At 37.0% G+C, this 56,180-nt stretch overlaps 1 pseudogene; it reads right to left on the reverse strand.

Annotated features, from left to right (window-relative positions):
* Positions 1-38,395: 38,395 nt before the first annotated feature.
* Positions 38,396-51,341, reverse strand: LOC134471213 (glycine N-acyltransferase-like protein; annotated as a pseudogene).
* Between the last annotated feature and the right edge of the window lie 4,839 nt (positions 51,342-56,180).

The raw sequence follows: 56,180 nt of genomic DNA on the forward strand, positions 1-56,180 counted from the left end.
AGCCCAGGGACAAGGAGCCCCCAGCTTTGAGCACAGAGCACCTTGCTGCGGTGCTCATTGTGACCAGGCCCTGGGCCCCACCCTGTTTGCACAAACACCTGACCCCAGCTCTGCTCTGTACTGGCTAGCTCTGACACTTCAGGGATGGGGAGGGGACAGATCCAACCTTGGGGGTTGGGTGGGAAATGCACCCCAGACTTCTGGGCAGGACAAAAGTGTTGGGCCAGGGCTGACAGGCTTATACTGTCCCACCTTTCCACTCAACCTCTCAGGGTGCCTGGGCTCTACAACTAGGCTTCCTGCCAGCACCTTCCCTGAGACCTAAAGTCTTTGGAGCCCTGGCTTCTCTCCTCCTGAGCAGTGTGTTTTTCCTTGAGCTCATCCTCCTTAGGAATCCATTTTAGTGGGGATGAGTTCCAGCAGGAGCCAGGAGAGCCACCTCTGGAAGGGTCCCTCCCTAGGTTGTAGTGGAGTTCTTAGAGTGCCTGGCTAGAGCACCAGACTCCGTGGCACAGTGTCTCAGGGCAATGCAAGGGGAAAAGGCCAGCTGTCCACTGGGATCTCTACCCCTACCACAGCCTCTAAAAAGTGCCTGGAAGCATTGGGGACATCAAAATGAGGCCCAGGGTGCAGAGAGGTAGGGGAACAGGATCTAGTCCTGTGTTCCTTACCTGCTCCTCTCAGGAATGGAATCAGAATCCCTGAGGTTGTGGCCTGGAATCAGCTTTCATTTTAAGGAGATCACAAGGAAACATTCACAGCAAAAGCAAGAGTTGGCTCTCAACCCACCTCCCAGGTTTGGCAACAAGTAAATGATGTCACAGAGGGGAACAGGGACAGGGCATATCTCACCCTTGAGGTGCTTCTTCCTGACAGTAGGAGGTCCCCTCATTCAGCCCTCTCAGAACACATCCACTTAAGGAAAATGCAGGACTCACACAGGTCCAATTGGGGGCCCTGCTCTGTGTGCTGGAAACAGGATGCCCCACCGCACCCCAAAGGGCATTCATAGCAGCTTGGGCTTGCTGTTCTCCTGGAATGGGGTGTTTTTCACTGTACTCAGCTATAATGTTGTATATGGTTTAAATTTCTAATTTTTCTCTGGAAAATACATAACTGTTAGCATCCTATTTGTATTAGAATGTTAAAACATCCATAGTTAATAGGAAGCAGTGTTTCCATTTAGTTTTATGAGGTGTTTCCTATTTAGGTAAGGTAGGAATGTTAAGCTTGATATCTTTACCACACTGTATTATTATCAACTTTCTCTTCTGGATGTTCAACCTCTGAAGTTTGACCAAATATTAGAGAGTTAGATGGCTGAGAGGATAGCCAATATTTTGACCCTGGCCTTCTGAGGTCAGTGAGGACCCAGGACATAAGAGAGCCTCTGCTGTGTCATCCAATACTCAGTGAGTCCCTGGCCCCTGATTAAGGAGATCATAAGACTGCAGAGGAAAGTGGTCATCAGTGTGTGGAGTGCCTAAGGAGAGTAACCAGGAGAATATTTCTCAAGCTTTCATTGAGAGCAACTTGGAAAAGCAACCCAGTGACTCATCCCAGGACTGACACAGACAGAAGAACTAGGAGGATCTATTCAAGTCTCCAAGCTAATACCTGAGAACACTTCACTGAAGTTACACGATAGTAAGAGACTGACCGTATCTAGTACAAGTCTCATCTTGACCTGGTCTGCATGCTACAATGGCATAGTAAAATTTAACTATAAAAGAAGCTGAAAGCTTCTGACCATTGCTGGCTCCACTAATCACCGACTACGGTTACGGATTAATGGACTGTCAGTGTTTACATGTTGAAATCCAGATACTCAAAATCCTGGACTGCACTTTAAATGAAAAGGGGTCAAAATGAAAAGATCTTCTACAAAGTTTTTCAAATATAGCTTCTCAAGCTTTAACTGACCACCGAACCCATGCTACAATAAAAATAAAAGTGTGAACTTTAGGAGCTATGGAAGCTGGGAATTCACACCTGTAGAGACCAGCCAGCCAGATGAGAGCACAAAGACTGCCTGGGGCGAGTTGCAGAAACAGGTGACTCTGGGCCCCCAAATTCAGGCCCTTGGGTGGCCATGCATGCAGATTACTAGGCAATGGAGCATCATGTTGAATTATTAAATATGTAAATAAATGCCCCTACAGTGAGGGGGCAGGTCCTTTCCTCTCATCAGGAGAGAGGGCTCCACCTGACCCCAGCTTTCATCTCCTCTTTATTTTCTCATTTTTATCAAGTCTCATCATTTTTCCTCCTCGAAAACATGTGGACCTGCAGGAATTGCAGGACAGGCCCTGAGATCAATTATCAGCAGGGAAAAATGAAGAAAGAAGTTGAAAAAGGAAGGAAGAAAGAGAAAGAAAAGTAGGAACAGAAAACAAGAGGAGCAAGGAAAGAAGAAAAGAAAAGGATTAGAAAAATGATAGAGTTTGCTCAATTTCCCCCCACAGCGGTATGTGGTCAAAGAGGGCTTTTTGGTGGAGTCTGGATCTAGGATTTATAATTGTGTCTTAGTTATTTTTGTTCTTTCTGAGACAAGATACCTGACACTCAAAGTTAAAGGAAGAAAGATTGATTAGCACACAGTTTGTAGAGGTTTTAGTGCAAGGCAGAGTGACAGATGGCAGAAGACAACAGCTCATGACAGAAGACAACAAATTTAAGGTAGAGTGAAATGAGACAATTGCTGTATATCATATCCAGTAACTGGGATTAGGGTGGTGCCAATGGAGCCAGTGGCCTGTTCCAGCAGTCACCCACCCTTATTCCCAGGATTGCATGATGACTCAACTACAAGTTCTAGATACAACTGCTTCCAAAAAACCTGTGACCTCATGAGGCTTTGGGGGGACACCCAGACACAAACCATAACAGCTGCTGTTATCAAGGATGTGATGCTGGGATTGATTTACTGTGTGACACCAGGATTAAGGGTGGGAGTGCAACCTGTCCTAAGGTATAAGATGCAACGGACAGAAACAGCTGTGGTCCTCCCTTCTTGCCTGTATCTTGCTGCATTTGCGATCTTCTGCCCATCATCTTCTGCTTTTCCTTTGCTCCTCTGTGACAGCACCTTGCCTTTTTGTGCCAGTTGGCTATGGACTGAAACCTCTACAAACTGTGTAACTGAAACAAACCTTTCCTCTGTTAAGCTTGAATGTGAGGTATTTTGCATTAAATTAAATAAAACAGAGAAACATTAAATAAAACACAGATCAAAGCATTCAATTCCATTATGATTAGGAAACAAGTGTTTAATCCACCAGCAAAATTCTATGTACCACCTAAAAGGTTATCCAGCACTAAAAGTTGGACAACACAAAATCTAAGTGAACTTGTTAAATAATGAAGTCCCTCATTTCCCACAACCTAGCAGTGCAAACTGACACAATCCTTTTGGAATACAAACTCACAGTACCTAAAATGGTCAATCAGCATTTGCTCAAGGGGAGCAAGTGTGAGTGTGTGGTGGGATGGCTTGGCACACATGCAGGTGAGATCCTGTTCCAGGACCCATGCCAGTGTTTATGGAAGAATGCCCACAAATGTACACAAATGGTTAATTTCTTCAATAGATTTGATGCCAGTGAATGGAGCATTCCTTCAAGTAGGATGAGCATCAGAAGGCACTGGAAAAAATAGTACAGCAAGAGTCAACCACAAAACTAAGCAACGTGTCGCTTTTAATATATATAAAGGCTATATGTACTTGTATACATGTGTGTGAGAGAGAGAGAGTGTGTGTGTGTGTGTGTGTGTGTGTGTGTGTATTTAAAAAAATGTAAGACCAGAGAGAACTGTGGAGATTCCAGCAAGCAAGCAGTCGCACACTATCCCTGGAGCCTAGTCTATTTGGGACTCTTGCACCATCTGGGAGCAGAGAAAGTGCTGGGCGGATTTGGGGCACCTGTATTCGCCTCCACGTGTGTCCGGAAGACTGTGGATATCTCAGCAAGCAGGCGAGCATCACCAGTTTCAGAGGTCCTGTGTCCTGTGGAAACTGCCCAGTGCACTCTGCCCTAAGCCCTGTCTGTTTGGGACCCTCCAGGCTTCCAGGTGCAGTGAAGTGGCTAAGTAGGTCTGAGGCATCTACATCTGCCTCCCCATTCTGGCTGTGCTGGGAGAACAGGGGAGTTTCCAGCAAGCAGGTGGGTGCACAGTGTCCCTGGAGCCCAGCTGACCTGGAACTACGAAGTTCTAAACAGGCAGAAAAGGGCCACTGGTTCTAGAGGCCCAGCAGTCTGTGGGAACTGGGTGCCAGAGTCCCAGGAGCTGCAAACACAGAAGTCGATTTCCAACAGAACCCAAGGGAGCTTTCAAATAACACTTGAAACACAGAAATAAAGGAAAATGACAAAACGAAAGACCGAATTACAACCTCAAACCTCCAGCCCATCTCAAGAAACCCTAGGAGCGATGTATATAGAAGAAAATATATGACATACACCTCAAATATCGGACAAAACAGCTACTGAAATAAACACACAACTCCAGGAAGCTTTAAAGGAATTCAAAATCGAAATAATCTCCCAGGTAAAAGAAGAAATGACAAAATAAATGAAAGATATTCTGAATATATCTAAAGAAAACACAGTTTAAAAATTGGAGGAACTAAACAAATAGATAGAATCCCTAGATGAGTAATATAAGAAACAAACAATACATAATGCAGATGAACAGAGATATACAGGAAATAAAAACTCCACTGAAAGTTGTAAAAACTGCCTTAATGAAAGTGAAGATAGAATTTCAGACCTGGAAGACAGGATTGCAGCTAGTGAACAGGAAAGGAAAGATCTTTTAAAAATAACATGGAATCAGGAAATAACAATTCAACAACTGCAAGATGATGCAAAGAAAAACAACATAAGATTGATACGGATTAATGAAAAAGAAGGAGACAACATAAAGGATGTCAAGAGGATATTTAGAGAAGTAATAGCTGAAAATTTCCCAAGCATCAGATCAGAAACCGACATCAGGATCAGTGAAGCGTATAGAACTCCAAATAGTCATAACCAAAATAAAGCTACACTGAGACATATAATAATCACCATCCCAGAAATCCAACACAAGAATAGATTATTAAAAGCTGTCAGAGAGAAAAGACAGATCACATATAAAGGAAAAGCTATCAGAATCACAGCATGCTTCTCAGCACAAACAATAAAGTCAAGAAGAGCATGGAGTGAAGTATTCCAGATCCTAAAGCAAAATGATTTCCAACCTAGACAGCTGTAACCTGAGAAACTGTCATTCAAAAGTGATGGTGAAATACAATTCTTCCAGGACAAAGAACAGCTGAAGAACTTCATGCACACCAAACCAACCCTGCAAAAAATATTGAGAGGCAGTTTAGATACACAAAGGACAGAACCACTAAGCAAAGCAGATAATTAAATAGAACAGAAAGATAAACATGCAACAGCAGAGAGATAACATGCCAACAATAAACCAGCATTTAACAGTAATAACCATTAATGTAAATGGTCTCAATGCACCAATCAAAAGAAACAGACTAGCAGAATGGATCAAGAAACAAAATCCAACCATATGCTGTCTACAGGAAAACCATCTAACCCAGAAGGATACTCACAGACTGAAAGTCAAAGGATGGAAAACAATACTTCACTCAATAGGAATCCAAAAAAAAAAAAAAAAAAAGCAGGAGTTGCCATTTGGTTTGCAGACAATGTAAAATTTAACGATCATAAAGGACAAACAAGATCATTACATACTTGCAAGGGGAAAACTCCAAGAAGAAGAGATAACTATCTTAAATATATATGCACCAAACTCCAGGGCACACAGTTATATAAAACAACTATTAACAGAAATGAAAACTCAAATTATCAGTAACACAATTGTAACGGGAGACCTTAATGTGCTATTGACACCAAGGGACAGATGAACCAGACAGAAAATGAGCAAAGAAATAACACAACTGAATCACACCTGCAAACAAATGGATTTGATAGACATATACAGAATGCTCCACCCAAAAACATCAGAATACACATTCTTCTCAGCAGTACATGGGTCATTCTCTAAAATTGACCATATATTAGCTCACAGAACATATTTAAACAAATGCAAAAGAGTTGAAATTATCCCTTGCATGTTATCGGATCATAGCGCATTGAAATTAGCAATTACTGATAAAAAATACTGCAAAAATCCAACAAACACAGGGAAACTGAATAACATACTCTTGAGTAATCAGTGGGCCACAGAAGAAATTAAAGAAGAAATTAAAAATACCTACCAGAAAATGAAAATGCAGATACAACTTACTGGAATCTGTGGGATGCAATGAAAGCCGTCCTGAGAAGAAAATTTATTGCACTGAATTCCCACATCAGGAAAACAGAATGAATACAAATAAATAACCTGATGCCACACCTCAAACAGCTAGAAAAAGAAGAGCAAGTCAAACCCAAAGCCAAAAGAAGAGAGGAAATTATGAAATTCAGAGGAGAAATCAATGCAATACAGACTAAGAAAACAATCCAAAGAATTATTGAATCAAAGAGTTGGTTCTTTGAAAGAATAAATAAAATTGATAAGCCCCTAACCAAACTTATTTAAAAAGGGGAAGAAGAAGCTCAAATTCATGCAATAAGAAAGGCATTTCTGTAGTGAAATCACTACGGACTCTACAGAAATATAGAACATCATCAACACCTATTTTGAAAACCTCTACTCTCAAAGGTTTGATAACACAGAAGAAATAGACAGATTCCTATAAACATATGAAGTACCAAAGCTAGGTCAAGAGGATGTAAAACTGCTGAATAACCCAATCTCTATTAATCAAATTGAAAATGTAATTAAGTCCTTACATACAAATAAGAGCCCAGGCCCAGATGGATTCACTGCAGAATTCTATAATAAATAGAAGACCTAATTCTATAATAAATAGAAGACCTAATGCCGACAATCCTCAAAATATTCAATGAAATTGAAAGGGGTGCAATGCTTCTTAAGTCGTTCCTGAAAGCAAATATCACTAGTACCAAAACCTGAGAAAAACCCAAATAAAAAAGAGAACTATAGACTGATCTCCCTAATGAACACAGATGCAAACATAAAATATTGGCAAATAGGATGCAGCAAATCATCAAGAAGATTAGACATCATGACCAAGTGGGATTCATGCAAGGAATACAGGGGTTGTTTCAACATACGTAAATCAATAAATATAATCCACCATATCAATAAAGCCAAAAGTAAGAATCACATGATCATTTCTATAGATGCAAAAAAAGCTTTTAATAAGGTCCAACATTCATTCATGATAAGAACTTTACAGAAAATTGGAATAGATGGCCTTTATCTCAATATAATAAAGGCCATTTATGGCAATCTAACAGCCAGCATCATACTAAATGGCCAAAAATCGAAAACCTTTACTTTAAAATCAGGCACAAGACAAGGCTGTCCTTTATCACCACTCCTATTTAATATAGTACTGGAAGTACTAGCCAGAGCAATTAGGCAAGATGGAGAAATAAAGGGGGTAAATATAGGAAAAGAAGAAGTTAAATTATCATTGTTTGCAGATGACATGATACTCTACATAGAAGACCCCCTAAACTCCATTGAAAAAATCTTACATATAATAAATAAATTCAGTAATGTAGCTGGATAAAAAATCAATACTAAGAAATCAATAGCATTCCTATACACTAACAACAAAATCACAGAGAATGAAATAAGAGAAACCACGTTCTTCACACTAGGAAGCAAAAAATGAAATGTTTAGGAATTACTCTTACAAAAGAAGTGAAAGACCTGTACAGAGAAAATTATAAAACACTGGAAAAAAATTGAAGATGATCTCAGAAAATGGAAAGACATCCCTTACTCATGGATAGAAAGAACAAACATTGTGAAATGGCCATTCTCCCAAAACTTTTATGCAGATTCAATGCAATCCCAGTAAAAATACCATAAACATACCTTACAGATATGGAGAAATCATTCTGAAAATTCATCTGGATCCAGAAGAGACCTAGAAAAGCAAAAGCAATTCTAAGCAGCAAAGGCAAGGCAGGAGGCATCACAATCCCTTACTTGAAGTTATACTACAAAGCAACAATAGTAAAATAAACATGGTGTTGGAATCAAAACAGTGCCGAAGATCAATGGAATAGATTAGAAGATTCAACCACAACTACAAACACACTCAACCAACTTATCTTTGATAAAGGAGCCAACCAGGTTCATTAGAAGAATGACTGTCTCTTTAGTAAATGATGCTGGAAAAATTGGCTCTCCATTTGCCAAAAACTGAAGCTAGACCCATGCCTATCATGATATACTAAATTAAAATCTAAATGGATCAAAGATCTGAATATTAAAACAGAAACACTAAATCTATTGGAAGACAAATTGGGTAGAAACCTTGAAGACACAGGGGTAGGTAGAGAACTCATGAACAGGACTCAAAAGGTACATGAAATACTTCCCAGAATCAATAACTGGGACCACCTCTTATTAAAATGTTTCTGGATGTCAAAAGAAATCTCCAACATAGTGAAAAGAAAACAGACAAACTGGGAAAAGATCTTGTTGAACTTCCCCTCAGACAAAGGAATTTTGTCTAAAACTTATAAAGAATTCAAAAACCTCAGACCCCCAAAATTCAAAGAACCAATCCAAAAATGGGCATATGAGATGAATATGCTCTTCTCAGATGAAGAAATACAAATGGCAAATAAATACCCGAAAAATGTTCATCATCATTGGTCATTAGAGAAATGCAAATTAAAACCACACTGAGATTCTTCAGCTGAGAAGTGTATATTCGTCTCACATGCTCATTTTGGACTGTGTCTTTGAACTTTGGGGGCCTCACATTTTAAAATTCTTTATATGATCTAGATAAAAGTCCTTTGTCTGAGGGACAGTTGACTAATACATAGGTTGTCTTTTCACTCGGGTGCACATTTCTTTTGTAATGCAAAAACTTTTTAATAAGATGAGATCCCAGTTGTTTATTCTGGGAAGTAGAATGACATTTTGACATTTTCACAAAGTTTTTTCTTCCTATCCATGATCACGGAATGTTTTTCCATTTTCTAAGGTCCTCTTCAATTTCTTTTTTCAGAGTACTGTGAATTTCACTCATTAAATCTTTCACTTCCTTTGTTGCATTGATTCCTAGGTATTTTATTTTTGGATGCTACTGTGAAGGGTGTGGTTTCTCTTATTTCCCTCCCAGTGAGTTTGGTGGTGTACAAGAATGCTATTGCTTTTTGAATGTAGACTTTGTAACCAGCTATGTTACTGAATTTGGTTGTTATATGTAGAAGTCTTTTATTTTTTATTTTTTATTTATTTATTTATTTTTTTGTGTGAGACGGGGTCTCACTATGCAGTTCAGCCTGGGCTTGAGCTCACTTTGTAGCCCAGGCTGGTCTCAAAGTTGCAATGGTACACCCACCTCAGCTTCCTGAGTGCTGGGATTACAGGCATGAGCCACCATGCCCAGCTTACATGTAGAAATCTTTTAGTGGAGTTTGGGGGTCTTCTATATAGCATGTCATGTCATCTGCAAATAATGATAGTTTAATTTCTTCCTTTCCTATCTTTAATTCTTTTATTTCTCTTGTCTAATTGCACTGGCTAGTACTTCCAGAACAATACTTAAGAGGAATGTTGATAGTGGAGAGCCTTGTCTTGTTCCTGATTTTAGAGTGAAAGCTGTCAGTTTTTGACCATTTAATGTGATGCTGGTTGTTGGTCATAGGTGGCTTGTATCTGATTCAGATAATGACAGTCTGCCAATTTTCTATAAGGTTCTTATCACGAATGAATATTGCACTTTACCCGAAGCTTTTTTTTTTCCCATCTATTGAGACGATTATGTAATCCTTATCTTTGGCTCTATTGATATGATTCATCATGCTATTTGATTTGCATCTGGTCAAACTTCCTTGCATTCCTGTGATGAAACCCACCTTATCATGGTATATGACCTTCTTGATCACTTGATGCATTCTATTTGCCAGGATTTTTACATCTATGTTCATTAGGCAAACAGGCCTGTAGTTCTCTTTTGGCTTGGTCTTTCTCTGATTTTGCTTCTAGGGATGAGTTTGGAAGAATTACTTCCCTTTCAATTTCATTGAAGAGTTTGAGCAGTGATGCCATTAAGTCTTCCTTGATTTTCTTGTAGAAATCAGCTGTGAATCCATCAGGACAGCTGGGATTTTATTTATTGGTAAGGTTTTAATTACATGTTCAATTTCATAAACTAAAATTGGCTTATTAAACCATTTTATATATCTTCTTGCTACAGCTTTGGTTATTTCTATGTTAGTAGTCATTTGTCTATTTCTTCTTTATTATCAAACCTATTAGTGTAAAATTTTTTGAAGTAGGTATTGATGTTCTTCTGTACTTCCACAGGCTCTGTAGTGATTTCACCTTTTTTATTCCTTATTGTCTGAATTTGAGTTTTTCTTTCCTTTTTAAAATAAGGTGACCTAGAATAGTCTGTACACACCTTCTAAGTCCATTTGTTCACAAGCTTGATTCAAGCTTGTTTTATTTTTCCTTCCTATTAGTATTTGTTTTACATAGCTGGGTGCTCCCATATTTACTGCATATATAATTAGGATTGTTTTCACTTCCTTTTGAAGTTTTGCCCTAACTAAATAGTGACCTTCTTTATCTCTTCTGATCACTCTTGGTTTGAAGTTCACATTGGCTATAAACTGTACAGCTACCCCAGCTGTTTTTTTGGTTCTTGTTGCATGAAGTACTGTTTTCCATCATTTGACTTCAGTCTATATGTTTCCTTTTGGGTTAGATGAGTTTCTTGTATTTTTTAAAATTTTATTAAAAAGGAGAAAGAGAAAAAACAAAACAAACCAGTGTAAGGGTACAAATAATACACAACTGGCAAAAAAAAAAAACAGTAAGAAAACACCAGTTAATAGATTACATATTATCATCTTAGAGATAGTTGCTCAAATCACAGTATCAAAGCATACAAAATGGACATTCAAACAGTGAGACTGCAAACAGTTGTGTTCAATGATCCAATCAAAAACATTAATATGGTCAGCTATTTAACACCCCTAAACACACTTGCTGTTGTATCCTTTACAGCACTTTTATCCCTCTCTTTTTTTACAACAAAATTTACACATTTTGGGTTTTATTACTCCTTACTTCTTATTACTTTTGGGGTGGGAGAGAATAAAGTCAAATATGGCAAAACAAAGCTGTAAGTCAAAACCAAGGATAGACATAGCACATGATGTAAAACAGAGTACAAGGTTATCAACAATGGTTATCAACAATGTCTCTTGTTTCCTTAAAAAGAATTGCCTATCTCAATAGATATTATAAAGTTGAACAAAACAGTAGAGAACAAGACCAATAAAACTTAAGCATTGTAAACATTGAAGGACTTCCATAGGAGAAAATTGTGAAGCCAGAATGGGCATGTTAGTGAATCTTATTGCCTACAAAGTAGTTGCCTATACCCTCAAACTTGATACTATCATACAGAATGGAACAGAGTCTAGTCAGTCAAAACAAGATAGTGGGAGTATTACAGGACTTCAAAAAAAGTTAATAGGAAATCAAAAAGTTACTATTATATAACCTGCTAATTTTTAAAAATTTTCCCTTTAATTAAAAAAATAAAAATAAGTAATAATTTTTTAATGAATAAGGGAGAGACTGAGATAAAAGAGGATATAACAATATAACAATACAGGTCAAAGCATGACTGTTTCAGCAACCTAGTGCTTCACCACCAAATAACCCAACTTAATAGTAGTTACCATAGTGTCTGTCTTTTTCCTTGAAATATTTGAATAAAACTTCATATAATATAGCTTCAAATGTTTCCATATCAAGAAGCCCAGAATAAAGCATTTACAATTAATAAGTGAAAACTTTATAAGGATTCAATGCCACTTAATGGGGAATCAAGACTATCACATTTTTTAATATATTTGAGTCATTACTTACATTAGGGAAACTATTCGGTATTCACACATGTGAGGTTTATTTATTTCACTTATGAGTATGGTCTCAAGCTGCGCCCATTTATTGATAAATATCTCAATGTGATCCTTCTTTATAGCTGAATAATACTCCATTGTATAGAAATACCACAACTTTTTATCCATTCCTCAGTTGATGGACACTTGGATTGTTTCCAAGGTCTGGCGATTACAAATTGTGATGCTATAAACATAGGTGCACATATATCACTGTGGTATGATGTTTTCAGTTCTTCTGGGAATATTCCTATAAGTGGAATACCTGGAATAAATGGTACTTCCAATCCTAGCTTTTGGAGAAATCTCCAGAATGACCTCCAAAAAGGCTGCACCAGTCTACACTCCCACCAACAGTGTAGGAGAGTTCCTTTTTCCCCACAGCCTCTTCAGCATTTGTTGTTGTTGGTTTTCTTGATCCTGGCCATTCTTTCAGGAGTGAGATGGAATCTCAGTGTGATTTTAATTTGCATTTCTCTAATGACCAATGATGATGAACATTTTTTTCATGTATTTATTGGCCATTTGCATTTCTTCATCTGAGAAGTGCGTATTCATCGCAGATGCCCATTTTTGGATTTGATCTTTGAATTTTGGGGTCTGAGTTTTTAAATTCTTTATATGTTTTAGACAAGTGTGCCTTGTCTAAGAGAGAGTTCAGTAAAATCTTTTCCCAGTTTGTGGGTTTTCTTTTCACTAAGCTGGAGATTTCTTTTGACATGAAGAAAAATTTTAATAAGCAGTGGTCCCAGTTATTGATTGTGGTAAAAATGTCCCGTGCAGTTTGCATCATATTCATGAATTCTCTACCTACTCCTATGTCTTCAAGGATTCTACCCAATTTGTCTTCCAATAGATTTAGTGTTTCTGTTTTAATATTCAGATCATTGACCGATTTAGATTTTAATTTAGTACATGGTGATAGACATGGGTCTAGCTTTACTTTTTGGCAAATGGAGAGCCAGTTTTTCCAGCACCATTTATTAAAGAGACTGTCATTCTTCCAGTGAACCTGCTTGGCTCCTTTACCAAAGATAAGGTGGTTGAGTGAGTTTGTAGTTGTGGTTGTATCTTCTAACCTATTCCATTGATCTTCGGCTCTGTTTTGATTCCAATACCATCTTGTTTTTACTACTGTTGCTTTGTAGTAAAACTTCAAGCCAAGGATTGTGATGCCTCCTGCTTTGTCTTTGCTGCTTAGAATTGCCTTTGCTATTCTAGGTCTCTTCTGGTTCCAGATGAAATTTAGGAGTGATTTCTCTAGATCTAAAAGGTATGTTGATGGTATTTTTATTGGGATTGCATTGAATCTGTATAAAAGTTTTGGGAGAATGGCCATTTTCACAATGTTTGTTCTTCCTATCCATGAGGAAGGGATGTCTTTCCAATTTGTGAGATCATCTTGAATTTCTTTTTTCAGTGTATTATACTTTTCACTGTATAAGTCTTTCACTTCTTTCATAACAGTAATTCCTAAATATTTCATTTTTTTGCTTGCTAATGGGAAGGGTATAGTTTCTCTTATTTCCCTCTCTGTCATTTTGTTGTTCATGTATAGGAATGCTATTGATTTCTTAGTATTGATTTTTATCCAGCCACATTATTGAATTTATTTATTGTATCTAAGAGTCTTCCAATGGAGTTTAGGGGGTCTTCTATGTAGAGTATCATGCCATCTACAAACAATGATAATTTACCTTCTTCTTTTCCTATCTTTACCCCTTTTATTTCTCTCTCTTGCCTAGTTGCTCTGGCTAGTACTTCCAGTACTATATTAAATAGGAGTGGTGATAAAGGACATCCTTGTCTTGTGCCTGATTTTAAAGTAAAGGCTTTCACTCTTTGGCCATTTAGTATGATACTGGTTGTTGGTTTGTCATAAATGGCCTTTATTATATTGAGGTAAAGACCATCTATTCCAATTTTCTATAAAGTTCTTATCATGAATTAATGTTGGACGTTATCGAAGGCTTTTTCTGCAGCTATAGAAATGATCATGTGATTCTTACTTTTGGCTTTTTCTGCATCTTGATATGGTGGATTACATTTATTGATTTACGTATGTTGAACCATACTTGCATTCCTAGAACGAATCCCACTTGGTCATTGTGTATAATCTTCTTGATGATTTGCTGCATCCTATTTGCTAATATTTTATTGAGGATTTTTGCATCTGTGTTCATTAGGGAGATCGGTCTATAGTTCTCTTTTGTAGTTGGGTCTTTCTCAGGTTTTGATACTAGATTAATACTTACTTCCAGGAATGACTTAGGAAGGATTTCTTCCCTTTCAATTTCATTGAATATATTGAGGAGTGTTGGCATTAGGTCTTCTTTGCATATATTGTAGAATTCTGCAGTGAATCGATCTGGGCCTGGGCTCTTCTTTGTAGATCAGGACTAATTACACTTTCAATTTCATGAACAGAGATGGGGTTATTCAACAATTTTACATCGTCTTTATCTAGCTTTGGTACTTCATATGTTTGCAAGAATCTGTCTATTTCTTCTGTGTTATCAAACTTTTGAGAGTAGAGGTTTTCAAAACAGGTGTTGATGATCTCCTGTATTTCTATTGCGTGTGTAGTGATTCCAATTTTTTCATTTCTTATTGCATGAATTTGAGCTTTTTCTTCCCTTTTATGGTAAGGTTGGCTAAGGGATCATCAATTTTATTTACTCTTTCAAAGAACCAACTCTTTGATTCAATAATTCTTTGGATTGTTTTCTTAGTCTGTATTGCATTGATTTCTGCTCTGATTTTTATAATTTCCTCTCTTCTTTTGGCTTTGGAGTCCACTTGCTCTTCTTTTTGTACCTGTTTGCGGTGTAGCGTCAAGTTTTTTATTTGTATTCGTTCAGTTTTTCTGATGTGGGAGCTCAGTGCAATAAATTTTCCTCTGAGGACGGCTTTCATTGCATCCCACAAATTCTGGTAAGTTGTATCTGCATTTTCATTTTCATTTAGGTATTCTTTAATTTCTTCTGTGACGCACTGATTAGTCAAGAGTGTGTTATTCAGTTTCCATGTGTTTGCGAGATTTTTGCAGTATCTCTTAACATTAATATCTAATTTCAGAGCGCTATGATCCGATAACATGCAAGGGATGATTTCAACTCTTTTGCATTTGTTTAAATATGTTCTGTGAGTTAATATATGGTCCATTTTAGAGAAAGATCCATGTACTGCTGAGAAGAATGTGTATTCTGATGTTGTTGGGTGGAAAATTCTGTATATGTCTATCAAATCCATTTGTTCACAAGTGTGATTCAGTTGTGTGTTTCGTTGCGCATTTTCTGTCTGGTTGATCTGTCCCTTGTTGTCAGTAGTGTATTAAGGTCTCCCGTTACACTTGTGTTCCTGAGAATTTGAGTTTTCATTTCTGTTAATAGTTGTTTTATATAACTGGGTGCTCTGGAGTTTGGTGCATATATGTTTAAGATAGTTATCTCTTCCTCTTGGAGTTTTCCCCTTACAAGTATGTAGTGACCTTCTTTGTCCTTTATGGTCCTTGTTGGTTTAAAGTTCACGTAGTCTGCAAACAGAATGGCTACTCCTGCCTTTTTTTTGGACTCCTGCTGCATGAAGTATTGTTTTCCATCGTTTGGCTTTCAGTCTGTGAGGATCCTTCTGGGTTAGATGGGTTTCCTGTAGACAGCATATAGTTGGATTTTGTTTCTTGATCCATTCTGCTAGTCTGTTTCTTTTGATTGGTGCATTGAGACCATTTACATTAATGGTTATTACTGTTAAATGGTGGTTTATTGTTGACATGTTATCTCTCTGCTGTTGCATCTTTATCTTTCTGTTCTGTTCAATTATCTGCTTTGCTTAGTGGTTTTTTTCTTTGTGTATCTAAACTGTTTTTCAATATTTTTTGCAGGGTTGGTTTGGTGTTCATGAAGTTCTTTAACTGTTCTTTGTCATGGATAATATTTCACCATCAATGTTGAATGATAGTTTTGCAGGATACATCAGTCTAGGCTGGAAATCATTTTGCTTTAGGATCTGGAATACTTCACTCCATGATCTTCTTGACTTTATTTTTTGTGCTGAGAAGTCTGCTGGGATTCTGATAGGTTTTCCTTTATAAGTGATCTGTCTTTTCTCTCTGACAGCTTTTAATAATCTATTCTTGTGTTGGATTTCTGGGATGGTGATTATTATATGTCTCGGTGTAGCTTTATTTTGGTTATGACTATTTGGAGTTCTATACGCTTCACTGATCCTGATGTCGGTTTCCGATCTCATGCTTGGGAAATTTTCAGCTATTACTTCTCTAAATATCCTCTTGACATCCTTTATGTTGTCCCCTTCTTTTTCATTAATTGCTATCATTCTTATGTTATTTTTCTTTGCATCATCTTGCAGTTGTTGAATTGTTGTTTCGTGTTTCCTTGTTATTTATAAATGATCTTTCCTTTCGTGTTCACTAGCTGCAATCCTGTCTTCCAGGTCTGAAATTCTATCTTCACTTTCATTAAGGCAGTTTTTACACCTTTCAGTGGAGTTTTTATTTCCTGTATATCTCTGTTCATATGCATTATGTATTGTTTGTTTCTTATATTGCTCATCTAGGGATTCTATCTATTTGTTTAGTTCCTCCAATTTTTAAACTGTGTTTTCTTTAGATATATTCAGAATCTCTTTCATTTCTTTTATCATTTCTTCTTTTACTTGGGAGATTATTTCAAGTTTTAATTCCTTTAAAGCTTCCTGGAGTTGTTTGTTAATTTCAGTAGCTATTGTGTCCGATATTTGAGGTGAATGGCATATATTTTCTTCTATATATATCGCTCCTAGGGTTTCTTGAAATGGGCTTGAAGTTTGAGATTGTAATTTGGTCTTTTGTTTTGTCTTTTTCCTATATTTCTGTATTTCAAGTGTTATTTGAAAGCTTCCTCAGGGTCTGTTGGAAATCCCCTTCTATTTTTGCAGCTCCTAAGTCTCTGGCACCCCGTTACCCCAAGCCACTGGGCCTGCAGAACCAATGGGCCTCCTCTGCCTGCTCAGAACTCTGCAGTTCCAGATAAGCTCTTGCCTGAGTGACCCTGTGTGCCCACCTGCCCCTTGGAAGCTCCACAGCTCTCCAAGCGCTGCAGGGATGCCTAAGTGGATGTAAAGGCCTGAAACCCACCTCTCCACTTCACTGCACCCAGAAGACTGGAGGGACCCGAACAGTCTGGGCTTTGGGCAGAGTGCGCTGAGCACTCACCAAAGGCCGTGGTGACTCTGGAACCTTCGATCCTCCCCTGCTTGCTGATCTATCCACAGTCCTCCACACAAACAGGGAGGCTGATGCAGGCACCCCAGATCCACCCAGCACACCGATGGCGAGTTGTGAGAGTCCCAAACAGCCTGGGCTCCTGGGATAGCATGGGCCCACCCACCCGTTGGAAGCTCCACTGTTCTCCAAGTGCAGCCGGGATGGGAGGTGGATGTAGAGGCCTCAAACCCACTTCCAGATTATTTTCTTTTATGCAGAATATATTTGGATGTATTTTCTTGAACCATTCTGCCAGGCTGTTTCTTTAAGTGAATGAATGGACTCCATTTACATTAATGTTTATAACTGATATGTATTGACTCATTTTTGTCATTTTATGTTTTTGATGTTGGTTCTTTACATTTCCCCTCTCTTTATCATTTTTAAACTGTCTGCCCTGCTTAGTGGCTTTTTTCTATTGGTATTCTTGGAATTGTAGTTGTTTTTATATCTACCTAGAATATTTCTCAGTATTCTTTGCAGGGTTTGTTTGGTGGTCATGAAATTCTTCAATTGCCCTTTGTCATGGAAATACTTTATTTCTCCATCAATATTGAAGGACAGTTTTTTCAGGGTACATCAGTCTGGGTGGGAAGTCATTTTCCTTCAGGATTTGAAATAGTTCACTCCATGCTCTTCTTGACTTCATTGTTTGTGTTGAGAAAGTCTGCTGTGATTCTGATGGGCTTTCCTTTATTGGTGATCGGTCTTTTTTCTCTAAGAGCTTTTAATATTCTGTTCTTATGTTGAATTTTTGGGATGTTGACTATTGCATATCTGGGTGTAGATTTATTTTGGTTATGGCTATTTTGAGTTCTATATGCGTTATTTATGTGTATGTCGGTATCCTTTTCCACGTTTTTGAAATTTTCTGCTATTCTTTCTGTAAACAGCCTTTTGCTATCATTTGTGTCATCACTTTCTTTTTTCAATCACTCTATCAATCTTGTATTATTTTCATTTACATCATCTGGTAAGTGTTGTATTGTTATTTCCCAGTTCCTTGTTATTTTGAAATGACATATCCTTTCTTGTGCATTAGCTGCAATCCTGTCTTCTAGGTCTGAAGACCACGTTCATTAATGTGGTTTTGCCAGTTTTTGATGGTATTTTTAGTTTTCTGAATGTCTTCTGGAATCTGTTTCATGTATTCTATTGTTTTCTTATGTTGTTCATGCAAGGTTTCCATCTTTTTGCACTGCTCCTAGATTTTTTAACTTGGTCTTCTTTAGATGTGTTCAGCATTTCTTTCATTACATTTATCATTTCTTCTTTTACCTGAGAGATTATTACTGATCCGAGTTTTTCTATAGCTTGCTCTAGTTCGTTCTTTACTCCAGTTGCTATCATTTCAGAAGTTTCAGGTATATGATTTACATTTTCTAGTATGTCCATGTCTCCTAGCCTTGTTTGTGATGGGCAAAAAGTTTGAGTTTCATTGTGTTCTTTCATTATGTTATTTTCCTGTATTCCCCAGGTCCCTAGTGGCACTGAGAAGCTTGTGTGAGGGTGGTGCACAATGGGTGGATCTTCAGCATGCCTCACATGTCTTACAAAATTACCCCCACGTGCTTGAGGTCACTGGGTAGGGCCCTATCATGTTCTGAGTGGTGTAACAAGGCTGAATAGTATGTGGATTATAATGGGAAGGGTTTTAGGTCATGCTACATGACACACAAAAGCTACTCAGCTTCTTGGGTTACCTGTGTGTGGTGCCACCAGGTTCCAAACAGAGACTCACCACTGCACAGTTAGGTAGAAATTGCTGTGATCAGATTCAGCAGATAGGCAATAGCTCACAGCTAACTGCCAGATGCCTGGTGGGTCCTAACCAGGATCCAGGTGATATCCCAAAGGTGCTACAGTGTTCAAGGATGCTGGGCAGGGTACTAACAAGCTCCAGGAGGAGTCCTGTGGCTGAACAGTTATGGAGGGATCTCTGTGCCAGGCTTCTCCTTCCACATAATGGCTCCTTGTTACCTGAAATATTTTCCATCTTATTGCAGACTTTTTCTGTTTTTTCAGATATTTTCTTCTCATTCCTGAAGGGAAATTTTTTCCTTACGTCTTTGAAAATATAACTGCTATTACAAATTTTAGAAGAAAACTTTGAAGACCAGATATCACATATTTAGAAGTCTCTTTATCTTCTAAATATTAACACATTACTTTCCAGAAATTTAACATGGCCTCTCTCCTACTTAATAAGAAACAGATCATAGAGGTATAATCCTGGGCTCTTGTGAACAAACTCCAGAAACATCATGCATTCAGGAGTTCTACATTCTTGTCTAGAATCAGGTCTTCAAACACCAGAGATATGAAGAGCGCTGAATTAGTGGAGGAAGATTTGCCAAGGTTAGAAGTGCTTGAGCTGTGAGGAAAAGAAACTCAGTGTGCACAGCAGCAAAGTCAAGTGGAGAGAAAGATCTCTCAGCTGATGAAGCCAGAAGATACCACAGGAGAAAGGGCGATTGAGAAAAAAAAATTCACCAACTAAGGCACAGCCTGATCCTGAAAGTTCGCTGTCCCTCCCGTGCAACAGTTCTAAGTTAGACTAAGAAAAAAGGGAAGCAACATTTTCACTTCACCACATTCATGTGGAGTTCTTAAGTACTCTGTCACTTGCGGAAGCTTGATATGGCACCTGAAACCAGTTTTTATGGAAATAAGGATTACTTTTCTAAACACTGGTATTTGGAACTGGTGATTTTTAACTACACAATTTAAAAATATAACTGGAGTGTGTGTTTCTCTCTTTCTCTGTCTCATTCTCTGTCTGTCTCTTTCTTTCTCTCTCTGTCTTTGTATCTGTCCTCTTTCTGTCTCTCTGTCTTTCTATCTGTCTCTCTCAATGTCTCTGTCTCTCTGTATCTCTGTCTCTGTCTGTCACTCTTGCTGCAATTTGACTGAATGAGATTTGATGTGTGACACAAGCCTATACCGTATTTACTCTTTGCAGACACAACACCCAGTGCTTCAGGTCACAATACACAAGTCTTTCTCTTAACAGAGATTTAATAACTGCTGAATGGAAATATCTACCATATTGACTTTCTGGTTTTACTAATTTTACAAGGCAATGCTGAAACTGAGCTCAAAATTTTGCAGTGCTTCTCAGAAAACACTGAATTTGTTATGTCAAAGACGTCTACCTCAGGACTCAGCCCACTCAACAGCTGCCCTGTGCTACCTGCAATTGACCAGAGCTTGGGAGTTACATAAAGCTCATGTGGCTTAATCCATAAATGATCTTTAAGCAAAGCACATGATCAGAAGCAAAAGTTAACACAAGGTAGAATATTGTGCCTTTCTTTCCAGAGTTCCTGTTGAAGAGACTGATGTCAGAGCTGTACTAAACACATCAACTTCCTGCTGTCCAGAGAAGTCCATGTACTTGAGTTTGTAGAAAAAAAATGCAGTCTAACAAGGTCGTACAACTAAAGGTTTGTTTCTCCTTTAGTTTTTGTTTTCCTTAGGTGTAAATGGTACTCCTTCTTAAGTTTCATGCTCAGTTGAGCATTGGTAGTGCATAACAATGGAACTTAAATTTGTTATTTCATATATTAGAGTTGAATCCTGTCACCTTCCTGAACTTATTACTACCTAAAGATCTTTTTGTATCTTTCATATGATTTTCTACATTAGAAAATCATAATCTCTGTGGGAAAATACTCTATTTTGCTTCTTTTTGCCCACTATGTAATCATTTCTTACCTTTTATATTGGCTAGACCATCCAGTGTTACTGTGAATATTAGTATTGAATGTAGGTATTGCCTTGATGTCCACGGTAGAGAAAACCTCTTTCACTATTTAGGAAAATAGTAGCTGAAAATGGTATTCATTTTCTTTCTATCACATTAAGGAAAATCCTTTTTTTTCCTAGGCTGCAGTGGTTTTATGTTCATTCAGAATATCAAATTTGGTCAAATAGTCAAATTTGGTTTTATAACTGTCAAGAGAAAATCATCTTGATTTTGTCCTTTAGTTTGCTGATATAGAAAGTGACATTATTGATATTTGAATGTTGAATCTGAAGTTCTTAAGATAATTCCCAATTGTTTATGATACACTAGTGTTTCTAAATGGTGTGTTTGACCTCATGATATTTTGATACTTTTTTTTTTTTTTTTTGCATCTGTGTTCATGGATGGACATGATCTGTAGTTTTTGTACTATATATTCCCAGTTTTGCTCTCAGGGTAATTCTAATCTCTTAGAATGAGCTGGTCAATATTACCTCCCTTGCCCTCTTCTGGAAGGCTCTGTGTGCCCTGACACTACTACTTCTTCACCTATGTGGTGGAAATTGGTCATGAAACCATCCAGATGAGCAATTTTCCTCTCAGAGTATTTTAAATTCCAGAAATAGGAAGATTTATATTGTAAATTCTTTTTCAGTGACTTTTCAACGTTCATATTTTTTACAGAATAAATTTGAAATGTATAAGAATAAATTTGAAATGGTGTTGTTAAAAACATCTTTAAAGGTTTATAATCTCCATTGAGCTAATAGTGATGTCTCCTGTTTCATTCTTAATAAATTATGACTATTCTCTCCATTTCTTGGTCACTTTGGTCATAGTGTTTTCAACATTATTGAACTTTTCTGAGATCCAGTTTTGGATGCACAAATGATGCATAGAGTTTAGCTATTACTTTATGGTTTTCTTGTTGACTTCTTCCTCTCCTCTTCCTCCTCTTCCTGTATTTCTTTGATCCCATTCCCTATTTCCTTCATTCCACTCACTAAAGCAGTTACTTTGTATGAATTTTCTAGATTTTAGGTTGGAAACCTAAATCTTGTTAGATGACACCATCCTTGTTTTATTTTACAATAACAATTAATGCCATGCTTTTTCTAGTTGTCAATGGTGGACTTGTGTCTCATAAATTACACTATGCTGCACTCTCATTTACATTCAAGTAAAATACTCTAATTTTCCTTGTGACAGTGAAGGATGATATATTTAGAAATGTGTTTATATCATTTACAGAAATTTAGGAACTTACAGAAAAGTTTTAAATTTTCATTATTACTGAAGAACGTAGTTAACATGATTATAATCATTGTAAAATGTTAAAAAATATATACTTCATGGGTTTGAGGCCTCTACATCTGCCTCCCCATGCAGGCTGCACTTGGAGAACTGCTGAGCTTCCAACAGGTTGGCGGGCCCACACTATCCCAGGGCCCCAGTGTGTTTCAGACTGCTGTGCCTAGCCATTGGTGTGCAGAGGAGCTGCTGGGCGGATCTGGGGCGCCTGCATCAGCCTCCCCGTGTGTCTGGAGGACTGTGGATACCTCAGCAAGCAGGGAGGGATTGCAGGTTCCTGAGGCACCGAGGCCTGAGGTGAGTGCTCAGTGCACTCAGCCCAAATCCCAGACTGTTCTGGACCCTCCATTCTTTGGGGTGGAGTGAAGTGGAGAAGTGGGTTTGAGTCCTCTACATCCACCTCCCCATCTCAGCTGCACTTGGAGAACTGCTGAGCTTCAGACGGATGGGCAGGCCCACACTATCCCCTGAGCCCAGCCTGTTTCAGCCTCCCACACCTAGCCATCCATGTGCAGAGTAGGAGCTGGGTGGATCTGGGGTGCCTGCTTCGGCTTCCCTGTGTGTCTGGAGGACTGTCGATGTCTCGGCAGGCGGTGGAGCATCGTGGGTTCCGGAGGCCCTGCAGCCTGTGGTGAGTGCTAAGGGCACTCTGCGCAGAGCCCAGACTGTTTGGGTCCCTCCAGGTTTCCAGGTGCAGTGAAGTGGAGAGGTGGGTTTGAGGCATTTACATCTGCCTCCACATCTCGGCTGCAATTGGAGAGCTCTGGAGCTTCCAAGGGGCAGGTGGGGGCACAGGGTCCCTGAGGCCCAGCTTGTCTGGAACTGCAGAGTTCTGAGCAGTCAGAGGAGGCCCATTGGTTCTGCAGGCCCAGGGGTGTGGGGTAGCGTGGTGCCAGAGTCTCAGTAGCTGCAAACATAGAAGGGGATTTCCAACAGATGCTGAGGAAGCTTTCAAATAACACTTGAAACACAGAAATATAGGAAAATGACAAAATGAAAGACCAAATTACAACCTCAAACCTCCAGCCCATCTCAAGAAACCCTAGGAGCAATGTATATAGAAGAAAATATATGCCATTCAACTCAAATATCGGACACAATAGCTGCTGAAATTAACAAGCAACTCCAGGTAGCTCTAAAGAAATTCAAACTCAAAATCATCTCCTAGGTAAAAGAATAAATGATAAAAGAAATGAAAGAGATTCTGAATATATCTAAAGAAAACACAGATAAAAAATTGGAGGAACTAAACAAAAACATAGAATCCCTAGACAAGCAATATCACAAACAAGCAGAATACATAATGCAGATGCACAGAGATATACAGGAAATAAAAAACACCAATGAAAGTTATAAAAACCGCCTTAATGAAAGTGAAGATAGAATTTCAGACCTTGAAGACAGGATTGCAGCTAGTGAACAGGAAAGGAAATATCTTTTAAAAATAACAAGGAATCAGGAAACAACAATTCAACAACTGCAAGACGATGCAAAGAAAAATAACATAAGAATAATAGGGATTAATTAAAAGAAGGAGACAACATAAAGGATGTCAAGAGGATATTTAGAGAAGTAATAGCTGAAAAATTTTCCAAGCATGAGATCAGAAAACGACATCATGCTCAGTGAAGCCTATAGAACTCCAAATAGTAATAACCAAAATACAACTACACCCAGACATATAATATCACCATCCCAGAAATCCAACACAAGAATAGATTATTAAAAGCTGTCAGAGAGAAAAGACAGATCACTTATAAAGGAAATCCTATCAGAATCACAGCAGACTTCTCAGCACAATGAGGTCAATAAGAGCATGGAGTTAAGTATTCCAGATCCTAAAGCAAAATGATTTCCAACCTAGACTTACATATCCAGCAAAACTATCATTCAAAATTGATGGTGAAATATGATACTTCCATGACAAAGAACAGCTGAAGAACTTCATGAACACCAAACCAACCCTGCAAAAATATTGAAAGACAGTTTAGATATACAAAGGAAAAAAACTACTAAGCAAAGCAGATAATTGAACAGAACAGAAAGATAAAGATGCAACAGCAGAGAGACGACATGCCAACGATAAACCAGCATTTAACAATAATAACCATTAATGTAAATGGTCTCAATGCACCAATCAAAAGAAACAGAGTAGCAGAATGGATCAAGAAACCATATGCTATTTACAGCAAAATCCAACCGTATGCTGTTTACAGGAAACCCATCTAACCCAGAAGCATACTCACAGACTGAAAGTCAAAGGATGGAAAACAATACTTCATGCACCAGGAAACCAAAAAAAGGCAGGTTTAGCAATTCTGTTTGCAGACAACGTGAACTTTAAGCCAACAATGACCAAAAAGGACAAAGAAGGTCACTACATACTTGTAAGGGGAAAACTCCAAGAGGAAGAGATATCTATCTTAAACATATACACACCAAACTCCAGAGCACCAGTTATATAAAACAACTATTAACAGAAATGAAAACTCAAATTATCAGTAACACAATTGTAACAGGAGATCTTAATATGCCATTGACACCAAGGGAGAACATTGAACCAAGGGAGAGATCAACCAGACAGCAAATGAGCAAAGAAATAACAGAACTGAATCACACATGCGAACAAATGGATTTGATAGACATATACAGAATGTTCCACCCAACAACATCAGAATACACATTCTTCTCAGCAGTCCATGGATCATTCTCTAAAATGGACCATATATTAGCTCACAGAACATATTTAAACAAATGCAAAAGAGTTGAAATCATCCCTTGCATGTTATCGGATCATACTGCTCTGAAATTAGATATTCATGTTCAGAGATACTGCAAAAATCTCGCAAACACAAGGAAACTGAATAACACACTCTTGAGTAATCAGTGGGTCACAGAAGAAATTAAAGAAGAAATTAAACAATACCTAAAAGAAAATGAAAATGCAGATACAACTTACCGGAATCTGTGGGATGCAATGAAAGCCATCCTGAGAGGAAATTTTATTGCACTGAGTTCCCACATCACGAAAACGGAACGAACACAAATAAATAACTTGAGGTTACACCTCAAACAGCTAGAAAAAGAAGACCAAGTCAAGCCCAAAGTCAAAAGAAGAGAGGAAATTAAAAAATCAGAGCAGAAATCAATGCAATAGAGACTAAGAAAACAATCCAAAGAATCAACGAATCAAAGAGTTGGTTCTTTGAAAGAATAAATAAAATCGACAAGCCCCTAGTCAACCTTATTAACAAAAGGGAAGAAAAAGCTCAAATTCATGCAATAAGAAATGAAAAAGGTGAGATCACTAGAGACCCAAAGGAAATACAGAAGATCATCAACACCTATTTCGAAAACCTCTACTCTCAAAAGTTTGATAACACAGAAGAAATAGACAGATTCTTGGAAACATATGAGGTACCAAAGCTAGATCAAGACGATGTAAAACTGTTGAATAACCCAATCTCTGTTAATGAAATTGAAAATGTAATTAAGTCCTTACCCATCAAGAAGAGCCCAGGCCCAGATGGATTCACTGCAGAATTCTAAAATAAATACAAAGAAGACCTAATGCCGACACTCCCCAAACTATTAAATGAAATTGAAAGGGAAGCAATCCTTCCTAAATCATTCCTGGAAGAAAATATTACTCTAGGACCAAAACCTGAGAAAGACCCAAATAAAAAAGAGAACAATAGACTGATCTCCCTAATGAACACAGATGCAAAAATCCTCAATAAAATATTGGCAAATAGGATGCAGCAAATCATCAAGAAGATTATACATCATGACCAAGTAGGATTCATCCCAGGCATGCAGGGATGGTTCAACATACGTAAATCAATAAATGTAATCCACCATATCAATAAAGCAAAAAATAGCAATCACATGATCATTTCTATAGATGCAGAAAAAGCCTTCGATAAGATCCAAAATTATTTCATGATAAGAACTTTACAGAAAATTGGAATAGATGGTCTTTACCTCAATATAATAAAGGCCATTTGTGACAAACTAACAGCCAGCATCATACTAAATGGCCAAAAATTGAAAGCCTTTACTTTCAAATCAGGTAAAAGACAAGGATGTCCTTTATCACCACTCCTATTTAATACAATACTGGAAGTACTAGTCAGAGCTATTAGGTAAGAGAGAGAAATAAAAGGGGTAAAGATAGGAAAAGAAGAAGTTAAATTACCATTGTTTGCAGATGACATGATACTCTACAAAGAAGACCCCCTAAACTCCATTGAAAGACTCTTAGATACAATAAATAAATTCAGTAATGTGGCTGGATACAAAATCAATACTCAGAAATCAATTGCATTCCTATACACGAACAACAAAATCACAGAGAGGTATATAAGAGAAACTGGACTATTCACATTAGCAAACAAAATAATGAAATATTTAGGAATTACTCTTATGAAAGAAGTGAAAGACATGTACAGGGAAAATTGTAATACACTGAAAAAAGAAATTGAAGATGATCTCAGAAAATGGAAAGACATCCCTTGCTCATGGATAGGAAGAAAAAACATTGTGAAAATGGCCATTCTCCCAAAACTGTTATATAGATTCAATTCAATCCCAATAAAAATACCATCAACATACCTTTTAGATCTAGAGAAATCACTCCTAAATTTCATCTGGAACCAGAAGAGACCTAGAATAGCAAAGGAAATTCTAAGCAACAAAGACAAAGCAGGAGGCATCACAATCCCTGACTTGAAGTTATACTACAAAGCAACAGTAGTAAAAACAAGATGGTATTGGAATCAAAACAGAGCCGAAGATCAATGGAATAGATTAGATGATATAACCACAACTATAAACATACTCAAACACCTTATCTTTGGTAAAGGAGCCAAGCAGGTTCACTGGAAGAATGACAGTCTCTTTAATAAATGGTGCTGGAAAAATTGGCTCTCCATTTGCGGAAAACTAAAGCTAGACCCATGTCTATCACCATGTACTAAATTAAAATCTAAATGGGTCAAAGATCTGAATATTGAAACAGAAACAAACACTAAATCTATTGGAAGACAAATTGGGTAGAAAACTTGAAGACAAAAGAGTAGGTAAAGAATTCATGAACAGGACTCAAACCACATGGGAAATACTTCCCAGAATCAATAACTGGGAGCACTTCTTATTTACAAGGTTTTGCATGTCAAAAGAAATTTCCAGCATAGTGAAAAGAAAACCCACAAACTGGGAAAAGGTTTTAGTGAACTCTCTCTCAGACAAGGGTCTCTTGTCTAAAACATATAAAGAATTAAAAAAAACTCACACCCCAAAATTCAAAGATTCATTCCAAAAATGGGCATCTGAGATGAATACATATTTCTCAGATGAAGAAATGCAAATGGAAAATAAATACATGAAAAAATGTTCATCATCATTGGTCATTAGAGAAATGCAAATTAAAACCACACTGAGATACCATCTCACTCCTGAAAGAATGGCCAGGATCAAGAAAACCAACAACAACAAATGCTGGAGAGGATGTGGGGAAAAAGTAACTCTGCTGCACTGTTGGCGGGAGTGTAGACTGGTACAGCCTTCATGGAGGCCAGTCTGGAGATTTCTCAAGAATCTGGGATTGGAAGTTCCATTTATTCCAGGTATTCCACTTCTAGGCATATTTCCAGAAGAACTGAAAGCATCATACCACAGTGATATACGTGGACTTATGTTTATAGTAGCACAATTTTTAATCACCAGACCTTGGAAATAACCCAAGTGTCCATCAACTGAGTAATGGATAAAAGAGTTGTGGCATTTCTATACAATGGAGTATTATTCAGCTATAAAGAAGAATCAAATTGAGATATTTATCAATAAATGGGCGCAGCTTGAGACCATACTCATAAGTCAAATAAATCAATCTTGAATGTGTGAATACTGAATAGATTCCCTAATGTAAGTAATGGTTCAAACATATAAAAATATGTGGTAATCTTGATTCCCCATTATTTGGCCTTGAAGCCTTATAAAGTTTTCACTTATTAATTGGAAAGGCTTTATTCTGGGCTTCTTGATATAGAAATATTTGAAGCTATATTATATGAAGTTTTATTCAAATATTTCAAGGAAAAAAACCAGACACTATGGTAACTACTATTAAGTCGGGTTATTTGGTGGTGAAGCACTAGGTTGCTGAAACAGTCATGCTTTGACCTCTATTGTTATATTGCTATGTCCTGTTTTATCTCAATCTCTCCCTCATTCTTTAAAAAAAATTATATATATAGTTATTTCTTATGTTTGTTTTAATTAAGGGGAAAAATTAAAAAAATTAGCAGGAGGTATAATAGTAACATTTTTTGATTTCTTATTAACTTGCTTTGAAGTACTGTAATACTCCCATGATCTTGTTTTGACTGATTAGACTTTGTTCCATTCTGTATGATAGTATCAAATTTGAAGGTACAGGCAACTACTTTGAAGGCAATAAGATTCACTAAGTTGCCCATTCTGGTTTGACTATTGTCTCCTTTGGAAGTCCTGTAATGTTTACAATGCTTAAGTTTTATTGGTCTTGTTCTCTACTGTTTTGTTCAACTTTATAATATCTAATGAGATAGACAATTCTTTTTAAGGAAACAAGAGACATCGTTGATAACCATTGTTGATAACCTTGTACTCTGTTTTGCATCATGTGCTATGTCTATCCTTGGTTTTGACTGACAGCTTTGTTTTGCCCTATTTGACTTTATTCTTTCCCCGCCAAAAAAGTAATAAGAACTAACTAGTAATAAAACCCAAAATGTGTAAATTTCGTTGTAAAAAAGAGAGGTAAAAAAAGAGCTCTAAATGATACAACAGCAAGAGTGTTTAGGGCTATTAAATAGCTGACCATATTAATGTTTTGGTTGGATCATTGAACACAACTGTTTGCAGTCTCACTGTTTGAATGTCCACTTAGTATTTTTTGATACTGTGATTTGAGCTACTATTTCTAAGATGATTATATGTAATGTATTAACTGGTGATTTCTTTCTTTTTTATTTTTATTTTTGTAGTTCTGTATTACTTGTACTCTTACACCACTTTTTTTTGGTTTGTGTTTTTCTCTTTTTCCTTTTAAATAAAATTTAAACAAATATGTACTTCATCAAGAGAAAAATATGTCTTCAGCACTTAAACAGTATATGTATTCTGATGTTATAAAGGCATTATTTTGCAAAACTCAGTTTAAATTATTTCCTTACTTTGTTTATGACTTCTAAGTATTTGCATATTTCTGTCTATTCCATAAAATACAGTAAAAAGAATTATACTGGCTACTTTCTACATTCTATTCTTTTTTGATTTCAGCTATATGAGATTTTATTTCCTGTATTTTCAGGCACAGTGGGTGGTTGGGGACATGCCTCTGAATACAGGAGTATTGGTCTCATTCTAAAGACATTTCTTGCTCACTCAAATCTAAAACTATTCATTTGAGACTGGACAAAAAACAAATTTATTTATTCTTTTCATCAAGAAAGAACAGATAAATGGATGTTTAAGAAAAGCATTTAAACATGAATGTGATAGTTTTAGTCTAAGTTTCAACTCTGGAAACTTTCCAGATTTGTAGAATACAGTTTTGTGATAACTAGCAGGAAATGGGTTGAGTCATTACACCCCAAAGCTCAGACAAGGTTAGAGTCAGCACATTGGCTATGGTCTTGGTCAGTTTATAGAACTGATGAGTATGATACACATTTCTTGCATCAAGGCAATGTGAGTTAAATGAGATGCTGCACGCAGAGCACCTACCACACAGGTTGCTGAATGCTTTCTTCCCCACTTCTTTCATAGGCAGCTAAAAGTCCTTTTTTTCTCTTTTGCATGTTCCAATCTTACCTTTATGGCTTCAGGCAGGAGCTTCACTAAGGATTTCTCTAGCATCTGTAGCATCTCTGGACTTTACAAATGGAACATCCTGGTGAGTAACTTAATCTAAAGATACAAGTGAAAAGCGTAAATGAACTGAAAGAGTGGGAAGTGATGCAGATGCAATAAACAGTTCTGGTTAACTCTCTGGCCTCTAGTCCTGCTGTTTCATGGACGGCCTACTCACTGAAATTCTTATTGTAAGAAAGACTAGGCAGGGGCAGTGCCAGGGTCTCTCTGTCTCTACAAAATTATACCCAACCTCTTTATTCACTTTCCTACATATTTCTGTAATTTTTCTTTTCACCTTTTTTAAAACCCACAGCTTTGCAACACATAAAGTTGCACCAGGATTAATGAGTCTATTATTGGAGAATGCATGAGCATTGTTTCAGTTTCCATTCATATCCAGGCAGGTCAGCCACTCTAGGATCCCCAGCTTGCCACTCAACTTTCTGATGCCTGGCTTCCTCATCTAACAATGGCAGTAAATGATCACTTAGTTCACAGAGTGAGACAAGGCAATAAGTCAGTGAATGTAAAGTTGAGCATCACGGGAGAGGAAGTCCTCATGGTTAGGATGACTACTGGTCTTCTTTTCATCATTAACCATTTTACTTGCATAAATTGATAGGGTATAGTGTGATAGCTCCATCCACACATACAGTGCAGGAGGAGAAATCAATGGTTACAGTTCCCATTTGACTTCCAAACAAGCAAAAGTCAGCCCACACTGTCATCTAAAGGAGTGTACTTAATGGGTTTTTCTGATTAACAAACCACTGGTGATTTTCAGATGAACTGGAAAACCCTAAATGCAAGTGACCCATGTAAATAGGCACATAGCACTTCAGATGGCTGGCTTTCAGGGCACAGCAACGTGCCTGGCTTCTGCAATACCCAGTTTGTGCCAAACAGCTGAACTGTTATTGCTAATAGTGTTGATATTAGAGACAAAAGAGAAAAGAAATTTTTAAAACTTTTCCTCTGAGTCTTTACATGGAAGGCATAATGACTCTGTGGTATAATCCAAATTTGAAACAAAAAAAGGAAAATTAAATAAAAGTTTGATTATTAGTTAACAATGCATACAATTTACATTTATGTTCTACACACATATACTGTATTATTTTTCAAGGAAGTCACTATTTCTTTTTATTTAAAGGTCTTATCAACATATAAGGCTTAGAAATCTGTGACATAAATAGTGCTATATATTTCTGTTAGTGTTGTAATCCTTGTTTGAGGCATAATTCAGGCTCAGTAAAATTCACCAATTTAAAATGCATGGTCTCATGCAGATTGATACCTGTACATACAGCAGAACCAGTATCCTAACAGGGAACCCTGCCCTTTCCAAAAGTACTTTTCTGCTTTTTCCCCATCCACCTCCCTTTCTCTTCCTCAGATTCTGAGCCCAAGGTAATCATTAACTTGTTCTTGATTCTACAATTTTCCTTTGACAAATGTTAAAAATCTCAAATCATTTATTATGTAGCCTTTTCAGACTAACACCTTTTATTTACCAGATCTCAGTCATTGAAGTTTTTAATAGGATGGTCTTTTTATTGTTTTTTTTAAAATTTTATTTAAGAGGAAAAAGAGAAAAACACAAAACATAACAAAGCGGTGTAAGGATACACTTAATACAGAACTACAAAAAAAAAAGTAAGAGTAAGAAATCACCTGTTAATAGATTACATATTATCATCTTGGAAATAGTTGCTCAAATCACAGTTTCAAGGAACACAAAGTGGACATTCAAACAGAGAGACTGCAAACAGCTGCGTTCAATGATCCAAAAACATTAATATAGTCAGCCATTTAACACTCCCAAACACAATAGGATGGTCTTTTTATTGTTGAATAACATTGCATTATAGGCGTTGTGCGTGGATCAGATTTTTATGTATTAACGTGTTGGAGGACACTTCATTGCCTGTAATTTTGACCAGTTATAAATAAGTTATTATAAAGATAAATACTAATATATGTATGCATGTTTGATTTTATTGAGCACTGAGAATATTTCCAGAGCTGTGTGGTAACTGAATGTGTAACATATATAAAGAACTGCCTTACGCTCCTCCAAAGTGAATGTGCTATTCCACATTTTCACTGTAATGCATGCAAGTCACAAATGTTTCCCAGGATCTCACACACTTCTGTAGACAGGGGTTTTCTATGCAGCCACACTCAGGTGTCATTGGTATACTGAATGAAATTCTTAACAATATCCTTGAATAAGAATTTCAGAAGATTCACGGAGCTTATTCTCAAAAGGTAAAGACCAATGTGGAATTCAGCAGATCCAGTTCTCAGAGGAACACACTGCGTTGAACTTTGCTTGCTCCTGTGAGTCAGTAAGATAGGAATGACCTGAAAAGCCTTCCAGCTCCATCTTGTTCTGGGAACAGTTTGCAGCAAGCATCCATCCTTCCCCACCTGACACAGGACTGTCACATGTCCTCCTTGCATATCCAGGATCTGGCCACTCATGGACCTGCAAATCCTCATTCTTTGCTCCATAATGGATAAGCTAAACTGTTCATCCCCATTCATAAGTATGCAAGTGTTTGTTAAGAAGGTTCTTCTTGTCAGACATGAGTGGTGACTAGGCACAAATTGAGGTTATGCAAAACCCTGTTAGGACAAAGCCACCTTTGAACTAACTTGTTTACCTAATTGCTACCTTCTATCTGCCTCTTAGTTTTTGTTTTGCAATGCTCCTGGTTCTATGTGTGTGTGTGTGTGTGTGTGTGTGTGTGTGTGTGTTTGTCTGTGTGTGTGTCTGTGTGTGTGTGTGTGTGTGTGAGTGTGTGTGTGTGTGTGTACTTCTTCCTTGATGTCAGGGTGCTGACTCCTACTGGCTCCTTCTTGAGTCATTTGACTTCCTAATGCTCTCATTATGTGTTCAAGAACTTTCTATTGTTACATCACTAGTTTGATCTTTCTTGAACACTAATTCTGGTTTTTGATCCAATAGAATCTGAAATTGTCAAAATACTGTAGATCATTATTCCTTTCTCTAGGTTCTCAATTACCAATATTCCATTCTACCTATTGGTCTTGTTGCTTGAAAATACTGGGAAGTGCTTGGCCTGTGGAATATGATATTTCCCTGAACAATCCTTTAGTGGGACACGTACTTTAGCTCCTCAGAGTTGTCTTCCTTAACATCCTGCCTCCATGTTGCCCATAAAGCCTAGTTTTTACTTCCCTTATAAAACATTACTTGCACAGTTGATTTTCCTCCCTTTCCTCCCTCTGGGGTCTGAAACCCTTGCACAATCAATCGCTTTCTTTGCTCCTCTAGGATCACACAATATTTCAACAACAAATTTGTGAATAATGGCTTACAATTGGTCTTCTAGCTTTAGAAATCATCTGGAGAAGACCTCAAGGTTTGTGCTTTATTCTCAAATATTGTAGTACCTTACACAGATTTACAATGTGTGACATGTCTACTTAATGATGTTGTGTTTGAGGTAATTCTATCAACACAGCCATTTCTTTTTTTTGCCTACTGAATGTAAAGATTCACATATTAATTCAAGAAATAAGCTGTTCTCTGCTTATCTGTCTTCCCTGAATTCATATGTTGAAATCCTGACTCCCAGGTGATGCAGGCCAGAAGTGAGGCCCTTAGGGATTATGTCAGAAGCTCCATTGGAATAAAGCCCTGAGCATAACAGAAGAACAGAGACCAAGTGTCAGAAAGTATCCAGACAGAAGTCTAACACGTCTGAAGGCTAATTGGATATTTTTTTTCTAAAAGCATCTCAGAGCGTTATGTGAAAATAAGAAGCAATGTGGAGTTTGGAAACTCCATGTGGAAAAGGTAATATCCAAGTACTGCCTTGTACACAAGGGACTGCATTATATGCACAGCTGCACAGGCACCTGGAGAACTCAGCTTGGCTGTTCTGCTACTGCAGCTGCCTGGACAGAGAGGCCCGGGGAATTGGCGCACGCTGGAGAGTTACCAGCATTCACCATGCACAAAGGCCAAGTAGGGGAACCTTGGAACTTCTGACCAAGTCATGCTAAGGCTCAGCCAAAAAAAAAATTCCTGTGAGGAGAACAATCTGTGAATAATTGTACTGAGTGTTGCTACCTCATCATATTTGTGCGCATTTTCATGCACCACATATATGAAACTCAGGAGGAAGCATGCAGTAATCCTCCAAATCAATGATTCTATAAAAATTTACATGAATACTTAGTCAACTTGTATTTAACCTCTCTATTACCATCTACTTAGTGCTTTTATGACCAAATAGGTTACATAATTTTCTTGTCCATCAGTTATCCCACCTCACTACTTTCAAATGTTTCCAAATAATTACACAGAACAATATTTGCAAAGTATATGTAACTCTGTGTCACATGTCACCTGATGTAGAATGTTTCTTGCCAGTGTCTACTAGATTTTCCCTCAGAAACCTACCAAGTGCACACAACCAAATCTCTTCATATTTATTTACAGGCTTATAATAAATGTGAATTTCACTCAGCCAAGAATTTCTCCCAGTTCTAAAATATTACCCCACACGTGATCATCACCTGATCTGTTTTTCTTTTTTTATTTTCAAGAGAAGAAAAATAAAAATATAATAAATCAGGGCTTCAAAATGAGTTACTAAGACAGTTGCAATAATTAATTCACTACCTGTTGTCTTCATACTAGTTGTTCAGAGTATAAGACATAAGCATGATCTCCTGCCCAAACATTAGCACAATATTTTCTTTTCAGTGAAATAAAGAAGCACCCTGCATCGCTGTCTTATCTTGTATATATGTACATATTATTTGCTTTTTTCCTTTCTTCTTTTACTTTTTCCTCCATCATGGTTTGTCTGGTCTGATCTGTGTTTTCAAATGAAGGAACTTCTTTTTCACCTGACATAATTCTCAACACATAGAAGCCCAGCAACTCTTATCCACATTTGTCAGCAGTATTTTGAATCATTCCAGTTTGTTATGAAGGTAACAGAAAAGAGTAGCCCCAGAGCTTCTATGTTTCTTGGTTCTCACGACAAATCTGTCTTCTTCGTCTCTACAGCTGTCTCTAGGACAAGAAGCAGCACACTCTCCCAGGAGATTAACATAAAAGGTCTAAGAATGCAGGTTTTGAAAGGTGTTCTTTGGCCTGATATTCTAGAACATGCTGAGCTAAAGTTCCTAGTGAAACAAACCCACTGAGATGTGCCATCTGGGTGTAGACTCAAGCTCTTCCCTCAGAGTTGTACATGGAGATAGGTGGATTTTCAACTGATGTTTCAGCAAAGAATTTTCATTCTAGGGCTCTACTATAGCAGCCATAGTGCCCATTCCACAACCTGAATATTGGGTTATCTTGAAATTTTATCCACCAGTTGTTTTAGTCCATGGTATGGATTGTATCTACATATAAACCTTCATGCAGTCACAAGTGGGGTGTATCCAAAGTGGAAGGATATGGAGTGTGTGCTTCACGGATATAGGACGTGATTCTGGCATAGTTTCACAGTGCTGTGCTAGCATGAAGCTGCAAACCGTGGGAGCGATGGTCACCACCCTAGAGCTGGAAAGCCTGCATATGGTGAAAGGAACAGAATAAGGGTGGCTGCTTCTTGCTGCCTGCTTGTAGTTCGCTGCTTTCTGCCTTGCTGCCTCTGCATGCCATGAGTTGTTTATCCTCTGCCATTCCTCTCTGCCCTGTCACTACCTTCGAACCAGCCAACTACAAATTGAAGCCTCTAAAAATACGGAGCCAAATAAACAGTTTCTGTTTTGGGTGTTGGGCAAATTTTCTCAGCAACAGGAGGAAAGTAAAGAACACAGCAAGCTCAGAAAATCCTTGGGAAACATGCACAATGTAGGCAGTTTCTGCCAGAGTATGGTCAGGCAGATTATTTCTCTGCCAACTGCCACTGGAGTCTTTGTTCCCCTGTAAACATCTTAGAGCCTTGCCTTTACTGCCCACACTCTTATGAGCTCTCTGCTCTCTGTCAGAATCTCCCGTCGAGCTCAGTGTAGAGAATTTTGGGGCTTGTCTACCTCACATCTCTTAACATTTCCAAGTGCCTTCTTCAAGTCAGTTCCATTGCTAAACCACAGAGTCAGATGCTTTCACAGCAAACGTCCCATTCTTGGTGCCAATTTTGTGTACTACTCAACTTCTCGTGCTGAAACACAATATCTGACACTGGTGAATTCAGGGAGGGGAGACATCATTTGGTTCAGTTTATGAGGTGACAGCCTAGAGGTGACTGGCTCTAAGACACAAGCAACATGGAAGGAGGGCATGGCAGAGCACAGCTGTTTATTTCATGGCAGCGAAGAGGCAGAGGCTCCTGAGGAAGGAGTGATAACTAGAGTTGAAACAGGGCTTACAGAAAAATGAGTTTTCCTGTTTAAAATGCCCTCTTCCCAGCAGCTATAATTCCTTGTTCTGTTACAGGATATCATTTGCTATTACGTGACTGTAAGCAAGGCCCATGACATGTTATAATCTCTTTTCCTTCAAGAATGGGGGTAAAGGTGACAACTGTTTTCCAGGATTCACCATAAGCTGGGTCTTGTGACATGCTGAAATTTGGCTTCATAGAAGGCCTATCTTTGTCTTCCTTCATATAAACCTGTTTCATTGCCTACAAGTTCTGGATTCAAGGATCACACCTACTCTTAGACTATGTGAATGAAAGTGGAGCCTTTCCTTTGTCTGATAATCAGCAATTTTGGGCCAGAGTCCCTGATGATGCAGGTGGCCCCTAATAAAATCCTCCTTTCTTCCCATTACTTTCTCTGAGTTTTTGTATCTGCAACAGAGATAGGCACCAAGGTATTCCCTCTGTGACTCACCCAGGCAGATCCAGAAGTGTGTCCTCCTAACCCTCAAATAGATTCTAAAGCCCATCAGTTGGACACTACTCCACAATCACTATACATACATACAACTGCATAACTTTTTGTTATTTGGCAGCATTATTACAAAGACAAACGTCCAATAAAAGCAATGCTACAAAACTTCAAGGCAAGATTGTGGGAGAGTAACAGTAGTGTATTGTGCATTGTTAGCTTCGAAGTAGCAAATGTACTTTTTAATAAGGGGGAAAGAATCTGTGGAAAAATGGTTTTTAATGACTCGTGTCACCTTGAATAAAATGCTCCATTCCAGAAGATATTATAATGAGTGGGATTATCCAAAGAGAGAAAAATTGTATGATCCCAATATATGGAATCATCAAAGGATTCAAAGATATAGAGACAGAGAACTAAAGTGTGGTTTATTCAGAGAGGAGGATGGAGGTGAGGAAAAAAAGAGATGTAAATCAGAGGACACCAACAGATGTTATATACAATGAAAAGCTCTAGCAATCTAATGTGTAAAGTGTTGAAATTGTCAATTATACAAAATGAGATTTTCAGATATTGTGGGCTTGCAAAAAATGTGTAGTTATGGGAAATCATGTACCACTTATTTTGCATTGTTATAGTAACAGTTTTCTTATCACCATTTATTTTACAACCTCATACTGTGGGCATTAACTATGCACAATAAATTTCTGCTGGGTCATACACACCTACAATCATATAATTGTGAAGTATTTAACATGATTTCTTCTCATTTTTATTAGTGCATATTAGTTTACATGTATGATCAGTTTCACTGCCATATTTTCATAGATTAACATGCTTATGAAGCCAGAATGCAAATCAAAGGGCTTCTAGTAGAATAATCACTTTGTAATACTTCAGAAGTGGCAGGACATTTGGCCCACTGAATAAAGGGATCAGAGAAAAACAAACCATATGCTACTTAAGGATGACAAGACACCACATCTTGGCAAACCATTGAGCTTTTTCAACTGACAGTAAGAGATATGAGACAGGAATTCCTGGAAAAGAAATACAGCAGCACCTAGGAGACTAATGGAGGCAATAGGATCCAGAAATACAGAGCATGGGACACTTAATTTGGCCACTTCGGAAAACTGTGGTGACTTCAGAAAGGTGCAGCCTGTGCCAGGAATTCTAGACCAGGAAAGTAATGTGGCTTTAAGAACAAGACATCCCATTCACCACTGGCAGTGTTTCTATAGAGCTAAAACAAAGCCTACCCTTCCCTGCTGCTTTTGACTTATTCGATGCCTACTCAAGCCACATCACAGCCCTCCAACACTTTCTCGTGTTGAGAGACAGCTTCTCAGAGGCATGCAGTTCCACTGGTTCCAGTCACAGGGCATAGTGACATAATTCAGCTTGAGACTTATTTTGTGTACAGCTTTGTTGTCTTTGGCAGTATGGCAATATAAGGGGAAGCCATTTTCTAGAGTCTGAATCTGGATGTGTGAAAGATAAGATCCAAGGCCCAAGCCACGGTACTCGGGCACAGTGACTCGTATTCACAGCTCTCTGGTGTAGTCCATCAGGACCCAGGTCACAGGTGTCTTCTCAGGCCCCAGCAGACAGAAGCTGGGTAAGTTCTGAATACAGCGCTCAATGAATCTCTGGCTCCTCTCATTACCACCAAAGCCCCAGACCTTATTCACTAAGGCAGCTTGTGCTACATCCAGCGATGAGAGTTTAAACATCTCTTGATTGCTGCCGAGAAAAAGGAAAAAGAACAGCACGTAATACCAAATACATTGTTTCCCCCAGGAAGCAAATTGAGAACAAGTAGGAAAACAGGTAATGAGAAAAACTCAGCAATCATAATCTCAATAACTTTGTGCTTTTGGGCAGGTAGCTTATATCTCTCTACCACCATTTCTTGTGGTCTAAAATAAGGATAATAATTGCCTTTCTGTGAAGGGACAGAAAAAATAAGATCTGTTGCATACAGGCATACCAAGCACCCAGACTCACACATACAAGAAAAACTTCATTAAAACTAAGTATTATTATCACAGTAGCTTTGTAGTATAATTTAAAGTCAGAGTGTGAGATGCCCTCTACCTTGATTTTGTTGCTTAGGATTGATCCATCTTATCTTTGACAAAAGTTCCAAACATATTCACTGTAACAGAGCCTCTTTAATAAATGGTGCCAGAAAAACTGGCTTCCCATGTCAAACACGAAAACTAGATCATATTTCTCTCCATTCACTACACTGAAATCAAAATGTACCAAAGATGTAAACACGCAAATAAAAACACTAAACTATTGGAGGGGATATTAGGTAGGTTTCTTAAAGAAAGAGGTGCAGGCAAAGATTTCATAAACGAAAGCCTGATCACATGGAAAATAGTATAAATTAAGGACAACAGAGATCTCATCCTGTCCTAAAGCTTTTGAACAGCGAAAGAAATCACCAAGAGAATGAAAAGACAGCCCACAGGGAGGGAAATTACACTCGCCAGTTGTCCCTCAGACAAGGGACTGATATCTAAAACACATACAGAATTCAAAAATTCTATATCTTCAAATTTAAAAATGCAATCCAAAAATAGGCATCTGAGATAAATACACATTTTTCAGAAATCACTTGTAGGTCAGCAGGAAAGACTGTGGCCAGTGAGGCTGGTAAACCACTTTAATTAAAGATGTCAGCATGCTGGAAGAGCTTCTACAGTCAAACTCACACAATCCTGGGAGTCTCAGATTTTAAATGCTGTGTACCCAACAGGGAAGGCACCAGTTTCTTTACTGTCTTTGGCATCATGTAAAGGTTGCACTGTGTTTTCTTGACCTTGACCAATTTAGCAGCCACAACACTTTGTATCACCTCATCCAGGCTTGACTGTGCACCTAGAGGGGCAGAAGCAAAGATAATCAAATGAAGCAGGCTTTAGTAGAAGAGAATCTGGCTCCTATAATTGCCCCTTACTAGGAGTGTGATCAGGTCACTCTCTGAGCATGCTTTCTCTTATGTAAAATAAACAATCCTAAAAAACCTTTCAGTTACTGTGCAAAAGGAAGAGTGATATTGAAATTTTAGAAATCAATCTTAGCTTTGTACATATCTGTTAAGGCACTGGTCAAATACTACTTCATTTTATCTTCCTACAGACAGGATTTTAGGGTTTATGTTTTTATTATCCTAATTTTTACAAATGAAGACACAGAAGAATAGTTAAGTCGCTTGGTTACCAGTGCTTACAAAGAGGCTGAACCAGGAAGTAGCTTTCAGTGTTACTAGGGAGAGCAGGATCATAGCCCCAGCAGCTGGACTTCATGGCCCTAAGGAGCCCTGTGGGGCAATGAGTTGCTGTTACTATTCCAGGAATAGCAGACCTGAGGGAGAGCTCTGTTCTCACATAGAGGGGTATATCATAAATCCTCAGCTAAGGAGAAAGCCCCTTATTCAGAGTTCCTGGCATCTGAACCCTACTTATGGCATTTAAATCCCATACCTTTCAGTGTGGGTGGCCAAATAGAAGGACAAAGCACTAGGAGGAAGTGAAAGTTTGAGGGGATGGTGCTCAGGATGGGAGGTGACCCCACCCTAGTAGCCAGCACACACCCCACCTTCCTTACTTTGGATTTGCAAATGTTGTTTCCAGTTGATGACATCTGGTTTTTCAAGGAATTCTTGACAGTTCTTGGGGTCCTTAGAAAAGATTTGGTAAGTGTTGGTGTAGTGATCAAGGTCATCGGTCATCTCCTGTGTGGTTTAGCAAAATGGTATTAATCAAACCAGTTATACCAAGACATTTCAATATTTGTTTCCTAGCTTTTATGATTGTAGTATTTTCCAAAGTGAAATATGACTGTTTCACATATTTTTATTTATACTAAATCATTTTTTTTTCAAATAAAAAAACAATGTCAACTACTCGATTTGCTTCATGTTTTAAAAAATCTTGTTTGGCCAATTATTTATGTGTTGCATTACAATCTAATGTGAAAAAAGGTGCACTGTTTTAAGTAGAATTCCTCCATTATATTCTATTCTTCAGGAGAAACAACAAAAACAATATTATACAGGGAAATCTTTAATTGAAAGACAAAATATTATTCAGTTTCAAGGAGTTTCACAACAAATTATTCTGAGCATGACAGTATTGAAATTGATGCAGAAATCTTGGTTGTATTAGAATTTCTATTCCACATCAGAAACACTTGTCATATCAAGAAAACAGAATGAGTACAAATAAACAACCTGATATTACACCTCAAAAACTTAGAAAAAAAGAGCAAGTGAATCCCAACGCCAAAAGAAAAGAGGAAATTATAAAAATCAGAGCAGAAATTAACGCAATAGAGACAAAGAAAACAATCCAAAGAACCAAAGAATCAAAGAGTAAGTTCTTTGAAAGAGTAAATATAGTTGTTAAGCCCCAGCCCACCTTATTTTAAAAAGGGGAAAAAAAGCTCAAATTCACGCAATAAGAAATGAAAAAGGTGACATCACTACAGACCCAATGGAAATACAGAATGTCATCAACACCTATTTCGAAAACCTCTACTCTCATAAGTTTGATAACACAGAAGGAACAGAGATTCCTTAAAAAATGTGAGGTCACAAAACTAGGTCAAGAAGATGTAAAAGTTTTTAACAGCCCAATCTCTATTAATGAAATTAAAAATGTAATTAAGTCCTTACCTACAAAGAAGAGCCCAGGCCCACATGGATTCACTGCAGAATTGTACAAGAAGTACAAATAAGACTTTGTACTGCAACTCTCCTCAAACTCTTCATTGAAATTGAAAGGGAAGTATCCTTCCGAAGTTATTCCTGGAAGCATATATTACTCTAGTACCAAAACCTGAAAAAGACCCAACTAATAAAGAGAACTACAGACAAATCTCCATAATGAACAGATACGCAAAAATCCTCAATTAAATATTGGCAAATAGGATGCAGAAATTCACCAAGAAGATTATACACCATGACCAACTGGGATTCATCCCAGGAATGCAAGAATGTTTTAATAGACATTAATCCATAAATGTAACCCAACATATCAATAAAACCAAAAGTAAGAATCACATGACTCTTTTCATAGATGCAGAAAAGCTTTTGATAAGGTCAAACATTCATTTATGAAAAGAACCTTACAGAAAATTGGAATAGATGTTCTTTACCTCAATATAATAAAGGCCCCCAAGACAAACCAACAACCAGTACCATACTAAAAGGCCAAAATTTGAAGGCCTTTATTTTAAAATCAAGCACAACACAAGGATGTCACTTATCACTGCTCCTATTTAATATAGTACTGGTAATACTGGCCAGAGCAATTGGACATGAGAGACAAATAAATGTGGTAAAGATAGGAAAAGAAGAATTTAAATTATCATTATTTGTAGATGACACGATACTCTACATAGAAGACCCCCTAAACTCCATTGAAAGACTCTTAGATATAATAAATAAATTCAGCAATGTAGCTAGATACAAAATCAATACTCAAAAATCAGTAACATTCCTATACACTAACAACAAGGTCACAGTGATAGAAATAAGGGAAACCACACCCTTCACACTAGCAAGCAAAAAAATTACCTATTTAGGAATTACTCTGATGAAAGAAATAAAAGACCTTTATAAGGAAAGTTATGATACACTGAAAAAGAAATTGAAGAGTGTCTCACAAATTGAAAAGACATCCTTGTTCATGGATAGGAAGAATAAATACTGTGAAAATGGCCATTCTCCCAAAACTCTTATACAGATTCAATGCAATCCCAATAAAGATACCATTAACATACATCACATATCTAGAGAAATCACTCCTAAAATTCTTCTGGAGCAAGAAGAAATGTAGAATAGCAAAGAAAGTTCTAAGCAGCAAAGGCAAGTCAGGAGGCATCACAATCTCTGACTTGAAGTTATACTACAAAGCAACTGTAGTAAAATAGTACTGCAATCAAAACAGAGCTGAAGATCAGTGGAATAGATTAGAAGATACAACTACAACTGCATTCAATTCAGCCACTTTATCTTTGATAAAAGAATTAAAAACATTGAGTGGAAGAAAGATAATTCAATAAATTGTGCTGGAAAAACTGGCTCTCACTATGCCAAAAACTAAAACTAGAACCATGCCTATTATCGTGAACTAAACTAAATCTAAATGGATCAAAGATCTAAATATTAAAACAGAAACACAAAATCTGTTGGAAGACAAAGAAGGTTGAAATCTTGAAGACATAGGGGCAAATAGAGAATTCATGAACAAGAACCAAACTGCATGAAAAATACTTCCCAGAATAAAAAACTGGAATCATGTCCTTTTAAAGAGCTTTGCATGTTGAAAGAAATCTCCTGCATAGTGAAAAGAGAACCCAAAAATTGGGGAAAAATGCTCTGGGGACCATTAGTGAATATTCCCTCAGACAAAGGACTTCTGTCCAGAACATATAGATAATTAAATATCAGATCCCCAAAATTCAAATACTCATTGCAAAAATGGGCATCTGAGATAAATATACAGTTCATAGATGAAGAAATACAAATGGCAAATGAATACATGGAAAAATGTTCATCATCATTGGTCATTAGAGAAATGCAAATTAAAGCCACAGTGAGATTCCATCTTACTCAAGAAAGAATGGCCAGGACCAAGAAAACTAGCAACAATAAATGCTGAAGAGGCTGTGGCAAAAAGCAACTCCTCTGCCCTGTTGATGGGAGTGTAGACTGGTGCAACCATTGTGGAAGTCAGTGTGGAGATGTCTCAAAAAGCAGGGATTGGCAGTCACATTTGTTCCAGCTAATCCACTTCTAAGCATATTCTGAGAAGAACTGAAAGCATCATACCACAGTGATATATGTGCACCCATATTTGTACCAGCACAATTTGTAAGAGCTACATCTTGGAAACAACCTAAGTGTCTATCAACTGAGAAATGGATAAAAAAAGTTGTGGTATTTTATACAATGGAGTATACTCAGCTATAAAGAATGATCACATTGAGATATTTATAAATAAAGGGCCAAAGCTTGAGACCATAGTCATAAGTGAAATAAATCAAACCTATATGTATAAATGCCAAATAGTTTCCCTAGTGTAAGAAATGGTAAGAATACATAAAAGTATGTGATAATCACGATTCCCCATTATATGGCTTTAAGCCTTATAATGTTTTCATTCATTAAGTGGAATGATGTTATTCTGGCTGTTTGATTTAATTATCTGTGATGGTATTAGCAGCTGTTTTGAAGAAAACAAGACATCATAATAGCTAGTGCTGATTTAATATCATCTTGTTTTGAAGTCCCATCAAGCTTTTGTTCTCCTGTCTCCATGGGTCCTAACATGTATACTATTAGATTTTATTATTTGTGATAGTACAAACAAAAATTTATAGACAAGTAGATAATATAGAAACCATTGTTCATTTTCTTTTAGTTGGCTCTAAATACCCTGTAATACTGTCATTCTCTTGAATGGTTTTACATTGTCTTGATATGTTTAATGCTGCAGTACATGAAGTTATACTCAAATATTCCAAGGAAACAGACACCATGGTAACTACTCTTATGTCAGGATATCTTGTGTTGATACACTCTGTTGCTTAAGTTGTTATGTTCTGACCTGAGCTGTTGTGTTATTTCCACTTTTATCTCAATCTCCTTTTTATTATTTATTTATTTGTATTTTTATTTTTTAGTTAAGAGAAAAATGAATTTAAAAATAGCATGATATATTATAGTCACCATTTTGACTTCTGATTAAATTGATTTGAAGCCCTGCATTCCTCTCACCATCTTGTTTTTACTGATTTTACTCTATTCTGTTTTGCTTGATAGTATCAAGTTTGAGGGTATAGGCAACTATTTCGAAGACAGTAAGATTCACTATGATGCCCATTCAGGTTTGAATATTATCTTCTTTTGAAGTCCAGTAATGTCTCCAATGTTGCGGTTTTATTGGTTTTGTTCTGTACGCTATTGTTCAATTTTATTATAACTGCTGATATAGGCAATTCTTTTTAAGATAGCAAGAGGCATTATAATAACCTTTGTTGATCACCTTGTATTCTGTTTTTACATCACGTACTATGTCCATCCTTTTGATTTGAATGACTCTGTTTTGTTATGTCACCTTTGGTTTTATTCTTTTCAAAAGCAGTAATAAGAACTGTGGGAGTAATAAAACCCAAAATATGTAATTGGTATTGTAAAAAGGAGAGGAAATAATGTGCCCTAAAGGATATAACTGGATGTATATTTAAGTGTGCAAGATAGATGACTATATTACTGAGTTTTTGTTGGATCACTGAACAGAACTGTTTGTAATCCCACTGTTTGTCCTCTTTGTGTGCTTTAATTTTGTAACTTGAACAACTATTCTAAGATGACAATATATAATGTATTAAGTAGGGATTTTTTACTTTTGAAATTCTATATTACTTGTACACTTTTTCTGTTTTTTCTTTTTCTCTTTAAATTCAATTTAAAAAAATAAAATATGATTTTCATTTTTTGATTTTTAATAATTAATATAAATTTCTGTATTTGTTCTTCTGTGTTGTTTTCTAGCTTTTAATATGTATACAGTGTATGACACAATGTCACGAGGGACATACAAGTAATAAAAGAGTTACTGGGCAGGTTGCTACAAAACAATGACTGGTACTGTGCAGAAAATTAAAGATCCATCACTGTGCATTATTACCGTACTTGCTTTTATATGAAAAATAGCTGGAAGTCAAAATTTAGTATCAAATTCAGGGAAATGTTGCTACCTATATTTTTCATGTTATACACTAGTTATTTAGACTGCTTCAAACTTCATAGGTGCTACTTTAATTCCTTTAACTTGCCTCTTCCCACCCTCCCCCTAAAGAGCCACTCTTTTGTCCTCTACTTTTATCCTCTCTCTATATGTTACAATTTTTAATAACTGATGTGAGACGATGCAAAATACAACTTTCAACTTTCTGTGTTTCACTTGTTTCTCTTAGCATAATTATACACCTTACAACTTGCGTGCAACAAGAGCCTATATGTTTCAACCAAGTTAATTTTTGATTACCAGGCTACTTGAATACTTCTAATATTTCAACTCTTGAGTTCTTTGATATCGTATTAGTTTGATTTTTATTTTTTATTAGTGTATTTTTCAAATACATGATGATCACATTCTATGACTATCCCACAGAAGCTAAGTAGAATTTGGCTTGATTATTATTTAGTACTTTGATTGGCTACATGCATACACTAACCATCGACTAAAAGCAACAATTATACTTTTACCCACAACAAAAAAAAATTCAACAACAATAATATGCAGCTAACTATCTAAGGGTTAACCAAGTTATTAAACTTACCATACTGGTAAGATAGATGGGTGGTAAAATAGAGAATGCAAGATGAGAGTTTGAAAACTTCAGGAATAAAAATGAGAAGGAGAAGAAAAAGATGAGGAAAAGGATCCTACTAAGACTTTAAAAGACGATAAGAGAATTAGCTCAAGGTTTTGGAAAAGAACAAGTAACCAAAAGAGTATAAAAGAAAAAAAGTGTGAACCTGAGGAAATAAAGACCAGAATGTTAAAAGGAAAATGTTGGAAAGAAAAAGAAGCAAAGAAAAAAAGAGAAAGAAAAATTCCACATTGCACCCTCCCACTAAAAAAAAAAAACAGTAAAGACGGGACAGCAAAAATAATGAGTCCAAAAATGGGAAAAAGGTGTTTTGAGTGAATGGTTTCACTTCGTGACCCACAATTTTGGAATCCAGCAGGTCACAGTTTTCTTCACCTACCTTTATGCTCTGTTGGTTTGTAAGGTGCCCCTCCTCCAGATGCCTCTCTGTCCATTGACCCCAGGTTGTATCAACTGTCCAAGCCAAGGCATACAGTTTCTTATCTTGGTATATGGAAGGCAATCAGACCTCTGACCTGTGCTGGATAGTATCCAGCGGGGAGAGGTTAAAGAAACCCACTAGAGGTAATACCAGTGCTTTCAGAGCCAGCCATTTCTGAACATAAGGTAAGCTGGCTTCTCAGCATGAACAGGAGGGCCCATGTTCTGTTCAGCCTGAGATTAAACTTTTCAGGGATCGATGTCTAACCCATTCTCTATGGACAGCTAACTTCTGTGGCTGTTGCACTCAGGCACTATGGGATGGGGTGACCTCGGGTACCCTGAAGTAAAGGTATTTTGTCTTTTTTCTGAATCTCACTCTTCATTTCTCAAACCCTTCCCTAAACGGGCATTGATCAAACACTCACTGGCAGCAGAAGCCTCTCCAGCAGTGGCCTGCTATGCTGCTTTCAAAGTTCCCAACCACTGTGGGCTCCTCCATCCTCTGGCATGTGCCAATGCCTTATGTGTGATGTTTCTCTGTGCAGGTGCTGGTCTTTGTAGCTTACTTTGTGTCTGTGAAAAAGAGTTCTTCCTGAAACCAAGGCAAGCTTCCAGATTGCTTCATTCTCTTCTCTACACATTGAGTCATTTTTCCAACTTCTCTGTGCCTTCTTCTTTTTCCCCTAGATCCTTCTTAATTCCCAGTAATCCAGTTCTTTATTTCTGTTAATTTTATTGTTGTTTTCTGGGCTCATGATTCTGAGTCTCAGAGATGCTGTGTTTCACTGATCATTGTTCCTCTGCTCTTTTGATTCCTCACCTATGTTGATTTTTACCTTTTGTTTTCCAACTGCTTAAAACATATTTTGTATTTAGAGTCTGTTAGTCACTTTAATATAAGTATGCAACTGAAAAAATATTCGAAGTGATGATACCTCCTTTTGCTGGAATATCTGCCTAAAGCTTCTTAATCATCTTTCTATATTTTAAGCATTATTCTTGCCTGCTTGTAATGTGTCCCCTGCTCTTGTCAATCTGTCAAAACCCATTTAACTGCAAAATTTAGTTTAAGTGAAATATCCCCCTAGAAGGCACTTTAATCCTCTCTCTTGCTTGCTGAAACTCTATTTTTAATCATGTCTTAACCAATCACATTTCCATATATTACAGTCTTTAAATAACAAAAGTCCTATAATGAGAAGTTTGACTGACAGAGCAAGCCACAGCAGCTTGACTGACCCAGAAGGGAGGTGGCACAAAGAAATGTAGTGCACACCACAGCAACTTGACTGATCCCGACTCTGCTGTGCTCCAGCCACTGCCTCTCTCACCTCCGGGCCACCAGCAAGGCCTGTTGCTGTAGGCCTGGGAGTGAATTGGCATCCACTGGCTGCACCCAACCCTGCTCCTGCTGCGGCCAATTACCTGTAGTGGAGGTGGCACAAAGTGTGCCACCGCTGCCATGCTGCTGTGATCCAGTCACTGCCACCTGGAGGGGAGGTGTCACAAACTAATATGGTGCAGGCCCCAACAGTTGAATGATAAGGAGGGGAGGGGCCAGCATACATTGTCCCTGTCTGAAACTCACTAGCACTAGGCAGAGTCAAGGGCCAGCTAGCCAGCACAATTCAGAAGAATTGTAACAAAGAAAGAAAGAAACAGGCCTCTTGGAAGAAGCAAAAATGATTGGAAGAAGAAGCAACAACAAAAAGTCCCAGGTTCCAACCCTGAGAACATTGACCCAGAAGAGCTAAAAACAAAGAGGAATGAGCACAGCAAACATGCAATATCAGACACAGCACCAGGGGACATAAAAAGATATATTTGGGACATCATAGACGAGTTCAAATGTGAAATATTTAGTCAAATAAAGCAAGATATAAGAATATTAATAAAAGAGATACTAAGCACCCCTCAAGAAGACACAAATGGAAGAAGGGAGGAGCTCAAACAAAGGAGAGAAACATTTGATGAAGAATATGAACAAATACAGAATATATGAGGCAGATCCAAAGAGATCACGAAGAAATTAAAAAACTCTATGGAAAGATGGCAAATCAACTTTAAAGAAACTAAGGATAGGTTATCCAAACTGGAGGACAGTTTTGCAACCTGGGAGTATTAAAGGGAAAACTTTTTAAAAATAATAAGGAAACATGCAGTAACAGTACAAAGGCTAGAAGATGACAAAAGGATGTATATCTTGAGAATAAAGAATATGAAGGAAGAAACTGAGGTACAAATAATGTAACTAAACAGGTTACTCACAGAAATAATTAAAGAAAACTTCACAAACATAGGAAAAGGAAATGATATGCTAATATATGAGGCACTCAGAAGTATAGCCACCTATAGACAAAACAGAGTTATACCCAGGCATATAATAATCATGATCCCAGAAATTCAATATAAGAACAGAATATTAAAAGCTGGTAGAGACAAGAAACAGATAATCTATAAAGGAAGGCCCATCAGAATAACGGCAGAGTCCTCGACACAAACCATCAAGTCAAGAAGAGCGTGGAGTGAAATATCCCAAGCCCTGAAAGAAAATAACCTCCATCCCACATTGATATACACTGCCAAACTGTCTCTAGAAATTAATGGAGAAATAAGATGCTTCCAAGACAAAGAGGAACTTTGGAAATTTGCAACCACCAATCCAACACTACAGAGAATACTGCAGGGCATTCTAGAGAGAGAGAAAAGTACTAGGATTCCAAGAGTGGTAGAGAAACCTCAACGAATGGAGCAGAAAACAGAATGAAGAAAATGAGCAGACAACTGTGGCAAAAAAAGAGCATAACAGAAATGAGGCAGAGAAGATTTTATTCAAAACTGAAATTATTGATAGTATCAAGTCTGAGAGTATAGGCAACTACACTGAAGATGACAAGACACTCTGATTCACATTCTGGTTTGATAACTGCCAGTTTTTGAAGTTCTATACTATATGCAAAGTTGTATTTTTATTAATACTGTTATGTACTGATATATTCAATTATCCTATGTCTGATGATATAGCTAATTATATTGGACATAAAAAGAGACAACACAGGAATCATGGTAGAACTTTTTGTATAGTCTTCTCGTACATTAACTTCATTTCATGTGTTTATAGGAATATATTTTGTTTTGGTGGCTTTATTTTGCTTCTCCAATATAGAAAGGATAGAAATACATGTTAAGGTTCATGCGTATGCAAGTATATAAACAGTTTATGAGAACTGATTTTATGACACATGATGAAATGAACAGATACTTTGAAGAAACAGAGCCACTAACATACCCAGTGCTGATCCTGGGGTGTCATAATGTGAAACCCATCAATAGTATTATTCTTTGTTCAGAGTGATATTAGCCTGCTTGTGTTTATTCAATCTGAGCATAATTGAAGCCATGGATAACTGCATGTATGTTTAAGAGTATAGAATTGATAACCATATTTCTAAGTTTTTGTTGGATATTTGAACAGAACTGTGTGCAATCTCAGCCTTTGAATCCCTACTTTATATTTTCCACTTTAGTGTCTTGAATAACTCTTTGTAAGAAGACAATCTGTAATCATCAACTAGTGATTTATTACTGTTTATTTTTTCTTTGAAATTATTTATTATTTCTACCTGTTCTCTGTTTTGTTTAGTCTTTCTTTAAATTAAATTAAAAAGAAAAGACACAGCAGTACCTTGTGCTGATCACGGAGTGTCATGATGTGAAATCCAGCAATACTATTATTCTTTGTTCAGAATGATTTTAACCTGCTTTAGTTTGTTTATTCTAAACATAAATGAAGATATGGATAACTGCATGTATGTTTAAATGTGTATGATTGACAACCATGTTACTAAGTTTTGCTGCACAGTTGAACAGAACTGTTGGCAGTCTCACTGTTTGAAGTCCCACTTTACATGTTCCACTCTTGTACCTTGAACAACTATTTGTAAAATGATAATATGTAAACATCAATTAGTGATTTCTAACTGTTTATATTTTTCTCTGAACGTATGTATTATTTCTACTTATTTTTGTTTTGTTTAGTCTTTTTAAAAATAAAATAAAATAAAATAAAATAAAGAAAAATTCGTATAACAAAAGCACAAGTGTTCATGAATGCTCCTGTACATCGTCACTTTACTGTGAAGTTCACCACTGTCCCTGATTCCTCTGGTCTGAGAGTTTCTGGAAGACAGGGCCACCCAGTTATCATTTGTCTTTCCCTGAGATTTACCCGCCTGCTCCCTTCATTTTATGTAGCAAATGTAGACACTATCATATCCACATCATAGGTGGCAACTTACCTGCTCCTGAGGACGGACAACTACTGTATTAAAATCAGGCCACTTGTCCACCAGAGCCTTTACCTTGAAGGGGTTCCCGTGGTTCATATGGAAGATGGTCCCATAAACCTGTCCCATTTCAACACAGTGGAAGAAGAAGCATAGAGATCAAAATCAATATTCTGCTTGTGTGACAAAGTGACTCATCCCTCTTAAACTAGGCTGTGCAGCACTTATATTGTTTAGTCCAATCCTAAGGTTACATTTTATTTCTCCCAAATAAGCAGAGTTTTGATGAAATCATAAATGCAATAAATTATCAATCACTCATTCTTTTTCATTTTTTCATGCATACACACAGTTATACAAAATGATCTCACATATATTAGTTTAACATCTATTATTGCCACATACACTATACTTGACCATATTTCTAGGTCATTAAACACTCATGTACGTAAGCATACTTCATACCTATATAATATGTACTATATGATTCAATTTTTAAAATTTTATTTAAAATTAAAAAGAGAAAAACCAAAACAAAACAAAGTGGTGTAAGGGTACTAATACAGAACGACAACAACAAAACAGTAAGAAATCACTTGTTAATGGATTACATATTATCATCTTCGAGATAGTTGCTCAAGTCACAGTATCAAAGCATACTATGTGGACACTCAAACAGTGAGACTGCAAACTGTTGTGTTCAATGATGCAACCAAAAACAATATGGTCAGCTATTTAACACCCCTAAACACACTTGCTGTTGTATCCTTTAGAGCTCTTTTTTCCCTCTCTTTTTTGCAACAAATTTTACACATTTTGGGTTTTATAACTCCTTAGTTCTTATTACTTTTTTGTGGGGGAGAGAATAAAGTCAAATATGGCAAAACAAAGCTGTCAGTCAAAACCAAGGATAGACATAGCACATAATGTAAAACAGAGTACAAGGTTATCAACAATGGTTATCAACAATGTCTCTTGTTACTTAAAAACAATTGTCTATCTCATTAGTTATTATAAAGTTTAACAAAACAGAAGAGAACAAGACCAATAAAACTTGAGCATTGTAAACATTGCAGGACTTCCAAAGGAGACAATAGTCAAACCAGAATGGGCATCTTAGTGAATCTTAGTGCCTTTAAAGTAGTTGCCTATAAACTCAAACTTGATACTATCATACAGAATGGAACAGAGTCTAATCAGTCAAAGCAATATAGTGGGAGTATTATGGGACTTCAAAACAAGTTAATAGGAAATCAAAAAACATTACTATTATATATCCTGCTAATTATTTTTAATTTTCCCCTTAATTAAAAAAACATAAAAAATAACTTAATAATTTTTTTAATGAATAAGGGAGAGATTCAGATAAAACACGACATGGCAATATAACAATACATGTCAAAGCATGACTGTTTCAACAACCTAGTGCTTCACCACCAATAACCCAACTTAATAGTAGTTACCATAGTGTCTGTCTTTTTCCTTGATATATTTGAATAAAACTTCATATACTATAGCTTCAAATATTTCCATATCAAGAAGCCCAGAATAAAGCCTTTCCAATTAATAAGCAAAAACTTTATAAGGCTTCAAGGCCACATAATGGGGAATCATGATTACCACATTTTTTAATATATTTGAATCATTACTTACATTAGGGGAACTATTCGGTATTCACACATGGAAGATTGATTTATTTCACTTATGAGTATGGTCTCAGGCTGCGCCCACTTATTAATATATATCTCAATGTGATCCATCTTTACAGATGAATAATACTCCATTTTATAGAAATACCACACTTTTTCATCCATTCCTCAGTTGATGGACACTTGGGTTGTTTCCATGATATGGCAATTACAAACTGTGCTGCTATAAACATAGGAGCACATATATCACTGTAGTATGATGCATTCAGTTGTTCTGGGAATATACCTAGAAGTGGAATATCTGGAATAAATGGGACTTCCAAGCCCAGCTTTTTGAGAAATCTCCAGACTGACCTCCACAAAGGCTGAACCAGTCTGCACGCCCACCAACAGTGCAAGAGAGTTCCTTTTTCCCCACATCCTCTCCAGCATTTGTTGTTGTTGGTTTTCTTGATCCTGGCCATTCTTTCAGGAGTGAGATGGAATCTCAGTGTGATTTTAATTTGCATTTCTCTAATGACCAATGATGATGAATATTTTTTCATGTATTTATTGGCCATTTGCATTTCTTCATCTGAGAAGTGCGTATTCATCTCAGATGCTCATTTTTGGATTGGATCTTTGAATTTTGGGGTCTGAGTTTTTTTAATTCTTTATATGTTTTAGACAAGAGTCCCTTGACTGAGAGAGAGTTCACTAAAATCTTTTCCCAGTTTGTGGGTTTTCTTTTCACTAAGCTGGAGATTTCTTTTGACATGCAGAAACTTTTTAATAAGAAGTGGTCCCAGTTATTGATTCTGGGATGTATTTCCCATGCGGTTTGAGTCTCGTTAATGAATTCTCTACCTACTCCTATGTCTTCAAGGTTTCTACCCAATTTGTCTTCCAATAGATTTAGTGTTTCTGTTTTAATATTCAGATCATTGACCGATTTAGATTTTAATTTAGTACATGGTGACAGACATGGGTCTAGCTTTAGTTTTCCGCAAATGGAGAGGCAGTTTTTCCAACACCATTTATTAAAGAGACTGTCGTTCTTCCAGGGAACCTGCTTGCCTCGTTTATCAAACATAAGGTTGTTGAGTGTGTTTGTAGTTCTGGTTGTATCTTCTAATCTATTCTATTGATCTTTGGCTCTGTTTTTATTCCAATACCATGCTGATTTTACTACTGTTGCTTTGTAGTATAACTTCAAGTCAGGGATTGTGATGCCTCCTGCTTTGTCTTTGCTGCTTAGAATTGCCTTTGCTATTCTAGGTCTCTTCTGGTTCCAGATGAAATTTAGGAGTGATTTCTCTAGATCTATAGGCTATGTTGATGGTATTTTATTGGGATTGCATGGAGTCTGTATAACAGTTTTGGGAGAATGGCCATTTTCACAATGTTTGTTCTTCCTATCCATGAGCAAGGGATGTCTTTCCATTTTCTGAGATCATCTTCTATTTCTTTCTTCAGTGTATTATAATTTTCACAGTATATGTCTTTTTACTTCTTACCTAAGAGTAATTCCTAAATATTTCATGTTTTTGCTTGCTTATGTGAAGAGTGTAGTTTCCCTTATTTCCCTCTCTGTGATTTTGTTCTTCATGTATCAGAAAGCAATTGATTTCTGAGTATTGATTTTGTATCCAGCCACATTACTGTATTCATTTATTGTATCTAAGAGTATTTCAATGGAGGTTAGGGCGTCTTCTATGTAGAGTATCATGCCCTCTGCAAACAATGATAATTTAACTCCTTGTTTTCCTATCTTTACCACTTTTATTTCTCTCTCCTGCCTAATTGCTCTGGCTAGTATTTCCAGTACTATATTAAATAGGAGTGGTGATAAAGGACATCCTTGTCTTGCACCTGATTCTAAAGTAAAGACTTTCAATTTTTGGCCATTTAGTATGATACTGGCTGTTGGTTTCTCATAAATGGCCTTTATTATATTGAGGTAAAGACCATCTATTCCAATTTTCTGTAAAGTTCTTATCATGAATAAATGTTGGACCTTATTGAAGGCTTTTTGTGCATCTGTAGAAATGATCATGTGTTTCTTGCTTTTGGCTTTATTGATATGGTGGATTATATTCATTGATTTGCATATGTTGAACCATCCTTGCATTCCTGGGATGAATCCAACTTGGTCATGGTGTATAATCTTCTTGATCATTTCTGCATCCCATTTGACAATATTTTATTGAGGATTTTTGCATGTGTTTTCATTAAGGAGCTCAGTCTATAATCCTCTTTTAGTTGGGTCTTTCTCAGGTTTTGGTACTAGAGTAATATTTGCTTCCAGGAATGACTTAGGAAGGATTGCTTCCCTTTCAATTTCATTGAATAGTTTGAGGAATGTTGAAATTAGGTCTTCTTTGTATTTCTTGTAGAATTCTGCAGTGAATCCTTCTGGGCCTGGGCTCTTCTTTGTAGGTAAAGACTTAATTATATTTTCAATTTCATTAACAGATATTCAGTTATTCAACAGTTTTACATCCTCTTGATCTAGCTTTGGTATTTCATATGTTTCTAAGAATCTGTCTATTTTTTCTGTGTTATCAAACTTTTGAGAGTAGAGGTTTTTGAAATAAGTGTTGATGATTTTCTGTATGTCTATTGGGTCTGTAGTGATTTCACCTTTTTCATTTCTTATTGCATGAATTTGAGCTTTTTCTTCCCCTTTTTAAATAAGGTTGGCTAGGGGCTTATCAATTTTATTTATTCTTTCAAAGAAGCAACTCTTTGATTCATTGATTCTTTGGATTGTTTTCTTAGTCTCTATTGCATTGATTTCTACCCTGATTTTTATAATTTCCACTCTTCCTTTGGCTTTGTGCTTGACTCGATATTCTTTTTCTAGCTGTTTGAGTGTAGCATCGTTATTTATTTGTATTCATTCTGTTTTTGTGATGTGGGAACTCAGTGCAATAAATTTTGCTCTGAAGACGGCTTTCATTGCATCCCACAAATTCCAGTAAGCTCTATCTGCATTTTCATTTTCTTTTAGGTATTGTTTAATTTCTTCTTTGACCCACTTATTACTCAAGAGTGTGTTATTCAGTTTCCATGTGTTTGCGGGATTTTTGCAATATCTTTTACATTAATTTCTAATTTAAGAGTGCTATGATCCGATAACATGCAAGGGATGATTTCAACTCTTTTGCATTTGTATAAATAAGTTCTGTGAGCTAATATATGGTCTATTTCAGAGAATGATCCATGTACTGCTGAAAGAATGTGTATTCTGAAGTTTTTGGGTGGAACATTCTGTATGTGTCTATCAAATCCATTTGTTTGCAGGTGTAATTCAGTTCTGTTATT

The sequence above is a fragment of the Cavia porcellus genome, unplaced genomic scaffold (assembly GCF_034190915.1).
Source record: "Cavia porcellus strain 051 isolate PalLab524CR breed Dunkin Hartley unplaced genomic scaffold, mCavPor4.1 scaffold_17, whole genome shotgun sequence".
Lineage (NCBI taxonomy): Eukaryota > Metazoa > Chordata > Mammalia > Rodentia > Caviidae > Cavia > Cavia porcellus.